This window comes from Arachis hypogaea, chromosome 19, assembly GCF_003086295.3.
Source record: "Arachis hypogaea cultivar Tifrunner chromosome 19, arahy.Tifrunner.gnm2.J5K5, whole genome shotgun sequence".
Lineage (NCBI taxonomy): Eukaryota > Viridiplantae > Streptophyta > Magnoliopsida > Fabales > Fabaceae > Arachis > Arachis hypogaea.
Genome location: NC_092054.1, coordinates 107160720 through 107232808, shown reverse-complemented (window position 1 = coordinate 107232808; position 72089 = coordinate 107160720). Strand labels below are relative to the sequence as shown.

General features: G+C 36.9%; 3 protein-coding genes, 1 long non-coding RNA gene and 1 pseudogene across 12 annotated transcripts; 2 read left to right on the top strand and 3 right to left on the bottom strand.

Moving 5' to 3' along the window:
* The first annotated feature begins 18160 nt into the window (after positions 1-18160).
* Positions 18161-19312, top strand: LOC140182311 (uncharacterized). Its single transcript, XM_072228474.1, has 2 exons — positions 18161-18662; positions 18939-19312. The coding sequence occupies exons 1-2, from the start codon at positions 18161-18163 to the stop codon at positions 19310-19312; spliced, it is 876 nt and encodes a 291-aa protein (XP_072084575.1).
* A 30-nt stretch (positions 19313-19342) lies between these two features.
* Positions 19343-20242, top strand: LOC140182310 (uncharacterized). Its single transcript, XM_072228473.1, has one exon. It carries the CDS (start codon positions 19343-19345, stop codon positions 20240-20242), a length of 900 nt encoding a protein of 299 aa, XP_072084574.1.
* A 26635-nt stretch (positions 20243-46877) lies between these two features.
* Positions 46878-47618, bottom strand: LOC140182309 (uncharacterized). The gene has a single exon (XM_072228472.1). It carries the CDS (start codon positions 47616-47618, stop codon positions 46878-46880), a length of 741 nt encoding a protein of 246 aa, XP_072084573.1.
* A 6779-nt stretch (positions 47619-54397) lies between these two features.
* Positions 54398-57261, bottom strand: LOC112778579 (probable glutathione S-transferase DHAR2, chloroplastic; annotated as a pseudogene).
* Positions 57262-58012: 751 nt separating this feature from the next.
* Positions 58013-65140, bottom strand: LOC112779242 (uncharacterized). 9 transcript variants are annotated; one of them, XR_011877716.1, is made up of 9 exons: positions 64066-65135; positions 62480-63881; positions 61529-61672; positions 59734-60543; positions 59600-59649; positions 59414-59462; positions 58881-59013; positions 58500-58671; positions 58013-58231 (listed from the first exon to the last, which is right to left on the bottom strand). It is a non-coding gene; the product is annotated as an uncharacterized lncRNA (long non-coding RNA). The 9 variants fall into 9 exon arrangements; XR_011877713.1 differs by having other exon boundaries at positions 59600-60543; positions 62480-62575; positions 62819-63881; positions 64066-65128; XR_011877714.1 differs by having other exon boundaries at positions 59600-60543; positions 62480-62575; positions 62955-63881; positions 64066-65126.
* Positions 65141-72089: the final 6949 nt, after the last annotated feature.

Here is a 72089-nt window from a genome sequence, read left to right as displayed (position 1 = left end):
TGATAAAAAAAAGAACAGTATAAATATTTGATCAAAGACAATAAACAACACGCAATTTAAAACAGTTAATAAACATGTATCGTGAACAATAACAATGATTATATACATTTTAATGGCATTCTTTATATCTCTTTCACACGCTGAACATCTGAAACCATTATTTAACAATTCCAAAATAGCTTCACTGGGACAGCAATAATACCACCAATCATAATGATTATGAATACTTTTAATAGTCCCAACAATATTATAAATACCATCCTGCAATAATATGCCTCAAGTGAGATATAAATCAAATAATAAACATATACCAAATACTGTTATATCCCATGAAAGGAAAAACATGTTTATGCAGTTTATATTTAATTTATTAACCAAATGACTTTAACCTCATCTTTTTCCATGAGATGAAGAATATTTGCAGCATTCGAAAAATTGACAAAATCATCATCAATATCTGCAAATACGGAACCATCCACATAAGAGAGAACACCAGTAAAACAAGGCTCAAGAGGATTCAAGCTTCACAGAAAAAACAACATCAAACTTAGATTCCTACCTAGTACAACTGTACTTGGAAACGTATTCACATAAATTGAATTATATAATAATTTCATTTAACCTGTAAATAAAATCTGCAGTCTCCGGAAGGTCAGGATTAATCAAAATCCTACTGCAATTTATCACATTTTCAAGTGCCGGGTGTCCTTTGTGATCCCAATGTTATGAATAGCAATAGACAGAAAAATAATCAGTTTTTATTGTAGTACAAATATGTAACATTAAATACACAAAATGACTAACACAAAATAACTTTATAAATACAAATACATGAAAATAAATAAATCATACGAAAAAGAAATATAATTATATAAACAAATGAAAGCGTATGGGGAGAAAAATTTTACACACCTCTAGAAACTCTGACTTTAAAAGATTCAAGTAAAACAATGGGAGCTTGGTTAGGAGAATTCATTAATGCAGATGTCATACGGTTAAAGAATTCTCCATACAGATAAAACAAAACATAAAACCTATTCAAAACCACACAGGAGTTCATAATTTAGTACAGATAATCTCAGGAACTCATAGTTATAACTATCCATGTGATTCTTAATAAAATGAGTAGATCACATTCAACATATAACTAATAAAACAGAAAAAGGTTAAAAAAATAAGCATGAATGTATAAAACCATCAACTAAAATTAATGTAAATTGCCTAACCCGTTTGCATATAGCTGAATCACTACCAATTTCATTCTATCTGCATAACCATGTTGTATTCTTGGATATTCTTGAACACTTATCAAGAAACCAATTACATCTAACACAACAAAGGATAAATATCATAAGGTAAGATTCGTAACAAACATATTTTGCAAAATTAGCAAAAAATATACATAAATAAGTTCACACAAATACACACATCTAAGTAGCAGAAAAAAGTATTATGATATATTATACAACCTATCAAATATGATGAATCTTCCCGAAATACGAACAAATCCTCCAACTTATATAGTGTGTATGGTATCCGAGAAAAATTGATATCAGTAACTTCTTTGACTTTTGTGTTAATGTCAAACATCAACTTATATCTATGCCTCGTGACTTTAGTAGACCCATTATTTGGAACCACAATAAACCGAGATATGTAGTAGATAGCCCCTTCCCTTAGGATATTTTGAAAGTGTTTGATAAAGTCTTTCTTCACAACACAATAGATTCTATTTAGCTTCACAGAAAATATAACAGAGATATTAAGTCATAGTTTTTATAAAAGATTACCAATCATATAAATAAATAAAAAAACTAAATTTAGTAGAAAACACTAACCAATTTATCAACCAGTAAACCTTCTAAAAAAATAGACTCTTCATCATCTGAATAATCACAGAAACTCCACAACCTCATCAATTGAACCTTTATTCTGCAGAATTTAGTCCAAGGATTGATGTTACAAAGATATCATTTGTGTTCAACTGGAACAACAGCAACCGAGCGTGACATTTCTATTGAAACAAAACCAACAAAAGTAGATGAAAAATTCTTCAAATAGACAAAAAGCATATCACACCATGTAATGTATGTAATACCATAAAAAAGATGGAATAGAGGAATATATGTAATACCAGTAACCATAAAATCTAACACAGAAATGGTAGAAAAGTACGAACCTCACTCCATTACACGTGACAAAAGTTAGAGGCGGAAAATCAGGGGTTCGGTTGGACGATCTCTGACAATGGAGTAGGTAACCATCTAGACAAAAAGGAAAACGCTGACTAACAGGGAACATCATGAGTATTATAGCCACCCGTAGGGTAATGGCTAAAATCGGATTGAAGGAAAAAGAACAGGATGAAAGTCAAAGTGAAGAAAGATCTTCTTTATTGGAAATTGGATTTTTGATAGGAAGAGAGAAGTAAATGATGTGAACCAAAGAAGAGATAGAATAATAGAGAAATGACTATCAAACATTGACTCTTGAAGTGACAATTTTTCTTTAAATTCATGAAAAAACAATTGTTTATGTTTTAGATAAAGAAATCCCAATATGTAGCCAAATATTTGTACAGAGCAATATAACTAATAATAATTCGTAATAATAATAATAATATGCATGAAAAAAGTATCAAATAATTAGAAACAAAGAGAGAACTAAAGTGGATTTTTCATGTAAAATCAAACATATTCAGCCCAAAAGAAAAATGACCAAACAGCATGATGTGATCTTAAAGAAACAAGAAAAAAAACTAACGAAGGAGTGTTTGAAGAAACTTAGTTTCGAACTATATAATTTCACGCTTTCTTCATACTAATTTTTTATCTAAAATCATGTTAAATAATTCAGTTGGAATAATATCTATTTTATTATGATATATTTTTTTACAAAATTATCCAATTTATTAACGTAACTGACAGATTAACCAAAAGATTCTTATGTGTGTTTAGATTATCGTTTGTAAATGAAAAATTGTATAAAAATTAAGTTTACAAAATTAATTTTAATTAAAAGTGAGTTGGTATTAACGTAATTTATGTTTGGTAATTTTGATTTAAAATGGAATATAAAAAAACTAAATATTGTTTGGATTATATTATTTAAAATAACTTCTAGATGGAAAATTGCAAAAAAAAAAAGACACGAATTTAAATATTTATTTTATCTTATCTTATAATTGTATTTCAGACATGTAAATAAATTTTAATATTTTTTTAGTACTCTCAATACTCTTTATTATAATAGGATTAATAAAATTATAATACAAAACAAAAAAAATATTCCATACAAAAAACAGCAATAATAGTAAAAAAATATATAAATAAAAATAATAATATCCATGAAAATTTATTGGAGAAAAAATACCATAAAACAAATAATAAATACATGAATATCAAAGGACATAACTGCTATTTAAAAAAAAATTGAGTCCAAAGTGAAAAAGTGAATGTAAAAATTTTTTGAGTCCAAGGTAAAAAAGTGAACACAATAGTGAAACAAAAACTTAAGGCACCTCTCTCTTCTCCAACAGAAAACAAAACACAACCTTTGTGATTTAATATGTGCAAACATAACTTCATTAAACTAATAAACATACTTATCTTACAATTTATAATGCAATTCAACTATTTTATAAACTCGTATAACTTCATTAAACATGAATATTTATTTAAAAATTACACCAACAGATTAAATACATCACATTACATAGATTAGTAACTAATACAACAATAAAAAGAAATTACTAATATAAATTTAGAGGTTAATAAAAAAACTCTAAGGACCTTTTAATCATTTACCAGAGTAACACTTTCCAAAAGATTAACAATAGAACTTTCATCTGTGAATACTCTTACAATATAAACACCTGTACTCAGCTCATATCCAACAACTCTGGGATCAATGATGAATGCAAACTTTTTTTCAATCAAATGAGAAATAATATCCTATGGAACAATCTTCTTATCCAAAGTCTGCAAAAAAATAACATCAATAAACAGGGTCACAATACTCTAGAACAGATACAAAAAAACCAAGTATTTAAGTATATATATACTATTTAATTTTTTATTTTATTATTCAAAGAAATAATAAAACATAAGAAAATGAACCTATCCTGAAATTGGGTTTTCTTCCAATAGAGCAGCACATTTTTTCATCAAAATTCGTGCAACTAAAGAATCTCTAAGGACAAAGATATTATTTCTAGTTCTATAAGAAACCATTACCTTCAATGAGTACCTTCAGAACAAATAAATATGATTAGTCTCCATAGAATATTAACACATCACAATAAAAATGAACATCCACAGGATAAATTTTAAACAATCTACTAATATACTTTGGTATAGTGTCAACACATTCAATTTGGCACATTACACAATAGGCTGCACCATTCACAACTGAAACAGCTGAACCACATAAACAAGTCGCTAACCACCATTCATGATTTTCAAAGACATGCAAAATAGTCCCAACAACAATTTTTAATGATTCCTAGCAAACAAAAACAAAAAGACAAAGATTCCAATAATAAACAACTACCAAATAAGATTATATCTACATTTTCATCCATACAGTAAGCAAAGTGATAATATAAACAAAAAATATAATTCTAACCAAAATATATTTAAAACGTAAATGTTATACAATTTCAGGAATTTGGTGAGAAAAGCATAGTGAGATAATCTCTCCAAGCATCTCCCCGATAGGTTCAGTTTTTATCAAACTAGAAGAACTAATTTGACATCTTGAATTCTGAATACAGGAAGCTGCTGAATAACTTGGATGTATTGGGTTGAAGATTGGGCCATGGATAAATTCCTGAAATTTAATTTTCAGTGTCACCATTTAGCATTGAACTAACAATATTGAAAGTATATAACAACATAAAATATCAACTTTGAACAGGAAAAGACACTGAACAGGCAAAGATGGTCCAGCTATATCACCAAACAGATTAACAACTTTGAATTGATAAGAATAATGTTGTCTAAAAATATTGCACATCTGAACTTTGAACACTATCTTATCTCCAATAATTCGATGAAATAGGGGGACACTGCTAGATTGATTAACCTTACAAAACAAATTGATTTATCTCACATAAGGTGATGAACAAACACATGAAAATATCAACCAAATAATTGAGGAAATCATAAAAAATATACCATTGAGACAACATTAGAATCTGAGGGTAATTCTTTCTCTATATGCAAGAAAGCAGAAAGCTTCGACACAAGTTTTCCCAAACAATTTTGTTGCAGCATTATCAACAAGTGCGAATACTGCAGATGATGTTCCATCATCAACAATGACAATTATTCTATACCTATAAAAATAAATACAGAGAAAATACAAATAAATTATCCAGTTAACATGAACTAATTTAACTAATTTACAATGTAAACTACTAAAAGTTACTTATATCATATAATAACATCACATCACATAATACAAGAAAATAGGACGAGAGAAAACATTACTTTAAAACCACATGTTCCACACATGAGTCACAAATATCACAATGATAAGTATTATCGTCAGCAACAACAACATTTCCACAAACACATGAATAATACCACCAATTTGGATCATCAACAACCTCTGTAACTGTTCCCATAACATAGAAGATTCCATCCTGCAAAATAAACATATAAATGAAACGGACAACTATAAGCCTTTTGTTCTTGTTGCTTTAAATTGCAATTTGCACTCTCACAATAAAAAATAAGTAGTATCTTTAATACACTATAAATTCCACGTAATTGATAGTGACAAACCTCACAGTTTTTCTTTAGTTGATCAATAGATCGAACAACTCTCCAGTCAACGAAATCATCACCAACACTGGCTATTAAATAACCAGATACAATGGGAATAAATGTTGAAAACTCATAGCATGCAACATTAAATCTAATGAAATACCAAGCAAAAAAAAAAGAGTTATGGAATGTCAGGTAAAACATCAACCTACAAAACAAAGAACAATGACCACATCAGAATAAAAAAAGCCACGAACCTGCTAAGAAACTCCACATTTTTGTACATATCAGGGTTTATAAGAATTGTAGATATATTAATCACATTTTGTAGGCCCATGTAATCTGACAAGGAAAATTTTAATTAATTTTTGACTACATAAACTAAGAATCACAGATTTTAACTCTAACTGATTAACATTAACAATATTATACAAATCTTCAATGAATAATAAACACTACTTCAAATAACCTCCAAGGACTTTAATTTTGAAAGCCTCTAGCACCACCACTCGTGGTCTTTGATATTTCCTTAACATAGACAAATCAAATACCTCACACGATCTTCCAATAACGTTACACCGTACCTTCTTTTTCCTTAATTTAATGGAAGCAACCAAAAAACATCAACTTAAAAAATCAAACCAAAAACAAAACAACCCAATAGAAAGCATATTTATATAATTTATACCCGCCTGAAACAACTTCCAAGATTATAACTTTCATTCTTTCCCCATGTGAACCGATATCAGTTTCTTGACGTACACCAATGATGAACGCAAGTAAGAATTAACCGAAGTATTTAAACTCCGGATCGTCTCACAAGGAATTGCAATGAAGTGGTCAATTATTGGCTATGAAGGAACAAGGGGTTTGGTTGATAAAGGGCAAGAAAATAAATGGACAAGAAAGTAGATAGCAAGAAAAGTAAATCAAGTAAGCAATTTAAAGAAATCAATTAATAAAGAGAGACACTCGTGGCAAGGATTGAGATCATAGGCTTTCCATCCTAGTCACTAATAACAATAATTAACAAGAATTTATCTTATTTCGTCATCTCTAATGTTGGAAGAAGGTGTAAGTTATCTTCCATGAGAAAAAGTCAAACAAGACTAGCTAATCTCAATTCAAACGTCCTAATCAACTCACCAATTAAATTAGCAAGAGATTAGAGTCAACGAAAATCAAACTAGCTAACAACTCTAGATCACCAACATAGGTTGGGTTTTTATAACTCAAGATTGCCTAATTACTCTTTCCAAGCCAAGAATGCTCAAAATCTACTCTAACATCCAACCAAGCATTTTATCAAACACTTGGAAGGCATAAAAGGAAAGCATAATAAATTGCAAAGGAGAATAAAATCTAATAACTACCAATTGCAAGAAAAGTAAATTCACAACTCAAATCATCAATAAAGGAAACATCAAACATCAAATCTCAATAAATGTAAACTAAATCCAACATGAGCATTCATGAACATAAAAGAGACATAAAAATAAAATTAACAAGAGAACTAAGAAGAATGAAGTAGTAGAAACAAGAAATCATAAAGGAAACAAGATGAAAACATGAAATTGGACCTAGATCTAAGAGAAATTAACCTAACCCTAACCTAATTCTAGAGAAGAGGGAACTTCTCTCTCTAGAAAACTAACTAAAGGCTCATCATGACTAACTAAGTGCTCCCCCTTTGCTCAATCTTCAATTCTGCATTAAATAACCTCAGAAATGAGCTGGATTTGGGCCTGGGCAGCTCAGAAATTGCCCCCAGCGATTTCAGTTTAAGTTGGTCATGTGCTGAGCGTCACGCGTACGCGTGCTTGACGTGTGCGCATCGATGGCAAAATCCCTACTCACGCGTACGCGTGCTTGACGCGTGCGCGTGGCTTCAAAAATCTCCAATGCACGCGTACGCGTGCACGTGGCCCTCAGTTCTCCAGATTGCTCATTTCTTCATGAATTCTTCACTTTGCATGCTTTTCTCTTCACTTCTTCCATCCGATACTTGCCTTATAAACCTGGAATCACTCAACAAACACATCAAGGTAACGAATGGAATTAAAGTAAATTAAAATCACCAATTTAAGGGCCCAAAAAGCACGTTTTTACACTTAAGCACAAATTAAGAGAGAATTACAAAACCATGCTATTTCATTGCATAAATGTGGGAAAAAGGTGATAAAATCCCCCAAAATAAGCATAAGATAAACCACAAAATTGGGGTTTATCAAACCTCTCCACACTTAAACTAAGCATGTCCTCATGCTAAAATCAAGAAAGAAGCAAATGGTATCAACATTTATTCAATGTAAACTAACTATATGCAACCTATCTATATGCAATCTATCTACATGAATGCATCTACTTGGTCAAAATAAATCAATTTCCAAGAATACATATACAAGTACAAGGGCTAAAGCAATAGCAACCAAAGCAAACCCACAATTGAATTGAATCATTGAAAGATTTTACAAACTTGCAAGAAAAGATAATCATGGGTGGAAACATGTAATTTAGCACTCGAACCCTCACCGGATGTGTATCCGCTCTAGGCACTCAAGTGTATGGGGTTGATTCACTCAATTCTCCCCTAATCATGCTTTCCAAGATTTGTTTTTCATCTAACAATCAACAATTATTTCATGCATGCATACAAATATCACGAGGTCTTTCCCATAGGTTGTAATGGGGTTAGGGTCAAGGTAAGGATGCATATGGTCAAGTGGACTAGAATTTGAATCTTTGATTAACCTAAGTTTCCCACCTAACCTATATAACACCTATACAATTCAAAGCTAACCAAACTACCCATTCTTCACTTTTTCACAAACTCATGCATTCTATTTTTGGTTGCCACATATATGCATTGATTTTTATTGAACTTTGAATTTTGGGGCATTTTGTCCCCTCTTTATTGCTTTTCTTTTTGTTTCTTTTTCTATATTTTTTTCTTTATATATATATATATTTTTTTTTCTTTTTGTTTTTCTCATTTTTTTCTTTTTCCAAACTAAAATATATACAAGAACATTAATGCATATGGTTTACACATGATTAATACATGAGTATGTACCCAATTCCCAAGCTTTTCAACAATAACACAAAAACACCCCTTTATCTCTACCCAATGTTCCCAACTCTCCCAAAATCAAATGATAAACACTGTCACTAGCCTAAGCTAATCAAAGATCCAAACAAGAGACATTTATTATTTTTCGCTTTAGGCTTGTAATGTGCTAAAATTAAGAACACATGGGTTAAGCATAGGCTCAAAATTGGCTAACAATGGAAGATAAAAGGTAGGTATTTGGGTAAGTAAGCTATTTGAATTGATGGCCTCAATCATATAAGTGAATTCATACACAAAATAATGCACATAAAGAATCAAACAAATCAAAGATTACAATCATAGGGAGAGAATAATGCACACAAGAATAAAAATAAGTGGTTATAAGATGTAACCACACAATTAGGCTCAAGTCTCACATGCTTGTGTTCTTAGCTCAAAACATGATCCACAATATGTAGCTCAAGAAAGTTCTAAAATTTTTTTATTTTTTATTTATTTTTTCAATCAATTGGGGTGCCCTATAGATAAAATCCTTGAAAATTTTCATTATTTGACTAAGCTTATTGTGTATATGTATGCAAAACAAGAGAATGCAACTGAAAATCCTAAAAGACCTAAAAATGAAATGCAAAAGTGTTGGGATTAGAAACTTGTCACTCAATTGAGAGCTTAGGTTAATTAAAGATTCAATTTATAAAGCTCACTTAGCCATATATATACCTTTACCCTTACCTTAGCCCCATTACAACCTTGAAAAAGACCTCATGATGTTTGCATTGGTATATTAAAAATTGTTGATTGGTTAGATGAAGAACAAGGTTTAGAAAGCATGACTAGAGAAGAGTAGAGTGAATAACCCTATACACTTGAGAGATTAGAGTGATATACACTACCAGTGAGGGTTCAATGCTTGATTCTATGTTCCCTGCTTTCATGAGCTGTCTTCTTACAAGTTTACTTGCTTTTTATTGTACGATTTGAATTAGTGAAAATTGGTTTGTATTTGTCTTGGACAACTTGTTTACTTTTAAACCAAGTAGGTAGAAACATTTTGCATGTAGTTGCATTCATATAGATAGGATTGCATTTCATACAACCTACCATTCCTCTTCATTTTTATAGCTTCTCTTGAGCTTAGCATGAGGACATGCTATTGTTTAAGTGTGGGGAGGTTGATAAACCACTATTTTATGGTTTATCTTGTACTCAATTGAGTGGTTTTTATCAACTCTTTACCCACTTATTCATACTATTTGCATGTTTTACATTTTCCTTCCTGGTTTTGTGCTACGATTGAAAACATGCTTCTTTGATCTTATATTTGCTTATTATTAATCCTCTCTTATTACCATTAGATGCCTTGATATGTGTGTTAAGTGTTTTCAGAGATTACAGGGCAGGAATGGCTCAGAGGATGGAAAGGAAGCATGCAAAAGTGGAAGGAATACAAGAAGTTGGAGAACCTGCTAAGCTGTCCAGCCTGACCTCTTTGCACTCAAACGGCTATAACTTTAGCTATAGAGGTCCAAATGACGCGGTTCCAATTGTGTTGGAAAGCTAATGTCCGGGGCTTCGATTTGATATATAATATGCCATAGTTGCCTTGACGCTAGGCGACGCGAATACGTGATCCACGCGGACGCGTCGCATCTGCGAACTTCAATCCGCGCGGCCGCGTGGACGACGCCTCCGCGTCACTTGTCCGCGACCTAAACGTACCAGAATACGCAGGGGGCAATTTCTGAGCTGTTTCTGACCCAGTTTTTGGCCCAGAAAGCACAGATTGGAGGCTATAAAGTGGGGGAATGCATCCATTCAGAGAGAGCTCGCCAATTTTCACTTTCCATGACATAGATTTAGTTTGAGAGAGGTTCTCTCCTCTCTCTCTTAGGATTAGGATTAGGATTTAGGACTTCTCTTAGTTTGTAAGAGTGACTCTCGATCCAGGTTTAATATTTACTTTAATGCTTTTATTCGTACTTATAAATGTTGCCAACTTGACTTATGAATCCTTCCCATGTTATGATTTGAATTAATGATTATTTGAGGTATTTCAGTTATTGATTGATTTCTCTTTAATTTGTGTTTCCATTGTTTCCAATCTGAAGATATTCTATTCCAGCAATTTACTTTTTCTCTTTTTGGTCTTGGTTAAGAAATCAGTAACTCAACAGTTATCAAACTCAACATAATTGATAATCGTTATCTTACTAATTGAACTGAACTTCAATAATCCCAACTTTTTCTTAGGAAATAAATAGGATTCGAAGGTCAACTAATTAGTCCCTTGACTTTCCTTTACTTTAGTAAAGGTTAACTAAGTGGAATTTAGATTCAACTTTCATTATTGTTGGGAGAGATAACTAAGTTGGACTTCCAATTCCTTTTACCTTGCCAGAAGTTTGCTTTACGGTATTTATTTATCTTAATTGCCATTTACTCTACTTGTCATTCAAATCACTTGCTCTCACCTTCTAAACCCCGATTACAACCTTTATAGCCAATAATAAGAACATACTTCCTTGCAGTTCCTTGAGAAGACGACCCGAGGTTTGAATACTCGGTTAACAATTTTTAAAGGGGTTTGTTACTTGTGACACCCAAAACGTTTGTATGAAAGGACTTTTGAAGGTTTAGAAACTATACTTGCAACGAGGATTTATCCGCAAATTTCTAGACCACGCAAAAGTTCTCTCATCAAAATGGCGCCGTTGCCGGGGAACTGCTAACGTGTGCCTTATTATTGGTTATTGTAAATATTTTTCTTTTGCTTGTTTATTTATTTTTGTTTTTCCTTTTTATCTTTATTTGCTACCATGAACTCTCACCCCTCTCGCTTTGAGTTTGGTTCTAACTTTGTTGAAGGAAATAGAAGTTACAGCAGGAATATGCATCAAGGTCAGACCAATCAAGGATGGATGGAGTCAAGAGGATCTAATCAACCCTTTAGGCAGCAACACCCTTCGAGATATCCTGGACAAAGACCATTCTACCGTGCATACCCAGCTGAAAGATATGGTGGACAACCTTGTAACTACCAACAAGCCCCACCCCGTGCATATAAACCATCCTTTCAACATAACCTCGAACCACCACACTCACAAGCTTCTCTTCACCATTCGCCACCATATGATCCTTCCTTACCCCAGTACCAATCCAATCACTCCCAACCACCACCACTTCTCTATGTATCATGCCCAAGTCCGGCAACCTGAGAAGCAGAGGTTTGCCTAAAGGAAACAGTAAATAAATTTCAAACAACCATTCGACAACTGGAGCAAGTAGTAATTCAATGGGTTTCTAGGTGCTCAAATACACAAGGATTAGCCACAGCCCCATGTGAACAGTCTAACGAAGAGCGTAACATAAAGGAGATACCAGAAACTCCAGTGGACAAGACAGAGAATGAATTCGTACTAGAACAAATAGAAGAAGCTGTCATTGTTCAAGAAGAAGAGTTGGTTGAAGATCTAGGAGATGCTGAACCTCCATGGGAATCCAGAACTGAGGAGAACTCCGTCAAGGACGCTACAGTTGATGCTAAGGAGGATATTGTACAATCCCCAAGGCAAGTTGTTCATGAAGAATCAGACGGAATGATCCAGGACACAAATTCCCTTGATGATGATAGTCACAAGTCAAATTCTCTTAGTAATGAACTTGCATCCACAAGTGATTTCTTTGAGATCGAAGAATCTTCCCCAAGTGAATATGAAGACGATGCGGAGGTAGATTTTTCTCAACCTCCAATCTATGACTCAAGTGATGAGGAAGACATAGAAGACTTTGACCAGGACATAGATACAATTGTAGAACCCTTCAAGGAAGTGGAAGAATTTACAGAAGAGCACAAGGGAATGGAACTTACAGAACCACCGGAAACACCTACCCCAAGGCCATTGCCACCTAATACAAGCTTCAAGTGGGTACAATCCTTAACCTTTAACTTTGCTTATTCACTTGAATATGGTTTGCTTGAAACAGATGGCCAGCTTAGAGCTCTTTGCGGCTTTAAGAGTAAGAGGGAAATGGCTCGTACTCAAAGTTGGTGCACAAGGTTCAATAAGGTTCCACACTTCACCTCGAAGTACACGGATTGGTATCATGCTTCATTGCATGGATCACGGAGAACGTTTGGTCACCATGGTGAGATTCTACTTTTTAAACCGCCCGGATGGAAACATATAGATCAAGACGGAGTCAGATTTAAAAACAAGGCTTGGGATCCTGGAATCTATTCTGACATTCGTCATCCCGGGAGCCTAAAAATCTGTTTGAAGCTGCTCAGAAGCTTTACATGCCTAGTTTGGGACCCCAGAGGCTATTGGCATTCCAAGCACTGGTGGAGATTTCTGGATGAATTTAAACACAAGCCACCATAACAGGAAGCCCTTCCAATGTCCAACTTAAGGACTTTAACTAAAAGTGCTAGGTGGGAGACAACCCACCATGGTATGGTCGTTCCTTTTGCAATTTTAATTTTATTTAGTTTTGTTTGTTTTTGAATTTTATTTCATTTTATTGAACCTGGAATCATGCATAGCATTCATATTAAGCATTGCATTCTGCATACTGCATTCTACATTCATTAAAAAAAAACGCCACGCGACGCGACCGCATCAGCGACGCGTCCGCGTCGCAAGGAGAGGGAAGAAAAGAATATGAACAGAGAATTACGCAGGAGCAGGGCTGGAGGCGTGCTAATGGCACAAATCGTCCCACGCGACCGCGTCGCCGACGTGACCGCGTCGTATGGGAATAATGACCTCCCACGCGACCGCGTGCCCCACGCGGCCGCGTGACCAAGATTTCGACGTAATAATGATGCACAGCCGAAAGTTGTGCTAGGGTGGTGCTGGACTGGCGCTGGATGCGCAATCCATCTCACGCGACCGCGTGCCCCACGCGGCCGTGTCATATCCTTCTGAAAGCCCACGCACGCGATCGCATGCCCCATGCGATCGCGTCACTCAATATTTGGCAATTAATGATTTTTGAACAGAGAGTTGTGCGAGAGCGAGGCTGCCCTTGCGCCAGTAGCATAAAACGGGTCACGCGACTGCATGACCGACGCGACCGCGTCAATCAGTTTAAGCGTGCTTGCGACCGCATGCCTCACGCTACCGCGTCGCTTGCGCCGCACAGCTTATCCTAATTTGCCAAATATCTTATCTTTTCTCCCCCAATCCTAATTTTTCCTCCCTCTTTCTTACTTACCTCTTCTTCCCTTCTTTCCCTTCCCATTCTTCTTATCTTTTATTTTATTTTACTTATTTTATTTGCATATTTCATTCATTGCATTTTAATTTTGTGCATATTTTTTCTATTCTACATTTATTATTTTTCCTTTGGTGTTGATTTTCTTATTTAACTGTTGCAACTTTTCTGGTATTATTTGGTGCTTAGTGACTTGTTTACACTGTTGGGTAATATTATTTAAATCAATGCTATTCTTTTATGATATTTGTATTCTTTTTTGCATTGACATGAGCTTATACTGTCTTTCATTTCCCACACTCTCCTCCCCTATGTTTCAAATCTTGCACCATTGGTATGCCATGGCTTCTATTGTTTTCTCACGTACATGTTGAAGCTTCCATGTAAATGAGACCCTTATCATTTGGCATTAACCCACCCATACTTCTTTTATTTTCTTATCTCTATTTCTGGGTTACTCTTCTTCCCTTTTTCTTTCAGGATGGCCACCCGGAAGGGAAGCGGAAGACGTTTTACATGGGGAGACAGACAAGTCCATCTGCACAATCCTTAGAGAAAAGCAACAGTTGAAACAACCCGTCCACCTATAAATCTCAGCATGCACCGAGGACGGTGCAATCTTTAAGTATGGGGAGGTCGATACCGATCTCCATGGGTTAGTTATTCTCTTCTCAACACCAATGTCTTATTTTCTTCATTAGTTCATTGTTGCATTACATAATAGATTGCATGTGTAGTTAATTGTTTGCATTTGAATACTACTTGGTTGAAAAATAATAAATTTCTTCTAAAGACCCTATTTTTGAAAAATTTCACTAATTTAAATTAAAATTTTTTATGTTAAAACTTGTTTGAAGTTGTAATTGGAACATGGTTTTTGAGCCAAAGAACACACAACCTGTGAGATTTTGAGCTTATTTACATGGTTACATTATTTAACCATAAATATTTTATTCTTGTGTGTTTACTTCTCTATAATTGTGATCTTTGCTTTGTTTCAGTCTATATGTCCAATATTTAGTGTATTTACATGCTTGCATATGATTGAGGCCATTATTTGATTTTAGCTCACTTATCCCAAATAAGCCTACCCTTTAAATCACCCTTGTCAGCCACTTTGAGCCTTAAAATCCTCATTTGTTCTATATCTTACCACATCACTAGCCTTAAGCAGAAAACAAATCAATTATCCCAATTAAATCTTTGGTTAGCTTAAGATAGTGTGTTAATTAAGTGTGGGAAAACTGTGGAAACATGGGTTAATAAAGGAAAAGTATAATGTTTCTAATTTATTTGAATATCAAGAATTTGGGAACCTACTCATGAAAAACCAAAATAGAAAAATAATAGAAAATCCATGTGCATTGATAAGTTATGTTTGTTTCTCTACAAAAAAAAAGAAAAAAAAAGAGAAAAAAAGAGAAAAATCCAAAAATAATCAATAAATAAGTAAATAAGGGGACAAAATTACCCCAATATTAAGTTTAATAAAAGATCAATGCACATGTGATAAAAAAAATTAAAGAAAAAAATTTGGTACATGAGTATGGGAATTATACAAAAGTGAGAATTATGGGTAGCTAGGCATGAATTTAAAAGTATATAGAGAAGACCTCATGATGTTTGCATTGGTATATTAAACATTGTTGATTGGTTAGATGAAGAACAAGGTTTAGAAAGCATGACTAGAGAAGAATAGAGTGAATAACCCTATACACTTGAGAGATTAGAGTGATATACACTACCAGTGAGGGTTCAATGCTTGATTCTATGTTCCCTGCTTTCATGAGCTGTCTTCTTACAAGTTTACTTGCTTTTTATTGTACGATTTGAATTAGTAAAAATTGGTTTGTATTTGTCTTGGAGAACTTGTTTACTTTTAAACCAAGTAGGTAGAAACATTTTGCATGTAGTTGCATTCATATAGATAGGATTGCATTTCATACATCCTACCATTCCTCTTCATTTTTATAGCTTCTCTTGAGCTTAGCATGAGGACATGCTATTGTTTAAGTGTGGGGAGGTTGATAAACCACTATTTTATGGTTTATCTTGTACTCAATTGAGTGGTTTTTATCAACTCTTTACCCACTTATTCATGCTATTTGCATGTTTTACATTTTCCTTCCTGATTTTGTGCTATGATTGAAAACATGCTTCTTTGATCTTATATTTGCTTATTATTAATCCTCTCTTATTACCATTAGATGCCTTGATATGTGTGTTAAGTGTTTTCAGAGATTACAGGGCAGGAATGGCTCAGAGGATGGAAAGGAAGCATGCAAAAGTGGAAGGAATACAAGAAGTTGGAGAAACTGCTAAGCTATCCAGCCTGACCTCTTCGCACTCAAACGGCTATAACTTTAGCTACAAAGGTCCAAATGACGCGGTTTCAGTTGCGTTGGAAAGCTAACGTCCGGGGCTTCGATTTGATATATAATATGCTATAGTTGCCCTGACGCTAGGTGACGCGAATGCGTGATCCACGCGGACGCGTCGCATCTGCGAACTTCAATCCGCGCGGCCGCATGGACAACGCCTCCGCGTCACTTGTCCGCGACCTGAACGTACTAGAATATGCAGGGGGCGATTTCTGGGCTGTTTCTGACCCAGTTTTCGGCCCAGAAAGCACATATTGGAGGCTATAAAGTGGGGGAATGCATCCATTCAGAGAGAGCTCGCCAATTTTCACTTTCCATGACTTAGATTTAGTTTGAGAGAGGTTCTCTCCTCTCTCTCTTAGGATTAGGATTAGGATTTAGGACTTCTCTTAGTTTGTAAGAGTGACTCTCGATCCAGGTTTAATATTTACTTTAATGCTTTTATTCATACTTATAAATGTTGCCAACTTGAGTTATGAATACTTCCCATGTTATGATTTGAATTAATGATTATTTGAGGTATTTCAGTTATTGATTGATTTCTCTTTAATTTGTGTTTCCATTGTTTCCAATCTGAAGATATTCTATTCCAACAATTTACTTTTTCTCTTTTTGGTCTTGGTTAAGAAATCAGTAACTCAACAGTTATCAAACTCAACATAATTGATAATCGTTATCTTGCTAATTGAACTGAACTTCAATAATCCCAACTTTTTCTTAGGAAATAAATAGGATTCGAAGGTCAACTAATTAGTCCCTTGACTTTCCTTTACTTTAGTAAAGGTTAACTAAGTGGAATTTAGATTCAACTTTCATTATTGTTGGGAGAGATAACTAAGTTGGACTTCCAATTCCTTTTACCTTGCCAGAAGTTTGCTTGACAGTATTTATTTATCTTAATTGCCATTTACTCTACTTGTCATGCAAATCACTTGCTCTCACCTTCTAAACCCCGATTACAACCTTTATAGCCAATAATAAGAACATACTTACTTGCAGTTCCTTGAGAAGACGACCCGAGGTTTGAATACTCGGTTAACAATTTTTAAAGGGGTTTGTTACTTGTGACACCCAAAACGTTTGTATGAAAGGACTTTTGAAGGTTTAGAAACTATACTTGCAACGAGGATTTATCCGCAAATTTCTAGACCATGCAAAGTTCTCTCATCACACCCCCCTTTCCACGTGAAGTGCTTGGGATCCCGCCTACACCAGCCCGGTGGCCTACGACCAGACGAGACCCCCCACTAATCAGGATACCTACCCGAACCGTCCGGTACCCGACATACCGAACATTGGCGCCGTCTGTGGGGACTCGTCCATGGACTTCGTACTGGTCCAAGGTGGAACAGGCTGCGAGGCCGAGCCCGGAGAGGAGCACGCCGCGACTGCTTCGCGACAGCGCACAAGATCCCTTCCAAGACACACAACACAATCTCACGAGAGACGCCCCTTCGGGGGAACTGGCGACAAGCACGCCAGAATAATACAAGAACTACGCCATAGGATGCAAGACATGGAACGCTGGCTAGCAGACAGGGAGCACGACCAGTCCCCAGGCTGAATTTGAGAGCGCGGGAGAGAGAGGACACGCGAGAAGACGCCACGACCCCATCATCTATGCCAGGCATGAGAGGCAGCGTACTGTAGATCGCGAACACGAAGACGCTCGTCAGGACGACGATGAAGGAAGAACGACGAGAACGCGGGGACCCGTGATAATGGGAGCGACCCCATTTCATCGTTCCATACTCGAGGTCCGGCTGCCAAAACATTTTGACAAGCCAACGGACATGAGGTACGACGGGACGCAAGACCCGCTGGAACACCTCACGGCCTTTGAGGCCAGGATGAACATGGAGGGAGTGGGAGACGAGGTAAGGTGCCGCGCTTTCCCGGTTACCCTGGCGGGACCTGCAATACGGTGGTACAATAACCTCCCGCAGGGCTCAGTGACTGGTTTTGCGGACATCAGCCATGCCTTCTTAGCCCAATTCACAACCAGGATCGCAAAAGCGAAGCACCCAATCAACCTGTTTGGGGTGACTCAGCGACCCGACGAGCCGACCAGAAAATACTTAGACAGATTCAACGACGAGTGCCTGGAAATTGGCGGGCTAACAGACTCAGTTGCAAGCTTGTGCCTGACAAACGGACTCTTGAACGAGGACTTCAGAAAGTACCTCACCACGAAGCCGGTGTGGACCATGCAGGAGATCCAATGTGTAGCCAAGGAGTACATCAACGACGAATAAGTGAGCCAAGTCGTGGCCGCCAACAAACGGTAGCCCTCCTACAACCAAGACCAGCACCGCGAGAGCAGAGAAGGTCAAAAGGAACACGCCAGGGACGGCGGTCCGAGCAAGGCACCCAGACCGTTTCCTCGGGTCGGGAAGTTCACCAATTACACTCCCCTCACCGCACCAATCATAGAAGTTTATTAACAAATCGCCGAAAAGGGGATCTTGTCAAAATCCCGACCACTGAAGGAATGAACAGGGGGAAATCGAAGCCTTTACTGTGACTACCACAAAGGCTACGGGCACAAAACACAGGATTGCTTCGACCTGAAGGACGCATTGGAACAAGCGATCAGGGATGGGAAGCTAGCTGAATTCTCCCACCTCATTAGAGAGCCGAGACAACGGAACCGCGACCAGGACGGCGAGGATAGGACTCGGGCAGCCAAGCGATGCCAAGAACCAGCGGAAGACGACCAGGGCCTCACCATAGTGAATGTGGTAACAGCTAGGAACGCGGCACCTAGGTCAAGGTGGGCACAAAGGAAAGACGCCAAAGTCCTGGCAGTCTCCTCGTCCTTTGCGCGAGGCACGAGAAAGCTCCCACCCATTTCGTTCGGCCCGGAAGATTAGTGGTTTCACAAAGTCGGAGAAAGCCCTCCCATGGTCATAACGGCTAGAGTAGGAACCGGTCTCGTCAAACGAATCCTTGTAGATACAGGGGCAGACTCGAACATCATGTTCTGTAATGTGTTCGTTGCCTTAGGCCTAAGGGACGCCGACCTACAGACTCACCAGCACTGCGTTGTGGGGCTCGGCGACCATTTTATCAAGTCAGATTGCATAATCACCCTACCAACCTCATTGGGACAAGGCCAAGGGAGAAGAACGATAATGGCCGAGTTCGTGATCTTACGAGACTCCACCGCTTACAACATCATCCTGGGGAGAAAGACAATCAACGACCTAGGAGGAGTCATCAGCACAAGGATGTTGGTAATGAAGTTCATAACTGAAGAAGGGTCAGTAGGGTCTGTGAGGGGAGACCTGGAAACGGCAGTCGCTTGCGACAACGCCAGTCTCTCATTAAGAAAGAAGTCTAAAGAGGCATCGGGAGTATTCCTCGCCGACCTGGATGCCAGAGTCGACGACAAACCCAGACCCAAACCCGAAGGGGACCTGGAAAAGTTTAGGGTCGGAAACTCGGAGGAAAAATTCATGTTCGTGAATAGGAACCTCCCCCACGAGTTGAAAGAACCTCTGATGGAAATGATCAGAGCCAACGGTAATTTGTTTGCCTGGACACCTACCGACATGCCGGGTATAGACTCCGGTCTCATGTCACACCACCTAGCCATCAGACCAGAAGCCAAACCAGTGGCTCAAAGGAGGAGAAAAATGTCTCAGGAAAGGGCAGAGGAAGTGGCCAGACAGACGGCCAGCCTCCTCGAAGCGGGGTTCATCCTGGAGCTGGACTATTCGACCTGGCTATCAAACATGGAAGCTGGTAAAAAAGCACAATGGGAAATGGAGGATGTGTGTGGACTACTCCGATCTCAATAAAGCATGCCCTAAGGACTGCTACCCCCTCCCCAACATCGACGCTACAATCAGATACCGATGCACCGGCCAGACGAGGATAAAATGGCGTTCATAACGCCGGGGGGGACCTACTACTACAGGGTGATGCCCTTTGGCCTGAAGAATGCGGGGGCAACGTACCATAGGCTAATGAACAAAATATTCAGCGACCTCATCGGCAAGACGGTGGAAGTCTACGTGGATGATATCCTCGCAAAGACCACCCGGCCTGACGATCTCATAAGCGACCTAGAGGACGTGTTCGCATCCCTCCGACAACACGGCATGAGGCTCAACCCGCTTAAGTGCGCCTTCGCCATGGAGGCCGGAAAGTTCCTGGGATTCATGATAACCCAGAGGAGAGTGGAGGCCGACCCTGAAAAGTGCCGAGCAATACTCCAGATGAGGAGCCCGGGCTGCATCAAAGACGTTCAGCGGCTGACGGAAAGGCTCACCGCATTGTCCCATTTCCTCGGTGCATCGGCAGCGAGGGCCCTGCCCTTTTTCGGTCTGATGAAGAAGGGAATAGAATTTGAGTGGACCCCTGCGTGCGAAGAAGCTTTCAACCACTTCAAAGAGATTCTAGCAGCACCCCTGGTGCTCGAGAAGCCGAAAGCCGGAGAACCACTCTATCTGTACCTAGCCATAACAGAGGGGGCGCTTGCAGCGGTGTTGGTACGGGAAGAAGGGAAGGCCCAGCAACCAATCTACTTTTTGAGTAGAGCACTGTAAGGGGCAGAAATTAGATACAGCAAGCTGGAGAAGCTGGCACTGGCACTCCTGGTCTCCTCCCGCCGACTGCGACAGTACTTCTAGAGTCACCAGGTGGTCGTGAGAATGGATCAGGGGATTCGTCAGGTGCTCTAAAAACCTGATCTGGCGGGAAGGATGATGACCTGGGCCATCGAATTGTCCCAATATGACCTAAGCTACGAACCCTGACATGCGATCAAGGCGCAAGCAATGGCAGACTTCCTGGTGGAAGTAATCGGGAACCCAACCGAAGTCGCAGACACACGGTGGAAGCTCCATGTAGACGGAGCCTCCTACCAGACGTATGGGGGCGCCGGGATCATCTTAGAAAGCCCGGCCAGAGTCATCTACGAAAAATCAGTTAAGTTTGAGTTCCCCGTATTGAACAACCAAGCAGAATACGAAGCCCTCCTGGGAGGCCTGGTTCTAGCTCGGGAAGTCGGGGCAACGAGACTGGAAGTGTGCAGCGACTCGCAGGTCGTCACCGCGCAGGTAAATGGAAGCTACCAAGCCAGAGACTCGCTGCTGCAGAAATACTTAGAAAGGGTCAAGGAACTGAGCAAACAATTTGTGGAGGTCACGGTCCAACACGTCCCAAGGGAAAGGAACACACGGGCAGACCTCCTATCCAAGCTGGCAAGCACAAAACCTGGAACCGGCAACCGCTCCCTCATTCAAGGCATCACGAAAGAGCCGGCAGTTGCCCTCCACCTGACCAAAATAAGCCCTTCTTGGATGGACCCCATCACTAACTTCTTGGAAAACGGAAAACTCCCTGAGGACGAGAAGGAAGCCAAAGCAGTAAGAAGGGAGGCCGCCAAATACACGGTCATATAGGACCAGCTATTCAAAAAGGGACTCAGCCAACCCTTGCTGAAGTGCCTACACCCCGATCAGACGGACTACGTACTCAGAGAAGTCCACGAGGGGTGCTGCGGCCATCATATCAGGGGCAAAGCCCTAGCAAGGAAGCTCATCCAAGCTGGATACTACTGGCCGACAATGATGAATGACTCCAAGGGATTCGTAAAAAAATGCGCGAAGTGTCAACAAAACGCCAACTTCCACAGAGCGCCAGCTTCCGAGTTGAGCGTACTGACGTCTACTCGACCTTTTGCACAATGGGGAGTCGACCTTTTTGGGACCCTTCCCAGTTGGCCCGGGGCAGGTCAAGTACCTCATAGTTGCCATCGACTACTACACCAAATGGATAGAGGCTGAGCCGCTGGCCAGCATCTCCTCATCCAATTGTAGGAAGTTCATGTGGAGGCAGGTGATAACCCGTTTCGGCATCCCAGAGATCGTCATCTCGGATAATGGGACGTAATTCAGAGACAAGAAGTTTGCGGAGTTTCTCACCGGCTTGGGGATAAAACAAAAGTTCTCCTCGATTGAGCATCCCCAGACAAACAGACAAGTGGAGTCCGCAAATAAGATCGTCTTACTAGGTCTCAAGAAGTGTTTAGAAAGCAAAAAAGGCGCATGGGCCGACGAGCTCACCTCGATTCTCTGGTCCTACCGAACAACCGAGCAAAGCTCCACAGGGGAAACCCCCTTTCGCCTAACGTACGGGGTCGAGGCGGTGATACCCGTGGAGATCGGCGAGCTGAGCCCGCAGCTACTTCTCGTGGGGTAGAAGAAGCGGTGGACAAAGACCTGGTAGACGAGGTCAGAGAGATGGCCCATTTGGCAGAGGTAGCACTAAAACAAAGAATAGCCCTACGATACAATACCAAGGTCCTCAAAAGGGAATTTGAGGAGAGAGACCTCGTCCTGCGATGCAACGTTGTTGGGCTACCGACCCCAGAAGAAGGAAAGCTAGCAGCAAACTGGAAAGGCCCCTACAGAATCAAAGAAGTGCTTGGCAAAGGCGCCTACAAGCTGGAAAGACTCGATGACAAAGAAATCCTGAGAACATGGAATGCAGGTAACCTGAGGAGGTTCTATTCATAGCTTGGGCACACCGTCCAAGCGACCTGACGAGCTAGATAAATGTTTACTTTCATCAAATGTTAATTTCCAGTGATTTACTTTTGTCAAATGCTTACCGTGTTCATGAACTTGTTTAACTGACGATTAATGTTTACTTATCTGAATTCTCCCATCTACTATTCCCCAATGTGTACCCCCACACAATCGCGTTCTTCAAACGGAAATCCGAGACTGATCACCCCGGGAGCCAATCGAGTCATAGCCATAACAAACGGCCGCGACAATAAGACCAAAATGGTCTCGACCATGTTACCAACATAAACGGCAAAACGGACACAAGCAATAAGTCCACACCAGAAAAACGGTAACAAAACAAAATGCGACTAAACGAAGCAAGATAAAGGTGATAAATGCCAGTCGACCAAGCAACCCTTAAGATATAAAAAGTTTTAACAAGTGTTCACAACAAAATCACAAAATCCAGGCAAAAAACAAAAGGCGCAAGAACTCATTTCTTCGGCAAGTCGATGATCTTGCCATCCTTGATCGTCTTGAAAACCCCAATCGCTGATGTGTCGAAGTCGGGAGCCACAGTCTTCACCTGAGCCTTGAGAGCCTCCTCAGTTATGAAGATCGTGTTCTTCCCTTGCTCCTTGGTCGCCTTGTGCTTCCTCTTGAGATCTTCGAATTCGGCTTGGACAGCTTTGGTCGACAAAACGGCCTGGTCGTGCTCCTTCTCCATAGCGACCACCCGACCTTGCGCGGCGCTAAGCTGGCTCTCCAGAGTCATCTCCCGCTCGGTCAAACGGGATACGGTGGCGTCGGAGACCTTCATTTTTCCTCAAAGAACGCGGCTTTCTCCTCGGCATCCTTGCGCCCCTTCTCCACCGCGGACAGCTGTTCCTGAAGCTTCTCGACTTGGGCCTTGAAATTGTTGTTGGCCTGGGCAGCAGTATCGAGCTTTCTTCGCAACGCCTGCATGCCCGACAACTCGAACTCGGCCTTCCGAGCTATCACCGTCCCGCGGAGATGTGTGCGGTACCTCCACCTCGCCTGTCCCGTGAGCTCGGTACCAAGAAAGTGATCCTCCGTACCGGGAATCAACTGACTATCAATAAAGGCCCCAGCGTCGAAGTTCCTCTCCATCACGGTGAGAGTTCCTTCCGGACTGGAGGATGCCCTCTGCCTCTTGGGAATAGGGACAAGCTTCAGATCATCCTGCTCCCGATGGGTAGAAGACGACTGTCCGATGCCAGCCGTCTCCTCGAGAATAGGAGAAGCCTGCATCCCGGTGGAATTCTTGTCGGACATCTCGGTGTCCCGAGGCGAAGGCACAGCTTGATCCTCCTTCTCCTCGGTAGCCTTCTCCTCGTCAGCCTTCTCCTCGTCGCTATCCTCCAAGAAGGTCTTGACTAAACCTTCGAGCCGGGTTACTGAAGCAGGCATCTCCACTACAACAGAAAAACAAATACGTCAGTCGTGAAGATGGCAAGAGTAAATTAAATGATAAACAATACACAAGTACAACACAAAACAGCTCACAAATATAACTCCTGGCGGCCTCCTGTTCACCCATAAGGAGGTGGGGGTTCACATGGTTCTTTCCAAAAACCGCAAACAACACGTCGGCAATTCTCTTATTTACAGGGGACATCCCCTTGTAGGTCACCTTAATGAAGGTGTTAGACCCCGCCCCGAAGCTCCAATACGTCGGGATGAGGCGTTCCCCCTCTAGCGACAACCAAAAGGGATGGCGACCTTTGACGGGACGAACCTTGAAATATTTGTCCTTGAACCCATGATAGGAGTCCTCAAACAGGCCAAATATCCTCCGACCTTGGGCAGATCGGAAGGACAGGAACCCTTTCTTCGCTTTCCCCTGCTTGGAAGGGTTAGTAAGGTTGAAGAAGAAGAGAAAGACATCCACCGACACCGTCAGCTTGAGATATTCACAAACCATCTCGAAACAGCGGATAGAAGCCCAGCTGTTCAGATGAAGCTGCGATGACGACACGGATATCCGATTAAGAAGCGACATCTGGAAGTCGGAAAATGGTATGCGAACGCCCACCTGGGTGAACATGGCTTTGTAAAATCAAATCCAGTCGGCAACCCGGGGGGAGTGAAAATTAATCTCATACAACCGCTCATGGGGGGTAGGAACGAAGACGTCATAATTGGCCTCCTCGTCTGTCCCTCCGCACAGATACTCGGCTTGCCGAAATTCCGTCAACTCCTCCAGGTCTATCTGATTCGGCGAGTCCTTCACATCGGAGGTCACCCAAGCGTAGGGGTCGTAGTTCGCGGCGGAAGGAGAAGCCCGGGAAATGACGCGAGGCATACCTACAGTGGAGGTACCACTCCATTAGTCTATGAGGTCGGGAGTCCAGGAAAAACCCAAAAATTATGTCCATCCTATTCAACCGTTAAGATCAAGCGTGGCTAAAGCTATCTATCATGCAAGCTAACTAAAAGTTTACCCTGGAATGGTATCCCTCTCCTAACGCATCTACTTGGCACTAGAAAGCCATCTAGCAACAAAGATCAAACAAAAATAGCAAGAACATGGGGCAAATGCAAGCAGCAAACGTACGACAATGAAGTAAAAAAGAGAAAGGATCAAAGATTACCTGAATCGGTTGCGAAAACTGAGAAGGAAGAAGGAAAGATGCACGAGGATGCTAGAACGAAGCTCTGAGATTTTCTGGGTGAAGAAGATGGAGATAATAGGGAGATAGTAGGAGCAAGAGTGTAAAGGGAAAGATCAAAGCAAAAACTGTTTAAAACATGCCACCCAGGAAGCGCGAAAGACTTGGGGGCAAAATAGTCTTTGCACACAGGATTTTCCAGCCTATTATGAGCATTTAATGCTCCGTGCGAAGAACAAGGCAACAAGTGGTCGTTCCTGCAACGAACGGACACGCGCGTAAGAGGCACGTCTCCCCACGGACGGCGACCTGGTGACAACGCACGAAAGAAGAGATGACACGCCACCAACGATCCCCACGATCGTTGCTGGCACGTCGGGGGCACTGTTACGGCCTGGCCCAAACTGACTGTGGGCCGGTGAACTCGGGATTTTTGCCAGTAAAGAAGTTCATAAAAACAGTCGCGTTGTAGATATAGTTTCTAAACCGACAGAAATCCCTTCGTACAAATGTTTTGGGTGTCACAAGTAACAAACCCCTTTAAAAATTGTTAACCGAGTATTCAAACCTCGGGTCGTCTTCTCAAGGAACTGCAAGGAAGTATGTTCTTATTATTGGCTATAAAGGTTGTAATCGGGGTTTAGAAGGTGAGAGCAAGTGATTTGAATGACAAGTAGAGTAAATGGCAATTAAGATAAATAAATACCGTAAAGCAAACTTCTGGCAAGGTAAAAGGAATTGGAAGTCCAACTTAGTTATCTCTCCCAACAATAATGAAAGTTGAATCTAAATTCCACTTAGTTAACCTTTACTAAAGTAAAGGAAAGTCAAGGGACTAATTAGTTGACCTTCGAATCCTATTTATTTCCTAAGAAAAAGTTGGGATTATTGAAGTTCAGTTCAATTAGTAAGATAACGATTATCAATTATGTTGAGTTTGATAACTGTTGAGTTACTGATTTCTTAACCAAGACCAAAAAGAGAAAAAGTAAATTGCTGGAATAGAATATCTTCAGATTGGAAACAATGGAAACACAAATTAAAGAGAAATCAATCAATAACTGAAATACCTCAAATAATCATTAATTCAAATCATAACATGGGAAGGATTCATAAGTCAAGTTGGCAACATTTATAAGTACGAATAAAAGCATTAAAGTAAAAGTAGCATAGAAACACAAATTAAAGTAAATACTAAACCTGGATCGAGAGTCACTCTTAAAAACTAAGAGAAGTCCTAAATCCTAATCCTAATCCTAAGAGAGAGAGAGGAGAGAACCTCTCTCAAACTAAATCTAAATCATGGAAAGTAGTAAAAAATGCAAGCTCCCCCTGAATGGATGCGTTCTCCCGCTTTATAACCTCTGGTCTATGCCTTCTGGACTTGGATTTGGGCCAAAAAGAGCTTCAGAATTCACTATGAGCGTTTTCTGCAATTTTTGGTGCGTGGCCTCTGTCACGCGTCCGCGTGGGTCACACGGTTGCGTCATTCGGAGCTTTTCTTGCCACGCGGTCGCGTCAGTCATGCGGCCGCGTCGCTGCTGATTCGCGCTTGGCACGCGATCGCTTCGTCCATGCGATCGCGTGGATGCTAGTTTCTTCAGAAGCTCCGTTTGGTGCTTTCCTTCCATTTTTGTATGTTTCCTTTCCATCCTTTAAGTCATTCCTACCTTAGAAGATCTGAAACTACTCAACACACAAATCACGGCATCGAATGGAAATAAAGGTAATTAAAATAATTAATATTAAAGCATAGGAAACATGTTTTTCACATACATCACATAATAAGGAAGGGAAAGTAAAACCATGCAATAATATGAATAAGTGGGTGAAGGATTGAATAAATCACTCAAATTAAGCACAAAATATATCATAAAATATGGGTTTATCAACCTCCCCACACTTAAACAATAGCATGTCCTCATGCTAAATCCAAGGTAAAGAATAAGGTAAGATTAAAGTGGTAGAATGTTATGCAATGCGACCTATTCTAAATGCATCTACCTAAATGAGTCATGCAATTCCAATTTATCCACTCATATATAAAGCTTACATGTAGTCAAATTAATTCACATTCTCAAGGAGTCATATGTATATATATAGCCAACCCTTAAATAATAAAGCATTTTAGCAAATGAGATGGGAAATAAAAATATTGTACAAACTTGCAAAACAATTAGTAAATTAAGCACAGATATATGTTGATGAGCTATTGAACCCTTACTGGATTTTGTGTTTACCCTCTAGTCACTCAGTGTTTATTGGGTTTATTCACTCTACTTTTCTTTTTATTCTTACTTTCTATAACTTTGTTCTTCATCTAACCAATCAACAATTTTAGAGTACAGTCATACCAAAAGTCATGAGGTCTTTAATTAAGGTTGTAATGGGCCAAGGTAGAGGTAAAGATATATGTATAAGGCTAAGTGAGCTAATAAGTGAATCCTTAATTAGACTAAGATCTCACCTAACATACATGTTTAGTAGAACAAGCTTCTTTACCAATTTTCCCATATTATCCCACTTCTTGTTACATGCTCATGTTTTAATTTTATTTTTATCCCATGTGCATTGCTTTTATTTTGCATTGGGGAATTCTTTTGTGTTCCCTTTTATTAAATATTGAAAAATAACTCTTTTTTTTATTGCACATGGTAATTGAGTCACTTTGATTTTTCATGAGCATGCTTCCCAAATTTTTATTTTATTTCTTTTAACTTTTCTACCTTTTGTTTCTATCATCCATGTTCTCAATACGTTTCCCACATTTTAATCTATTCATAATTTTTCTATCTTAAGCTAACCAAGGATTCAACTTGTGATTTTATTTTGTTTTTCTGCTTAAGGCTAGTAGTGTGGCTAAAATAGAATAAAAGGGATTTTAAAGGCTCAAGGGGGCTAAGAAGGGTGATGTGAAAGGTAGGTTATTTTGGGGTAAGTGAGCTAAAATCAAATGATGGCCTCAATCATTCTTTTGGCATGTATCTATATTCTATAATTGGACATATAGATTAAAGCAAAGTAAAGAACATCAGAATAAAAAGAAGCGAAACACACAGAAATGAAATTATGGTTTGAGTGCAACCATACAATTAAGCTCAAGACTCACAGGCTGTGTGTTCTCTAACTCAAGCATCATATATCATTCATACATGTTATGCAGGTTTAGTTAAAAATTCCCATTATTCTCATAAAAAAAATTATTTAGGGTAGCCTTTAAAGTTTTAATGTTCCTCCTTGATGAAATGTTGTCAACTTAACTATATGATGTAATGCTATATATACAAGGTTTATGGATTTAAATCTGTTATGTTCAATTTCCTAGCTTACTTCCTTTTTATATTTTTCAATTTAAACTATGCTATCTTATGCTAAAAAGGGTAAACTATACTAATTAATCTACTAATAAGTCAGAATTACAAACTAAACTAAATAACTAAAAATATGAACTAAAAATGCAAAATGCAAAAATAGAGTAAAAATACATAAAAGCAGCAATGTATAAGTACTCAGAAAATAACAGTAAAAAGAAAAATACAGAAAAATATCCAAAATAAAAGAAAAAAGAGATGTAGTGGTTCACCAAAATAAAACGCCAGAGATGGCGACCTCCCCACACTTAAAATGAAGCATCGTCCCTGATGCTCAGTCAAGCCGGGTGTGAAGGGGTGTCATCATTGGTAGGAATGGTAGCTAGAGGCTCTGTGGTGGTGGTGGGCTGAGGGTCTGGCTGCTGTAGAGGCGGTGCTGACTGGATCGGGATCTCCGAATCTGCAGCCTCGATCTGATGTGTAACCTCCTGATGTGGTGCACCCTGCGCTGTGTCTGCCTGCTGATGGGTCTCCTCCTGGAAATGAGTCTTCTCCTCGTGCTCATCCTCCTCCTCCTCTGATGGCTCTAATGGTGTGTCAGGCTCAGAGGGGATGTCACCACCCTGTCGGATCATCAGCTTCAGATGCGAATAGCGTCGCTGGCTGCGACGCTCCAATCTCTCGTACCGGCGCCGGTTACAGCGCTCCATCTGATCAAGCTGTCAGAATAGGCGGTGCACGAGGCGATATACGGGCTCAGAGGTGGGTGGAGGTGCAGTGGTGGCAGCAGGGGCAGGTGGATGAAGAGGGTCCAGCAGACGGTGGGGATGTCTCATCAGTAGCAGTGAAGGGTGGTGGTCTGTAGCCCAAAGCTAGGAAGTTCCTACTGTGAGGAATGATCTTCCTGCAGTCCACCGCTGGTGGTCTCTCATCGGCATCCTCCCATGGCACGTCAGCTCGACGGCCTAGCTGTGTAACCAGGTACGGAAAAGGGAGGGTGCCTCGGACGTGGACCCTGGCCATATAATGCCGGATAAAGCGTGGTAGATAAAGGTCCTTACCCTCTAGCACACACCATAGGAGGGTGATCATAGCAGCTGGGATCTCCGTCTCATGAGTACTCGGCATCACATAATTGTTCAAGATCTGGTGTCATAACTGAGCCTCATCATTTAAGTACGCCCTCTTGATCCCTCTAGGCATGGTGGTGTCCTGTCCCATCTCCCAAGGAACAGTCGGGTTGAGAGCTATCCAGGCCTTTACAGCATCCCAATCAAACTGCATCAGGCGCATGTCCTCCTCAGCCTTTGAATAACCATCAGGCTGATCGGACTTGGCTGGGAGCTGGAGAATGTCCTCTATGGCCTCCTCAGTGACTAGAATTTGTTTTCCTCTCAGATTTACTGCATCGAGGGTGGTGATGTAGCAGTTGCATTAGAATTCCTGGACCTAAGATGCATTGATCTCTGTCAGTGTTCTCTCCAGAAAGAATCAGCCTCTTTGCTTGATTTGCTCAGTGGTGTATTGCTGGAGTGCTTCTGGAATCTTCAGAGTTCTCTCTAGGTATAGATTTCTGGAGTTTGCAAATGCCGGATACTTCAGCTCACAGTACCGGTTAGCAAATTTTATTGAATCATTTGCAGGGAACAGCTGGTCAGCTTTTTCCTGCTGTGTAAAGTTCTTCTCCTGCCATGAGGAATCATGCATGAGGGCAATGATGGACAGGGAGGAATCTCCTCTCTTGCGCTTGCCAGTAGCCTTGCCTTTTCCTTTCCTTTGTGAGGCAGACATCCTGAAAAATGGGAAACCAGGATATGGATAAAAATAGGGAAGCAAATAGGCAATTAAACAAAGAAAACTCAAAGCGGCAAAGGAGAATTAGAATGAGGTAAATGAGTCAAGTAAATGTGCATGAAGGATTGTTTAGTAGTTTAAAATTTGGAAAGGAAGAATTTACAATCCAAAATGTATCAGAATGCAAGTTAAATAGAAAAATTGTCATTATGCTATGGTTAGAAAGTTAGAGGAAAGTGAAAAAAAATCAGAAAAGAGATTTTAAAAAGGTTAGTATAGTTAGAAGTTGAAAGAGGGGTTAGTAAATTAAAATTAGTAAGGCAGTAAAATGTGGGTTAAGGTAAGTGGCATAAAGAAAATATTTCATGTAACAAGGATTCACAGGTAGGAACTATAGTGACTCATAACCAAACAAGGAAAACAGGGTGATGTTAATTCAAACAGATATAAAGAAAGCAAGAATTGGAATCAGAATATCACAGATGCAGTTTATAAACCAGGAAATCAAAGAGGATAAGAAAGTCTGCCATAGCATTCATGAAATGGTTTGGGTAAAGCAGAGGACAACAGAGTTCAGATTGCCAAACCAAAACATGAATGAAAATAATTCGAAAAAATTTGGGCAGCATTCCGGCTAAAGTTGGATTATCCCGAAAAATAAACAGCAAACAAGGCAGTTCATATGAATTAAAAAAACTTGTTGCAGTTACCTATAATTAATAGAAACAGGAAAATTCAGAGTAACAAGCAGCAAATGCAGGAAATCATAGCATATGGACAAGGTCACAGGAACAGCAGAATTACACTTTTGATAAAACAAAAGCATGAACAGTGCAAGTAAACAGACCTAGATCCACTAACTACAGCCTAAGCTACCTAACAACCTAAAAATCCACTACAGCATGCATATCTATCTATCCTAATTATGAACAGAAACAGAAAAAATTGTAAAATAACTGCGAAGGACAGAAAGGCGGCATTCATCGGAACCTGGTAGGCGTGAGGAGTAGAACGGGGTAAGAAAGCGGCTGGGTGGTGGCTGCGGCGGCGTCTGGCGCGGTGGAGGGGTACGGCGGCGTGGTCGCGGCTGAGGGGGGCAGTGGAGAAGGGGGTAATGGGGATAGGGTTTAGGGTAATTGGTGAAATAGGGGAGTGGGTTGGATAGGGGAGAGGGGGTGACGCGGCTGGATGGTCGGTGGTGGTGGGTGGTGGTTCGCGGAGGGGGGGGGGCAGTAGCGGAGGAGGAGGGAGTAAGAAGAAAGAAGAAGAAAGAAGAGGGGGTTGAGGAGGGGCTGCGCGACTGATAGGGTTCACGTGGCTGGGGGGGTTATATTTTCGAATCCACGCGGCCGCGTGGGGCACGCGGTCGCGTGGTTAGGGTGAAAATGGGAGTGACGCGATCGCGTGGGGCGTGCGATCGCATGAAAGGGGTGGAAGAGGGGATGACGCGATCGCGTGGGTCACGCGATCGCGTCGCTGGAAATTGTGCTAAACGCACGACTCCAGCACCGTTTCAGCACAACTCTCTGTCTCCTTCTAGGGTGATGTGCAATCCATGCGACGCGATCGCGTCGCTCACGCGGTCGCGTGGGATTGGTATTGTGCAAGTGACGCGATCGCATGGGCATGCGATCGCGTGGGCCAAATTGTGCAAAACGCACAAGGGCCGCACGATTCCAGCCTAACTTTCTGGACGTTGGATGTTTACGCCGATCTCCAGGTCACGCGATCGCGTGGATGACGCGGTCGCGTGGGGAGTGTAGTTCGCCATGTGACGCGATCGCATGGGCTTGCGGTCGCGTCGTGCATCCCCTTTTTTTTTTTAACTGAATGCAGGATGCAATGCTTAATGTGAATGCTATGCATGATTCCAGGTTCAATAAAAAATAAAAATAAAATTCAAAAACAAAAAAAATGAAATAAAATCAAAATTGCAAAAGGAACGATCATACCATGGTGGGTTGTCTCCCACCTAGCACTTTTAGTTAAAGTCCATAAGTTGGACATTGTAGGAGCTTCCTGCTATGGCGGCTTATGTTTAAATTCGTCTAAAAATCTCCACCAGTGCTTGGAATGCCAATAGAATTCGGGGTCCCAAACTAGGCATGTAAAGCTTCTGAGCAGCTTCAAACAGATTTTCAGGTTCCCGGGGTGACGAATGTCAGAATAGATTCCAGGATCCCAAGCTTTGCTATTAAATCCACCTCCATCTTGATTTATATGTTTCCATCCGGGCGGTTTAAAAAGTAGAATCTCACCATGCTGACCAAACGTTCTCTGTGATCTATGCAATTGAGCATGATACCAATCCGTGTACTTCGAGGTGAAGCGTGGAACCTTATTGAACCTTGTGCACCAGCTCTGAGTACGAGCCATTTCCCTCTTACTCTTAAAGCCGCAAAGAGCTCTAAGCTGGCCATCTGTTTCAAGCAAACCATATTCAAGTGAATAAGTAAAGTTATAGGTTAAGGATTGTACCCACTTGAAGCTTGTATTAGGTGGTAATGGCCTTGGGATAGGTGTTTCTGGCGGTTTTGTAAGTTCTACTCCCTTGTGCTCCTCTGTGAATTGCTCCACTTCCTTGCAAGAGTCTTTAAATGTGGTATCACCCTGGTCAAAGTCTTCTATGTCTTCCTCATCACTCGAGTCATAGATTGGAGGTTGAGAGAAATCTACCTCTGCATCATCTTCGTATTCATCTGGGGAAGATTCTTCAATCTCAGAGAATTCACTTGCGGATGCAAGTTCATTACTAAGAGAGCTAGACTTGTGACTATCATCATCAAGGGAATTTGTGTCCTGGGTTATTCCGTCTGATTCTTCATAAACAACTTGCCTTGGAGATTGTACAATATCCTCCTTAGCATCAACTGTAGCGTCCTTGACGGAGTTCTCCTCAGTTCTGGATTCCCATGGAGGTTCAGCATCTCCTAGATCTTCAACCAACTCTTCTTCTTGAACGATGACAGCTTCTTCTACTTGTTCTAGTACAAATTCATTCTCTGTCTTGTCCACTGGAGTTTCTGGTATCTCCTTCATGCTACGCTCTTCGTTAGACTGTTCACATGGGGCTGTGGCTGATCCTTGTGTATTTGAGCGCCTAGAAACCCATTGAATTATTGTTTGCTCCAGTTGTCGAATGGTTGTTTAAAGTTTATTTACTGTTTCTTTTAGGCGAACCTCTGCTTCTCGGGTTGCCGGATTTGGACATGATACAAAGGAAAGTGGTGGTGATTGGTAGTGATTGGATCGGTATTGGGGTAAGGAAGGATCATATGATGGCGAATGGTGAAGAGAAGCTTGTGAGTGTGGAGGTTCGAGGTTATGTTGAAAGGATGATTTATATGCACGGGGTGGGGCTTGTTGGTAGTTACAAGGCTGTCCACCACATCTTTCAGCTGGGTATGCACGGTAGAATGGTCTTTGTCCAGGATATCTCGGAGGGTGTTGCTGCCTAAAGGGTTGATTAGATCCTCTTGGCTCTATCCATCCTTGATTGGTCTGACCTTGATGCATATTCCTGCTGTAACTTCTATTTCCTTCAACAAATTTAGAACCAAACTCAAAGCGAGATGGGTGAGAATTCATGGTAGCAATCGAAAAATAAAAAGGAAAAACAGAATAAATAAACAAGTAAAAGAAAAATATTTATAATAACTAATAATAAGGCACACGTTAGCAGTTCCCCGGCAACGGCGCCATTTTGAAGTCGGGATTTTTGCCAGTAAAGAAGTTCATAAAAACAGTCGCGTTGTAGATATAGTTTCTAAATTAACAGAAATCCCTTCATACAAACGTTTTGGGTGTCACAAGTAACAAACCCCTTTAAAAATTGTTAACCAAGTATTCAAACCTCGGGTCGTCTTCTCAAGGAACTGCAAGGAAGTATGTTCTTATTATTGGCTATAAAGGTTGTAATCGGGGTTTAGAAGGTGAGAAGCAAGTGATTTGAATGACAAGTAGAGTAAATGGCAATTAAAATAAATAAATACTGTAAAGCAACTTTTGGCAAGGTAAGAGAAATTGGAAGTCCAACTTAATTATCTCTCTCAACAACAATGAAAGTTGAATCTAAATTCCACTTAGTTAACCTTCACTAAAGTAAAGGAAAGTCAAGGGACTAATTAGTTTGACCTTCGAATCCTATTTATTTCCTAAGAAAAAGTTGGGATTATTGAAGTTCAATTCAATTAGCAAGATAACGATTATCAATTATGATGAGTTTAATAATGTTGAGTTACTGATTTCTTAACCAAGACCAAAAGGGAGAAAGTAAAACTGTTGGAATAAAATATCCTTAGATGGAAAGCAATGGTAACACAAATTAAGGAGAAAGCAATCAATAACTGAAATACCTCAAATAATCATTAATTCAAATCATAACATGGAAAGGGTTCATAAGTCAAGTTGGCAACATTTATAGATACGAATAAAAGCATTAAAGTAAAAGTAGCATAGAAACACAAATTAAAGTAAATACTAAACTTGGATCGAGAGTCACTCTTAAAAACTAAGAGAAGTCCTAAATCCTAATCCTAATCCTAAGAGAGAGAGGAGAGAACCTCTCTCAAACTAAATCTAAATCATGGAAAGTAGTAAAAAATGCAAGCTCCCCCTGAATGGATGCGTTCCCCCTCTTTATAACCTCTGGTCTATGCCTTCTGGACTTGGATTTGGGCCAAAAAGGGCTTCAGAATTCGCTATGAGCGTTTTCTGCAATTTCTGGTGCGTGGCCTCTGTCACGCGGTCGCGTCGTTCGGAGCTTTTCTTGCCACGCGGTCACGTCAGTCATGCGACCGCGTCATGTGCGTTCTACTTAAGGCGCGCGGTCGCGTCAGTCATGCGGCCGCGTCGCTGCTGATTCGCGCTTGGCACGCGATCGCTTCGTCCATGCGATCGCGTGGATGCCAGTTTCTTCAGAAGCTCCGTTTGGTGCTTTTCTTCCATTTTTGTATGTTTTCTTTCCATCCTTTAAGTCATTCCTTCCTTAGAAGATCTGAAACTACTCAACACACTAATCATGGCATCGAATGGAAATAAAGGTAATTAAAATAATTAATATTAAAGCATAGGAAACATGTTTTTCACATACATCACATAATAAGGAAGGGAAAGTAAAACCATGCAATTAATATGAATAAGTGGGTGAAGGATTGAATAAATCACTCAAATTAAGCACAAAATATATCATAAAATATGGGTTTATCAGCCGGCCCGACCCGGGCACCACCCGACCCGAACGGTTAGGAGCAAGGCGCTCGATCGCCGACCTGGACACGCGTCCCTAATAGCTTCGCTACAACTGTGCAAGAAAGGTCTCGACGAAGGTGGGCCTGTCCTTGCAGGGCCCACCTCTGACACGGTATAAATGGGGAAGGACCTACCCTTCCCCCAAGGTACATCACACATCATTCTACCCCTTTCTTCGCCTGCACACTCACTGACTAGAGCGTCGGAGTGTCTTTGCAGGTGACACCCCCTTTCCACGTGAAGTGCTCGGGATCTCGCCTACACCAGTCCGGTGGCCTACGACCAGACGAGACCCCCCCACTAATCAGGATACCTACCCGAACCGTCTGGTACCTGACATACCGAACAGAAGGCAATGTCACATGTGCTTGGCGTTCACAAAATTAAGAATGAAAAGCTCAAAACCAAGTAATTATTATAACCTCAACAATAGAGTCCAACAATGAAGATTAACAACAATGATGTTAAACTAACATCGCATCAATAATCAGCAGCAAAAGATGGTAAAGAAGATGAACAATCCAATACTAATTATGAAAAATAGAAAATTAAACAAAAATTAAACTAACCAAACAACTAACTAACTAACCGACTAATGGTTGATGGTGTTTGGGAACGTTGGATCAGGAGTAGAAGAAGGGAAGAAGAAAGAAAAAGGAAAGAAATGGAAAGAAGATGAGAAAAGAAGTGTATGAAGTAAGGTAATCCACGCGTACGTGTACAGTCACGCGTGTAAGACCCAGAACATTTGAAAAGTCTCATTACGATCAAGTCTCAAATCATATAGTTATTTATAGTCTTAATTTCAGAAATTATTTTTAAAGATAATTAAGGCAAGTTGTGATTTATTGAATTTGAGATAAGTTATGATTATTATCCAATTTTATAATTATTGGATTATATTCTATATTTAAATTATAAAGTTGGCAGTTATGAAATAATAAGAATTTTATATGATTTGGACTAAGTAATTAATATTTTAAATATTAATACTCCTATTTTGGAAAATAAAGAAATTAAGTATATTATTTCTAATTATTTGGTTGGGATATTTTATTGAAAATAATTTGTAAAATTGATGAGTAAATAGTATTTTCTATATATAAGTAGTGTTGGATTGAATTATGGGTTTTAATTATTATATTATTCCAAAATTTATTTGAAATTACAAAACTACCCCTAACCCTAAAAACCCTAACCCGGTTACCCATTCCCTCTAACCCTACAGCCACCAAAACCCTCCCCCAACAACCAGCAGCAGCAACGGCTGCAAAGATGAAAGAAAGAAATGAACAAAACAAAAAGAAGGAGAGGCAGAATTAGGGAAGAGGGGAGAAGAGGGAGGCGGCGCGGTGGGTGCCACTGCTACCGTCGCCGCCGTCGCCAACAGAGGGAGAGGGAGATTGAGTCGCGGCGGAGGAGTGGAGGGAGCTCGCCATCGCGTCACCACGTCGCTACCAATTTGCCACCACCACGAAGCCGCTGTTCTAGCCTGAGTAAGAGAGAGATTGAGGCGACGCGAGGGAGAAAGGGAGCCATCGTGCTCTGCCGCTGCCAGCTCCATCGTATCCTGCGCCGCCGTCGTCCTTGCCACAGAGCTAGTCGCCGTCCTTTATGGCAGAGAGAGAGAGCGCGACAGGAGAGCCCTATTGAAGCCGGTCTGCTACCTCCATTTCCGCCGTTGTGCCATGGAGAAGAGAGAGCTGCGCCGCACCTCAGTCACTGCTAACCCACCGAAGCTGGCGCGCGATAAGAGGAGGAAGGGACGCTGCTTTGCGTCATCACCGGCGTGCCTGGGCGCTGTTGCTGCGAGCTCGCCGTCGCCGAAGCTGGGTGGTTGCTATCCTTGTCAGTAGCGAGAGAGGATAAGGCGCGATGATGGTGGGTGGTTCCGCCGCCCTTACTGTCGTGCCGTCAGAATCTACCGCCATGGCCGCCGGAGCTCTGGGCTGAGCTTCTGCCACATGAGACCTTGCTGCCGTCACCGGAAAAGTATGTCGGTAAAGGTTTCAAAGTTGGTTTCTATTTCTTGTGAGATTATGCGAGTCTTATTGTCGAGGCATGTTGGTTTCAGTCACCGTCGCCGGAGTCGGGTCACCGCAGCCGCTGGAGGTGGCTGCCGGGGCTACCGCCAAATCGGTTCAGAGGCCGTTACTATTTCATTTTTGTATTACAGTAAGTATTTTACGTTTCAAAAACCTCCGCGTTAATGTCTTGTTATGTATATTAAGGTCTTTGCGGTATTAATGTGTTAGGAGTTAGAATTCGGTTTGCTTATGCCGCTTGTAGCTACTTCTGCTTTTGAGAGAGCAAGCAAAGCCGAGGTTTTGATTGTCGGTGATGTCAGGTTGAGACGAAAAGAACCTTATGAGGCGTTTGGATTATGTTTTTGTATTTTGAAGTAGGGGTGCTTTCCGAAAACTATATTTTTATATATTGGAATTATTACATATGGATACTGATGTGAGAGAATGTGTATTTGGTGATTGTATTGGCCTTATGTATGGTTTGATTTTCCTCGGTTGATTATGAACATTTGTGGTTGAATTGTTGTGTGGTTTTGTGAAACGGAATGCTTTTCAAGTTGATTCTTTTAAAGCTTTGAAATCGAGTTTAATCTGTTGGGAATTGATTTGAATTGAGTTAATTTTCTTGATAATGTGAAAAGTCGAACGCACTTTTGGATTCAGCCTGGTTTACTTCAACTGACTTGGTTTTGATAAATGATTTGTTGCTGAACCGTTTCTTTAAAGCTTTAGAAATGAGTTTAATCGACTGATAAAGACTTGGTTTTGAAACGGTTTCCTTGAGGTATGAAAATGAGATGACTGTTGGATTTAGCTCGATTTTGAATTGATTTTTGGATTTTGGACTGTTGAAAAGGGTTGTGGAACGGTTTTGTTGGGACCCGAACCGGGTGGTAAAGTCCAAGTTTTAGGAGAGGTGTTGCCAAAATTTCGGTAGAATCTGGGACTTTACTGAAACGTTATTCGGAAACTTATGAGTTAACGGCTTCTACTATTTTATCTGAATTATTATGAAAGGGATGACTTATGCTTTTGGAATGAATTGTTAAAATAAAAATTGTGATTTAGTCTTGTTTCTTAAGAAAAGTATTATATTTCCCTTGTGAACAAGTTATTTAGATGAAACTTATGCTTTAAGGCTGTTTTAAACGTGAAAAGGGTTTATGCCTTCTAATTTGGCTTGAGGATTTCAATCAAAGAATTTTCAGTGACTTTGAAAGAACTTGAACGTCTATTGACAAGTTTCATTCTAAAATATTTTGGGAAAAAATCTTAAGTACTCTTGAGTTCTGAGTTTTTGCAAGACTAAAACAATTTTTGAGTCGTTGAAACGCTTTAGAATTTCCCATGGGGTTGAGGCTGGTTTTTGTTTAAGCAAAGGAAACAGCTTTGAAAAGAGTAATTGATTACGTGACTCGGTTTGGCTTAGATCTTATTTTGTTACTCAAATAAGGAAGTCAAGGTTTTAATGATTTTAAGTGAATTTGAGGAAATGAGTTATGTTAATCTCCCCTAAAGACTTGAGACTCTGCCAAGGAACTTTTGTTATAAAATTCCATTGTTAGATGGATGATTTTGAATATTTCAAAATAAATCTTTAACCTGCCATGGTTGTGGAAGTTTTGGAAAGAGGATGCCGAGAGTGGCATTGTTTTCAAAGGAGAATTTACCTTGAGTCAAAGTGGCTTATGAGTCTGAGATGATTTGAGAAATGAGATCTTTAAAGCCAATGCTGAAAAGAGTTAAAACTTGATTTCAAAGTGAAATGAATCTAGAAAAAGTGATTTATGGCTTAAATGCCGATTTTATGAATTTAATGATGTTGAATGGTGGAAGTGCTATTTTGTTATGGGCCAAAATGGGTATGTATGATTATGAATATTGGCTGGTTCTGGATTGAACCGTGAGCCAGATGGCTGAGTTATTGCCGGATGTCGGCGCAGCCATTATTGATTATGGCCGAGTATAAATGCATATATGCTATTGAATGAAATTGTGAATATTGCACTTCTACTATTTGAGATACGAGTTTCCCTGGGTAGTAGCAGTGGCTAGCCACCACGTGCTCCAGGTTAAGACTTGATACTCTGCTGACCCTATGTAGTAAGTGTGGCCGGGCACTGTGAAAGCCTCGGATGAGCTCGCTCCCGTGAATATACACCAGTGAGGGTGTTGGATATGGATCATGATTATGATCACGATTATGTTGAGTATAACTCGAGTTGGGGATGTGTGATAGAGGGACAGTCCAATGGTTAGCTACCAAGACTTGTTAGGCTGGCTTTATAACCGACAGATGATATCATCAGCCACTAGGACAGACATGCATCATATACATCTATATGACATTTGTTTGGGTGTGCATATTGTAATTGGTTTGCCTTCGTGATTACTTGCGATTAACTGCTACTTGTTCTACTTGCTGTAACTGTTTGTTTGTGCTTGAACTTCCTATATGTGTTTGCGACTAGGACTCTGTTGGACTGTGGTGATTGGTTGAATGTTGGATTGTTTGGGCCTAGGGTCGTGGTTGATATGAGATGGACTAATGGTTGGTTTCGGTTTTGTGTTTCTGACTTAGAAAAATATAAAAGGCTATTTTGATTCAGCATAGATAAACCTTTTAGAAAGGCTTTTGAGTTTTTGAGAATTGAACGGTTCCTCTTTCAGAAAAGATTTTTGACTTTACTTCTAATGTAAACCATTGTTTTTGAAAAGAGGCATAAGACGGTTATTAATCACTGGTACGGTTTATCTTCACGTATCCTATTACAGTAATTCCCAAAAACCCTCTACTGAGAACCCTTTCGAGGATGATGTTCTCACCCCCCTACATTTTTCCCCTTTCAAGATATGGGCGCAGAAGTCACGAGAAGTTTATTTAGTTGTTGTCGAGATGCTCTATATTGTTTAGTTATGGTTTATTGTACTCTCACCATTATCTTGATATATTCTGTAAGAGGGATAGGAATTGTATTGGTTAATGCTTGAAATATTATTTATATATATATATGTATAAATATGGATGTACTCTTCATGAATTTTTGTAAGTTGTATTGTATGTATGGATGTACGTTGCATAGCAAAAGTATTTTTGGATTGGTATTGCGGTTTAAAGTTTTAAACAGGCTCATATTTTAGTATTAAATAATATAAGAGTCATCGTAATGTCCGAGCTATCAGAGTCGTGCAGCCGGAAGCGTGAGCTTTGGTAGTTAGGGTGTTACAATGCGTGCGCATGGGTGAGGTGAAATGGACGCGACGCGTATGCATCCTTCACGCTTACGCGTGAGTTGGCTTGCACGTTTCGCACAGGTTTCGTGCGCTGCGTGCGCAACTCTTAGGAAAATGGCTTGATGGTGAAAATTTGCAATCCACGCGTACGCATGGGTGACGCGTGAGTGTGGATGGTCGAAAATGCTTGAGTCACACGTACGCGTGAAGCACGCGCACGCATGGATTGGTTCCCTATTCTTCAAAATTTTTCTATGTTTTTGCACCAATCCAAGCATTCCAAACCTCCAAACAGCCACCAAAACACCATAAAACCTTATTCAACATACTAAACTAGCAACTAAACTCAACAAACCAATAAAAACATGAAACTAAGCTAATTTTACCAATATTTACAAAAGAGAAAAATGAAAGATTTTACCATGGTGGGGTGTCTCCCACCTAGCACTTTTAGTTTAAGTCCTTAAGTTGGACATTTGGTGGGAATCCTTGCTATGGTGGTTTATGCTTGAATTCATCCTTGAATCCCACTAATGTTTGCATCTCCAATGTCCACTGGGATCCCAAATTAGGCGCATAAAGCCCTTGAGTAAGCTTAAGTAAATGGCAAGGCCCCAAGAGTTTTGATTGTTGAAATGAATTCCGGGGTCCCAAACCTTGTTCTTGCACCCATCTTCTCGTTGACTACCATAGTTAAATTTGGGTGACAAGGCTTGTGAATTCTCAATTAAGCATCCAAACATTCTCCTAGACCCCTGCAATTTGGTTCTACACCAACCATTGCTATTCAACTTTGAGCATGCAACCATCATGAACTTAGAGTGATATTTCCAACCACTACACAACTCTCTCTTACTCTTAACTCCATAAAGAGCTCTTAGTTGACCATCATTTTCAATCAAACCATATTCAAGTGAGAAAGTAAAGATTAAGGATATAAATTTTACCCACTTGAATGTTGTATAGGATGGTGACTTAGGAAGGGGTGGTCCCAATGATCTTGCAAGCTCCACTCCCTTGTGCTCTTCCTTGACTATCTCCACCTCTTTACAACTTTCTTCAACTTCAACCTCTTCCTCTTGGTGGCTCTCTTCTAATTCAATCTCTTCTTTATTGCTCACCAAGGGCATGAGAGATTGTGCATCTTCTTCTTTGACCTCAATTTCAAGCCCAATGGGAGAGGATTCAATTGTAGATAGGAACTCCTCAATAATTGAATCCATCTCTTGATCAACCTCTTCAAAGTCTTCAATCATGATATGCTTTGGAGGTTGTACACCCTCCTCAACATCAACATCAAGCATCTTGGAAGAGGGCTCTCTAATTCTACATTCCCATGGACTTCCAACATCTCCTAGATCTTCAACCACTCTTTCCATTTCAATCATCTCTACCTCCTCCTCTTGTTACACTCCTTGCTTCAACTCCTCTTCTTCACCTTTAAGCTCCAAACTCACTCCTTCACCAAGCTCCTTGGTTGCTTCTCCACATTCAAAAATGGGAGTGTTTTGTTCGCATAAGCTTAGGCAGGATGAGTATATGTTACTAATGGTTTCCGCCATGATAGCCATCTTAGCTTCTAGCTCCTTAAACTCCTTTTCCGTCCCCTCTTATTGCCTTTGGATATGAGAGTCAAGGTCTTTTAGTTCTAGCATGAGGGCTTCATCGGGGGGCGGTGGTGGAAGAGAGGGTTCATTGTTTGAGGGAAAGGCGTTGTAGTTGGAAGGTGGTTCATATTGGTAAGGGCATGGAGATGGTGTATATGGAGGTGGTTCTTGAGAATAGTCATTTCGGAATTGTTGTGGTTCTATGTATGGTTCATATGGCTCATAAGGTGGTTGGTATAGTGGATAAGGATTAGGGCCATATGAAAGTGTTTGGTGGTATGGGGCTTGTGAGTAAGGTGGTTCAAAACCATGTTGAGGGGGTGGTTCATAGGCATGTGGTGGTGGTTGTTGACAATCACAATAAGGGTCACCACATCCATTAGATTGATATGTATTAGGATTGGCGTTATACCTATAAGGAACCGGAGGTTGTTGCCAAGAAGGGTGATCAATCCTTTGAGGCTCCCTCCACCTGTGGTTGTTCCATCCTTGATGCATGTTAGCATTGTAGCTTCCATTTCCTACAACATAATTTGAGCCAAACTCATAGACAAAGGGGTGGGAATTCATAATAGCAAAGAGAAACAAAAACTAACAAAAATGAGAAGCAAAGTCCTAAACCTAACAAAAACCAACAAACAAGCAAAAGACAAACATATTCACATATTCACAATAGCCAATAATATAACAGCATTGCAATTCCCCGGCAACGGCGCTATTTTGATAGATGAGATTTGCTCAATCGGTTTAGAATTTCTCTTAATAGAAATAGAACTTTGTTGTAAGCATAGATCCCCAACAAACAATTCTCACATAAAAAATTTTGGTTGTCACACGTACAAACTCCAATAAGAATTAACTGAAGTATTTAAACTCCGGGTCATCTCACAAGGAATTACAATGAAGTGGTCAATTATTGGCTATGAAGGAACAAGAGGTTTGGTTGATAAAGGGAAAGAACATAAATGGACAAGAAAGTAGATAACAAGAAAAGTAAATCAAGTAAGCAATTTAAAGAAATCAATTAATAAAGAGAGACACTCATGGCAAGGATTGAGATCATAGGCTTTCCATCCTAGTCACTAATAACAATAATTAACAAGAATTTATCTTATTTCGTCATCTCTAATGTTGGAAGAAGGTGTAAGTTATCTTCCATGAGAGAAAGTCAAACAAGACTAGCTAATCTCAATCCAAACGTCCTAATCAACTCACTAATTAAATTAGCAAGAGATTAGAGTCAACGGAAATCAAACTAGCTAACAACTCTAGATCACCAACATAGGTTGGGTTTTCATGACTCAAGATTGCCTAATTACTCTTTCCAATCCAAGAATGCTCAAAATCTACTCTAACATGCAACCAAGCATTTTATCAAACACTTGGAAGGCATAAAAGGAAAGCATAATAAATTGCAAGGGAGAATAAAATCTACCAACTACCAATTGCAAGAAAAGTAAATTCACAACTCAAATCACCAATAAAGAAAACATCAAACATCAAATCTCATTAAATGTAAACCAAATCCAACATGAGCATTCATGAACATAAAAGAGATATAAAAGTAAAATTAACAAGAGAACTAAGAAGAATGAAGTAGTAGAAACAAGAAATCATAAAGGAAACAAGATGAAAACATGAAATTGGACCTAGATCTAAGAGAAATTAACCTAACCCTAACCTAATTCTAGAGAGAAGAGGGAGCTTCTCTCTCTAGAAAACTAACTAAAGGCTCATCATGACTAACCAAGTGCTCCCCCTTTGCTCAATCTTCAATTCTGCATCAAATACCCTCAGAAACAAGCTGGATTTGGGCCTGGGCAGCTCAGAAATCGCCCACAGCGATTTCACTTTAAGTGGGTCACGTGCCGAGCGTCACGCGTAATCGTGCTTAATGTGTGCGCGTCGATGGCAAAACCCCTACGCACGCGTACGCGTGCGCGTGGCTTCAAAAATCTCCAATGCACGCGTACGCATGCGTGACGCATGTGCGTGGCCCTCAGTTCTCCAATTGCTCATTTCTTCATGAATTCTCCACTTTGAATGCTTTTCTCTTCACTTCTTCCATCCGATACTTGCCTTATGAACCTGAAATCACTCAACAAACACATCAAGGCATCGAATGAAATTAAAGTCAATTAAAATCACCAATTTAAGGGCCTAAAAAGCATGTTTTTACACTTAAGCACAAATTAAGGGAGAATTACAAAACCATGCTATTTCATTGAATAAATGTGAGAAAATGTGATAAAATCCCCCAAAATAAGCACAAGATAACCACAAAATTGGGGTTTATCAATTCCACACAAATAAATAAATATAAAATGAACATGGGAAGAAAAACAAATAACACAAATAAGCATATGGAAGAGTAGTAACACACGAACATGACTCAAAGAAAAAAAGAAAAAACAAGTCACATGAGAGACTTACATTATCATCTATTAACACCATATGTATCATATTGCCATCTCTTGTTGGAACAGGATATGAAGCATACCATACCCTGTTAATCCTAACTCTTATTCTCCAGTCATCTCTCCATGGTGTTATCTTATCCAAGGAATGAAAACAAGTATTCATGATAGAATGCCTTCACACTAATGTATGGATCTATTTAGCAACTGTTTACAACAGAGTAGAAAGAAAGAGGAAAACAAAACTAATAGCTGAGAACAACATGTTAGTGACCCATTTATATAGAAATAATAATAAGAATGATAATAAATAAATAAAAAACAATAAGAAATATAGAACATATTACACCACACCCTAAAGTCTATTGCCTATTACATCTAATATAATAGATATTATCATAGGCAAGTAGATATAGTTGCAGATACTTTTACTTATACACTATGACAATAAAAAAGACTGACAATCAATTTTCACTTCAGATCATAGAGCCTAATCAATTTTGACTTCAAATCATAGAGCCTATTGCAATTTATCCTACATTGAACCTAACTTCAATGTTCTAAAAGAATTACCTAATAGACCATCTTCAACTACACTCTATATATCATAAATATGGAAGACAAAACTATTATAAACACAACCTATTTTGCCAAAAAATAACCAAAATAAAACTAAATTAACAAATTTCAAAGATCCAAAGATGTTCAATGTCAAACTATAGAACCATCCATAAATTAGGCAGAATTGAGATGTAAGAAGAAGTTGAGAAATCAAATTAGCCAGAGTATATAGAGAAATTCGTACCACCGATGGGGAAAGAAAAAACCACAACAGTTCCCTTGCCCAATGTCGAAGACGACCCATTGCCGGTGAAGGAGGGAACGGTACCATGGTAGTTCTGCTGGAACAAAAATAGGATGCACTGCTATGGATAACTTATACAATTGAGAATCCCACAGATGAACCCACTCCCTAGAGTGATGTATTTTGACACAAACAGCGTGATCGCTAGAGAGTAACAACACCAATGGGGAGGGAGCTTACTCTGGCATCTGAACACCGAAGATGAAGAGAACACGATAGCACTCTTCTAAGAAAAAGAAAGAAGAAACCTAAATGCATGAACCTAATTCCTAATTTGATAATACATCAGATTTTAATTTGTAATAAATGTAATTGTTGACCCATAAAACATTTTAACACATGATTCATTTCTATATTTAAACAACTCTTGATAAGATTTAAATAAAAAATGAAATAGTATAAACCACTATTTGTTAAGCTTAAAAAAAATAAAACATTATACAAATAAATAAAAAACATCATACTAATTAGATATATATTTTTCCACACAATAATTAGGCATAACTGAAATTAATATTTAAAAGACTAACCAAAAGATTTATAGTCTTCTGAATCCTAAACAAAAGAAGGAGCCATTCAAATTTTATCAAAAACCTCTGTGAAAACAGCATTCTCAGTGAAATTTGAAAATTCTGAATTTTCATCAAATAGAAAAATCTTTAGTCCACTTCTGCTCCTCACGCAAGATACAGCAACATAAAGTTGACCGTGGAAAAATACTGGACGCCGTAAAAATAATCCGACAACAGATAACGTTTGCCCTTGACTTTTATTAATCGTCATTGCAATGACAAGCTTATTAAAAACTGTCTACGCTGAAATTTAAAAGGTATCCTAGCATCACTTGGAATGAGATTCATTCGAGCAATATATACTTGATCACCAATGTTACTACCAGAAACAACCTCGGCTGCAATCACGTTTGATCCCAGGTCTTTTACAATGGGTCGAGTTCCATTGCACAAACCATTAGTTGGATCAATATTTCTCAACAAAATAATAGGTACCCCTTTCTTCAATTTGGGAGAATGATTGGGTAAGCCAGAACATCTAATTTGGTTTAAAAATTCAGTGGTTATCCAACTACAATCAATATCACCATAAGCATCACTACCACAAATAACATCGGCACTCAAATATTCCTTTTCTTCACCCGGTAACAAATTAACTATGTAGTTATTAATCTCTTCAACAATTTCAACAGTTGGAGCCAATATTTCCTTATCTTGAAAGAAAATTGGATTTTCAAAATTGACAACAATATTTGGATAAACCACATTTATAATATCTTCAACTAGATTATCAGAAGTATAGATAAGCAAATCAGTCGGTACTTCTACACAAAGTTTATCATTGATAACCGCACCAGATTTTCCCTCTCCTATCTGAAGTATCCACTCTAAAAAGGATCTTAACTCCTCCACAACAACATCTTCCAATGCACTATCCAATCTCATATTCTTTGTTAAGGTTAATACCTCAAAATGCTTCCAAAGCATTGAAGAATTAATAGTGGCCATCACAATCTCAGCTCTGGAAGCTCTTGGGATGACAGGTAATACTTGTCAAAAATCACCACCCAAAACAATTATTTTTCCACCAAACGGCAAATCTTTGTTAACAACAGACACAAACGACATTATATCACGAAGGGTTCAATCCAATGCCTCAAAAGCCAACTTATTAGTTATTGGTGCTTCGTCCCAAATAATCAAATCAGCACATCAAATCAATTCTGCCTTAGCACTATCTTTTGAGATCCTACAAACAGTATCCTCATTTAGCTCAATTAGAATGTTGAACATCAAATGAGCTGTCTTACCCCTTGGTAACAACAATGCTGCAATTCCACTCAATGCAACATTAATGACAATTTTCCTTTCAGATCGCAACCTAGCTGATAATGTCCTGTACAAGAAAGTTTTTCCAGTTTCGCCGAATCCATATATAAAAAACCACCCACCTTCTTTGTTACAAACACAATTGACAATTTTCTCATATATAACTCTTTGTTCTTCATTCAACTTCAATAAATTTGAATCATGTTCCTGGATTAATAAAGCAATATCATATTGCATTTCCCATAACAACATCGAGTTACTGAATTGAGAAACCAATTGCATGTCTGGACATGGCATACCAGCATAATCTCTTAACGACTTTCCATTATTCTGGAGCAACTTCTCAATCTCAATCAGACAGAAAGTCTGTAATTCACTTTCAGTCATTTGTAACCCTACAATTACAAGTTGCTTAGAAACCCAAAATAAAGATTTAGCATCTATATTTAAAACAAATGTGTGTCTATATACACGTGTGTGCACGCACAGACACGCATACATATTAATCTATAAATACACACGAACAATTCTTATTAGACAAGTTTCACAATGTAATAAAAAAAATCATACCTGGAAATCCAAGTTCTCGTCGTCTATAATAAAGGATACCATCAGATAATAACTTCCAAGTCTCCTTCTAAACAAACAATGGCCACATAATAGAACCAGACAACAACAATATCACAAAAAATTTCCTTAACTGCTCTCCCGATGACAACTCGGCAACTTCTTTAATAGCATAAACAAATTCATTATCATCAACCAAAAAACCCATAGCTGAACATGCATCTTGAAATGTATCATATACAATTGAATTAACTGTTCTTATACTTCGAAAACTGGTGCAACCTCTTTGAACATTCAACAATAATCGCATGTAAAACAATTCACCTATAGACGGATGAGCAAAACTTAATCTACCAATTGAAAACCCTTTTCGTCTTGGCATCCATTCCCTAGATTCTGGGTCATATACAAATTTACTTGGGTACTCAACATATGTCAAACATTGCCATTCAGCATATTATCTATTAGCTAACATCCAAGCAGTAAACATCATCATCAAATCTCTATTCCGAATAAATACTGAACTAACAATGTCACTGTCATCAAACACAACATACTGTTGACTTGGCAAATGAAAAGTCAACCACTGCACAGCAGACCATCTATGATGTATATCATACGCAAATATTCTCCACATGGACTCTGAAGGAGAAAGATAACGACAATCATAATACTGCTTAATCTAATCCAGAACCTGCAAATTTTGACAACCAATTGTTGATTGGTCCATTGTAGCAGTCAAAAGATCAGGGCCCTTGTTGACATACTTAAAAAGATATTTGATAACATTTGACTTGTTACAAAACTCTAAGTTTATGTGAGCCTGATATTTCATTAACAATAACGGATTATAAGGCACTACAAATCTGTTATCAATATTTGTACCGCACAACTTGACGGTAATACCCATGTCACGACGTTTATATACTGGATACCCATCATCATCAAATGTAGTCTCATTCACAAACTGCTTAGGGTAAAACTTTGAACATTTACCATCTTTCATATAGGGAGAAGTCGACCGTATCGGACCATGAAACATATATTTTGTGACCATCCTATACAAATTAGGAAATTTTGCAGGATTAGGTAATTCTACACAAATTAATTCATCAACAAGTTTAACATTCTGCAACATGTTTCTTCTATCAAGCCAAAGCAAAAAATGTGCATGGGATAAACCTCTTTTTTGAAACTCGATTGTATACATACCTTCATAAAATAACAACTAATAAATCAATAAATATAAAAATAAATTGTACAATAAAAACAAATTATTATAAGTTAGTCCTAAAAGAATATAAAATCAAAGAAATACAAAAAATATACCAGCATTGAGAGGACCGAAAAAAGTGCCACCTTTAAGGTCAGTTAGAAGACACTTCAGCTTGGCATGAAAAACTCAACAAGAAATATCCGATCTATCAGCAATTGGAATCCCTTCACGACAGGTATATCTTTGAAATTCAGGCCAATTTGGATTACAAGTAATAATGAGGAACAAATCAGGATAACCATAATGCTTGCAAATTGCCATAGCATCCTGGAAATTATTAAACATATAACGTTTACCACCTGTAAAAGAAAATGGTAGTATAACCCTTGTCCTAATTGAGGATGCTTCGACATCACCACGTTGCATAGCTTCCTCTATACCATGCAAAAACTCCCCTCTAATTGTACTTTATTTCTTCCTAATTTCAAAGAGTCTCTGTGATTCTATCGATGCAAAACAATCAACAACAAATTGTTGGAACAACCTCCTAGCTTTGTGAATGATGCTTCCCTCATATTCTCTCACTTGTAATCGAAAACTCACAAACTCACGCAAAGACATCCTCGTCCTTCTTCCACGCACGTAAGTATTTTGAACCCCTCGATACGGGATATTCAATTGATACCCATCCTCACCAAAAGGAAAAAGTAAAGGATACTATAATGACAAGTATAAAGCATGAGTTTCATAAATCTGTTGCAATTGACCACTGGTGGACTGAACAATAACATCACGACCATGGTCGGATGATTCGAAATCTCCAACTATCAAAGCAGCAATCTCATCACACGAAAGCTAATTGTAAATTCTTGGATCATGTACTCGCTGAGAAAACAATCTCAAACAAAATTCCTGCGAAGGATGATACTCATAAAATTGTCGAGCTCTCCGAAACAATTGGGCTATAACATTGTGTTCATCAATCATTTGCATTAGACCAACTATCAATTCCTTATCTATTTCAGTTGTTTGCCTACAGAAAGACATAATACAATAATTCATTTAAAATCTCTCTAGCCCATGGTATAAAACAAAAAACTAAAAATGATACACATATAATGGAAAATAATCATACTAATAATCAACCATAGAAGTTGAAAAGAACGTACCTGAAAATTCCATGGCGATTGACTACTTCGTGCTGCGTGTCATAGATATATAACTGTGCAAATTTTGGATTTTCACCAATAGTTGGTAGCAAACTCCCAATTCGATGATAAACTTGCCCATTTATGATAAATTGAGGTGGTCCACTACCATCGTTAATTAAGTCATGCACCTTACATCCAAAAGAAGTGAATGCAAACATACTATTGTACAATCTAATATTTTTTTGAAAATGCAAAGACTTATTATCACGACCATCTATAAGGTTACACAATAATTCTGGAGGCCTTTACAAATAGGGTAATTGAACTTTTCCTTTCGAGCAACAAAGTGTAAATACTGGTTGATTTATTGTTGAATATTTTTCAACACGCTCTAAGAACCAAAAGTTTGCCCCCACAAAATGAACAAGTGTAATCAGCATCACCAATATCAAGACACCATGTATAGATTTCAAACAAAAGGAAAAGATCACTGCAATCACCTTACACCACAAACACACTGAAGAAAATTAGTATGAATAAACTAAATAAATCAACACATACAAATTAAATCAAACGATAAAAAGAAATATTATCATAGAACGAAACAAAAAAAAACAAATACCTTGAAGCTCACTTTGCAAAAAACAAGATGATCAATCAGAGAACCAAATGGATTTTTGGAATTTATGGAAGGATCATATATATCTGATTCATCTATTTTTTGAAAAAAAAGATTATGGAGTAAGCATAATTAATCTTTGATATTTTAAATACATGTTACACACATATCATTTACAATACGAAATAAAAAAGGATTCCCCAAAAAATAAAAATAAAATTAAACATAGAATATGAAATAAAAAAATTTAAAGGAAACTAATTTCAAGATATATTAAATTAAACATTACTACAATCACCACGACTACCACTATTACTGTTATTATTATTATTATTATTATTATTATTATTATTATTATTATTATTATTATTATTATTATGAAACTAAGTTTTATAAAAACACATGAATACACGAAATATAAGATTATGTTATAAATAATTAAAATAGAACTTAAACATATGATAATACCTGAAGCTAATAAATTTTGTGTTAGACCGCTAGCATCTCGATCAACACCTACATCATCCAATATTTAAAATAAATCAAAAGAAAATTCAAATAAAGAATGAAAAAAGATAATAGTAAAAAAAATATAAAAAACAAGAAAAGTAAAAAAGAAAGCCAATATATAAAAAAATCCATAGTAACAATAACAAATATGATAGGTGAAAAAGAATGAAGATCTACAATATTTAACCATTATGAAAAAAGAAAAGTAACCTATAGTATTTGTGGATGTAGTGCTAGGTAATGAGCCAACAACATTTCCTACAAAATATCACAAACAACAATGAGCATGACACAATACATACCATATGTAACATTTAGTTGAGAAATACGTGAAAATTTTACCCAAACCATGTGAATGTTGAGATCTTTGACTTTGTTTTCTTTTTAAACATTCTTTTCTATATAACCTTGCAGAAGCACATAAGTGAGACATTTAAACTTGATTTCTCCCACAAAAACAATAGAAGATAAATACACCACTATAGAACAATGAATCTTCAAGATGACACTTGAGTAATTTTATTTTTGAAAGGATACCAAGAAATCACTTCAACAAACAAAACTATACACATATATATAAACACACACAAAAATATAGATATCTATAAATTAAAGCTACAATAGGAATGAGAGAAAAAATGTAAAACCTAAATATTTAATATTGATATGAGGCTAATCTAACAAAAATATGTAGAAAAGGTGACTTACCAACCATAGTATCTAAGCTATACCTAATAACACAATATACTTAATACATAGCTAGCTAAAAGAATAACACATAACTCATAATTCCTTGTTTGACACTGGCAGTAATCTTACATGGTTATCTTTTAATATTGACAAAATTATTATTATTATTATTATTATTATCTTCTAGCTGCGACAGTGTAAAAAGGAAAATATCTTGATAGAATACTCGAATAACTACAAAACAACAGTTAAAGAAATTAAAAGTACACAATATATTAATAAATAGAAAAGCTGCTGAATTTCATCAGGTCTTGTACTTTCACAAGAAAGTACATACATATATATAAATAAACATCATAGGTGCAAATTTCAAAATAACCTAGAATCCATAACCTGACCATATAACATCATTTATACAGGACATTGTGTACAATCCCTAGCAAAGCACAAACAAACAAAAGGAAAGTATGAAACCATGCTAGTCTTTGGACACAGCTTAAAAAATGGATGGGATAGAGGCAACATCTTCATATTTGATTAAAACATTGGATTCAGTGTATATAAGTTAACTACTACTTAGATTAGTAAACTATTTCATAGTAACACCAGTAGCTCCATTAAAACATCTCAAAGATCACAGTCCTTGAGAACCTTGGAAGTTGGGCCAAGCTCCTTATCAGCAACATCATCAAAAGCTTTTTTCAGATTTTTCTTAACCTTTCCACCCCTAGGAGGATTGTAAACAATCTCTTTCTTGATCACATGAACAGGGGACCCATCAAGAATAGCAGAAAGCACACCCTACAATGCAAACGAATGGAATAATTGAATAAATGTAAATAGTAGAGAACATGCAACCATATAGATTGACAAATCATCTTAATTTTCCAACCCAATTAAATTGATTATCCTCCATAATTCATGGAACACAATAGATAATTTAACCAAACCAACACATTCATAATTAAAATAACTTCCAATGAACAACTTACCGTAGTTTCCACCGGAGGAGAATTCAAGAGGACCTCAATTTTGAGGCTGCACTCCCTATCAGCAAGTACACTATCATCAACAGTTTTCCCTTTCTCTTTCACAATATCAACTTCACTACTTACACTACTAGAAAAATCACTTTTAGCGGCCATTTATTTTATTTTTAGCGGCAATAAAAATAGCCGCTATTACATTTACCGGCAATTAGACATTAGCCGTCTTATGCTCTGTCGCTAAAAGGGTTTAGCGGCAATTATAACATTTGTCGGTAAAGACCATTTTAATTACCGCAAAAAGTATATAACTTTTAGCGGCTATTTTCTTGGCAATTTATATGGCTACCAAAAGTAATTCTAAAATTAGAATGTTATTCACTTTTAGTGGCCATTACTATTGTCGCCAAAAATCATTTTACCGGCAATTTATATGGCTACTAAAAATAATCCTAGAATTATAATGTTATTCACTTTTAGTTGCCATTACTATTGCCGCTAAAATTTTAAGACCCTTTTAATTATACTCACTCTTTTAGAAATAACAACCTATCTTTTTTTGAAAATTTCAAATTATTTTTACCAAAAATTATTATTATTATACATAATATAAATATACTAAAATTAATTACTACAAAATGAAATATTTCATTAAATTCAAAATATTTATACACAAATTTCTCTTAAAAGATACTAAAGCATATACAAATTTATTAATTTTATGCAATCTCCAAATGATACAGCTTTGGTCCAAGAGATAAGTTAGCTGCAGATATGTCTTTTCCATTGACAAAAGGACCCTATATGAAAGTTGCAAGAATCATTCGTTAAATGAAAATATAGGAAGTTTCCTGCACAAGTTTTAATTTACAGACTTTAAATTATACCAAAGAGTAATTGCTAGTTAAGCATGGTGAATTAGTAGCACACAAGATGTCACATTAATGGCAAAGGGTGCTATATAAATATTATGAATCGAGTTCTCCACAATCACTCTCAGATAACCTAAATGACTTCTCTGGGAGTACAAGCCTACAAAGGGCCCTTAGATTAGTCAAACAACTTGTTTCTCTATGTTTGTCTAAGTAATGTGCTGGAAATGAAATTAGTGTTTACTTTGGAGGATGGGAAAGAATTGAGAGATTCTAGCTTGTGTCTCTACCTCCCAGGATTGATTCAAGCAACAGATTCCAAGTTTAGGAATAAGTTCTAGACTACTTGCTTTCAATTCAACAATCAACTCAATTCAAATCCCAGACGTCTTATGCAAAGGGAGTAAAAATATCAGTGGTACATTTTACAGCGAATATCTACAAGAATAAAGATAAAAATAGATTTTGGCATATCTTGAATGGTATGTGAGCTTTCATAATGACTCCATGATATATACACAAAAACGGCAAAAAGATCAAACATTGGTTCATCAAGGAGAACCATAGAAGATGGTAAATATGTTTATGACTTTATCAACAAATTACTGACCAATAAAGAATGCAAACAATAAAAGAAAGAGAAAAGCAAAAATAAGTCGTACATTTTCATTAAGGTAATCGTTGAAAGAGCTTAGTTCACTTAGCAATGCTTGCTCTATTCCATCATTGGGATCTTTGCTATTGAGAAATCCAATAAATGTAGAAAAGATCTTCAACCCACTACATAAAAAAATTCATGCATGTATTAGTCAATTGGAGGACATCTAATATATTCATCTTAACATTTAAGAATAAAAAGCTGACAGAGGAGAAAGCGAATGTTGCTAGGCTTGTCTAATTTGAAGCAACTATGCTTCATTTTTCTCTCTAAATATTCCAAACCAAGTACATCAAGCACAATAAAAACATAATAATAGCATAAAAATATCTAGTAATGATAAGGAAATCTAGAAGATAGATGCATACACTATAGCTTTTTCGGGTGGAGTTACCAATGGTGGGATAGGATACTTCTCTTCCAGAATTTGTGTGATGATATCCGAATCAGAAACCCACTTCTAATAAAGCTTTCTGATAGGAACTTTACCCTCAGTATTAATTTTAAGGAACCTAAACCAATAACACAAACAATAAGAAAAGGAACAAGAACAAGAACAACAACAACAAACTAATAACTCTTGTACAAAGGAAGAACTTAAAAAAAGAAATGAACCAGAAGATCACCATTCTGGCTTGTTGGTCAAATCTACCAACTTAGGGTCATAAAGAAGATGTTTCTCCTCAAGAATCAGCAACACCCTTTGGCAGAAGGGACCTGAAAGACAATTCAAACAACTGTCACTAATTGATTATAGGAACCTCAAGTTCAAAGGTCAAAACCAAACATAAATATTTTCCTCCCTCAATTGAAGTCAAATGAATAATTACTAATTCCAGACACAGAAACTGAAATGAAACACATGATAACATCATTGCCATTTTCTTCAAAGGCATCAAATTTCCACTCTAGTAAACACAGTTTTAGAACTGAACTCCTTTATTATTTCAGAATTAGGACTCAGATAATTTTATCAAAATTATACAATTCAGAACTAGGAAAAATTCTGTAGGTCTATCTGATCTATAAAGTCCAAATAAAAGAAAATCAATTGAGACCCCTAATAATAATCATTAATACTTTATAGTAAGTCAAACAGATTTCAGTATATGCGTGACAAAAAGTCAAGCTGAACTCTAATAAAGAGACCCAAGATTGAAATAATATACTGTGCTTTTCCATGAAAGCCAATAACTAGAACAAACACAGGGGAAATGTACATTGTTGGATCTTCCTTCTCTTCAAAGTTCAATTCAAAGCTTAATTACTTTTTAAGCCAACAACATTTATAACTGATAAGGCAACGAAGAAAAAGTGATTGAATGTGAATCAGCATCATATAGCAGATCAAGAAAGCAAGAAAGCAAGAAAGCAAGAAAGCAAGAAAGCATTTCAAACAAGTTAAGGGTTTGCTAACCTTGCCGCCAATCTTCTTCTCAAGCTCCCTAACAAGCTTAACATGAATCTTCCTGAAGCATATAATTGAGATCCTTACACTGCGGAATTGATATATAAATCCTTGAAGTCACTCTTAAGATCCTGGTTGGTGTTTCAAGATCAAATAATGCCTGCAACAACAAAGGTTGAATGCACCTGGAGGCTGTAATTAGTACTAATTAGCAATATTTCAATGGCAGTCTCAAAATCAAGATAATGTTGGCTATTATCTTTAACTCTGTAGAAAACATTTCAAACTCTTAAACCAAAATCCAAATATAAACGGAGCAAGCAAGCAAGAACGGTAGATCAAGCAAGTAAGAATGGAGAAGACAGAGAAAATAAAAAATTAGGATCTGAATCACTTAAACACTTCAATTTTAGCTTGATCTGTCAGATTTATTAGGATCAAGCAAGCAAACATAGCAAAAGTAATAACACGGAGAGGAAATCACATGCTTCTGAATATTCAAACCAAAATCGAAAAATAAACGGAGAAGACCTACCGGTGGTGACGATATTGTGCGTCTACGTGCAAGAACGGTGGTGGTGTAAGTGGCGGAGGTATGGTGTTGCGACAAAAGCAGCAACGGTGGCTGAAAGACCTTGGCAACATAGATCAGAGACGAACAAACGATGACAGAGATGTGGATCTAAGGCGGATCAGATGGAAACGAAGTCCAAGGAATAGGATGATGGACGGCGGCTATCGGCAATGGTTACGGTGGTGGTAGTGGTGATGGTGGCCGGCGATGGCAATGGTTACGCGAGTTCACTACAAAAAATTTGGGTAAAAATGGCGGTTTTTTTGGGTAATTACGGCGGTTTGAACCGCCATTATTACCAAGTACGGCGGTTTTGAAAAATGCCATAATTCAGAGCGCCATTTTGGTTATTACGGCGGTTTTTTAAAAACCGCCACAATTTCCTGAGGTTAAAATGGCGGTTTTCTGCTGGGTTAAAACGGCGGTTTTTTACTGGGTTAAAATGGCGGTTCAAACCGCCGTTATTTCCAGGTTAAAACGGCGGTTTAAGGGTTGGTTAAAATGGCAGTTTAAATCGCCATTATTACCCTCACAGAATGGCATTTTAGTCGGTTAAAATGGCATTTTTGAACCGCTATTTTTACCCTAATAGTGGCATTTCAGTTGGTTAAAACGGCATTTTTGAACCGCCGTTTTTACCCTTACAGAGTGGCTTTTGATTGGTTAAAATGTCATTTTTGAACCGCCGTTTTAACCCTAACAGTGACACTTTTTTATCGTTTAAAAATGCAATTTTTACCCTCGTTTTTATCGTGTTAAACAAATAATATTTATTATTAGAAATCATAATCCATAAACAAAATATTATATAACTCAGAAACAAAGTATTAAACATAATATATGATTTTTTAGTATTAGAAATCAAAAGTAATAACTTCTATACAAAGTATCAAACATAACATAATTTTTCAACTATAAATGTCATAACATGTAAATCTTAATACATAAAATCTCCATATTTCATGCTGCTCTATTGCTTGCTCCAGAAGACCTACTTTCTAACTATTTTGGCGATGAAATCTCACTCTCTTGATTCAATTCCTACAACAAAAATATAATTTGAAAACATAATAAACAAAATATTAAAGAGAAATAGTAAAGCCAATGGAAAAAGAAACACATAAACCAAGATAATAATATTATTATTTGTCAGGATTGTGCAGTAAAAAAGCATTACACAGCAGTTGATCTTTCCCTTCCACTTATGCATGCAATTTCAATTTTCATTCGTTTCTTAGCATTTTTAAAGTCAATATTCCATGTTTATAAAATGTAGCTAAACAGAGAAAAAGAAATAACCAAATATTACCAGATACAAGCCTTCTGGCTCCGGGAACAAGAAGACTCCAGTCTATAGCATAGCCTTCATATTTGTGTTTATGTTTATAAAGCGGGGCCTGATTAAAAACCACAGCAGCTCCTTGGACACCCTCTGTTTCTGACTCTGCTAGAGTATTCAGATGAGAGCTTAAGTCCCTAACCTACAAATCAACAAGTATATTATTGTCACAACAAAATGGTCAATGACTTCAGAAAATAACAACAAAATGGAAAGTTTATGAGGACTGGACGTGTCCTTGGAATTGCTATGATAAATGTTTTGTAGTGAAGGGAATATATCAGAAATGTTTCTCATTTTATGAACTGCTATATTCTTTAAAACTTATGGGGATTACTATTGAAGTAATACCTTATCATGTCACATCTCAATACTTCAACACAGATCATGTAAGGCACCTTCTCCCTAGAATTCAAGAGAACAGCTTCATCTTCAGGAATATAAAGCACACGGTACATGCCCTTTCCCAAAGAAAAACAAACTCCTAGGAATAAGGAAAGCAAGATTCATAGATAAATAAGAACCAAGTGAACCCATAAATAAAAGAATGCATACACAAATTACACACAAAAAATGTGAGTTTAAAAGCAAAGAACTAACAACAGACAACAATTCCTTGAGTGCACAAATGAAAAGTTGATTAACAATACCACTAAAAAAATGGCCCCCCAATAAACATCAGAATGGAAGTTTCTAAACACGCAAAGCAAGGCAACTAAAGAAGTATGGAAATTGTTGCCATTGCCACAAGGAGAATTTCTCAGACTAGATTTTGGGAATAAAATGCCATTTGATTCTGTTCGGACAAAACACATGACAAATAGTAAATCCTTTCAGCATCAAAGAACAATATTAACATCATATCATTCACAGTTAAGAAGTACCTCCAGTATTCTGTGCCTCTGTCAAATGTAAATTGATCTCTGCTAGAGACTTAAAAGTTAAAACATAGAAACAGCAACAAATAGATGTCAGAAGCCAATGATGGAACATGTTCAAATAAGTAAATATATACATACATATTATCATTAAAAATATAATAAATAAGTACAATCAAATTAGCAATGAACCTCTTAGGAAGATAATGATCTAGAATCACAATAACCAATAAACCTAGAATCTGCATTAAAAATAAATAAATAAATAAATAACCAAAGTTGAAGAAATGTATATATAGAAGTTAAAGAAAGAGATTAATTATTACCTAATAAGAGAGAAAGAAGAAGAGATTGACATGTGTTGAGGAACTGAAAACATTTTAAGTCTTCTTGTGATGTAATCAATGAAAGAGAGGCATGTTGGTGGATTCATCTTCCACTCAAAAGTTGAAAGTACCAAATTTAAAAATTATTTAGAAGATTCATTCATCTAATTTATAGTATAAACATACTTCAATATCTATTGTACTTAATACAACTTTTTCTGAAACCTGCTAAATTGATATAATTAAACTAACATTATAAACAAAAGATTACATTATAAAATGGAGTGTAAACTCTCATTTGTTATATAATCCACGTTTTATCTTATCTCTTATGATCATTTTATCACGAGTAGCATTAAGAAAAAGTAAAATTAATTAAAATGCATTATATAGATTTCTATATATAACTTCTCCTAATACAATAACTCATTTTTCCTTGGGAATAATAATAAGAACGATGAGTGGCACAAATTAAATCCATATATACGACCATAGCAAGAAGCTAAGAAAGTTTTCATTGGACTAATATAGGGTGGCTAAGAAGATTACATGGTAGAAGTAAATTGGCGAAATTAAAAGAACTCATATTCATATAACCCTAATGCTAATACTTAAACACAAAGTAGACAAGTAATAAGTAGATAATTAATTAAAGATATATATTTTGTAATATAATAGTAGGAAAGTGATAGAAGAAACTCTAAACTCAAACACACAACGCCATAGATAGATCTAAATCCCCTCCATCGATCCTATATATAGTAGATGCTTAAAAGTCCTTTCCTTCAACACTTGTCTACCTTGCTAAATCTGCAAAAGAGACAAACACAAAAAAATAAAAAATAAAAAATGAAAAGTGTGAGTAATAAGTAATCAAGGTAAGTGATGAGAAATGGGAATGAAGGAAAATGAGGCGTGATTTGTTACTAATAAGGTGCGTGAGGGAGGGTATGTAGAAGCAGATAATAAGAAGTGCCATGGTGGAGAGAGTGGAGGGTAAGACCCCATTAGTTAGTTAGAAGAGGTTGACCAGTGATGGCGTTAATGAGGACTGCATCCTCCCCAAATGCCAACAACTCTTCAATGCTCTATCTCTCATAATTTTCTTTTTCTTTTTTCTTTCTCTCTCTCTTTCTCTATGAGCATCACACTAGTACAAGGTTGTATTCTTCAAACACATTAACAAAATGAGAACTAAGCAAAAGGATAATGACTGGTCAAAGTTTGATAAGTGTTTAGGTTAATTGTGTGATATGTCCAGTACTCAGAATCAGAACAAAATGTGTTGGTGTCTTGTACTTAAGATATATCTAACATGAAAACAGAGAAAGCATTATCATGTGTAAGAAATACAAAATGTGTTTGGGTCCACAGCATTCAGATCAGAGATACAACAAAGGAAATACCAAATTAAATCTGTATTCATTCATATATAAATATTACACAAATTCACTATGGACTAATACCACTGGCAGAAGAGGTAGTTCCATGTGACATATTACTATATTATATTATAATATTAAATAGAAGCTTAGAAATGAGACCAGGGAGAAAGAAATTAAAAGGGCTGGTTCCGTGAGATATAATAATCTCTTCATGCCCAAGTTTGATCTTCAAATTATTAGCTTCTTTGGATAGAGAGCAATCTTCACCTAAGAAGGTGCACCGTGAAAGTGACCCCCCAAGACTAAATTCTCTCGATTACATATAATTTGGTTATTTCTGTATTTTTCAAGTCCTATATTACAGAACAGTGGGGACAGATAAGGGAAATATACAGATCAATGAATATTACCTACTGTTGCTTCCTGAGCGATTTTTGTTTTCTTTTTCAACAGCTCACCTTTAGCATTATAGTCAGAGAGGCTGAAGTAAGCTTATCATTTAATCTTTTCAAGTCTTTCTCCAATTCTTCTTTATCAGATAGAAGAGCCTGTACCTAAAACACATAACAAGAAAAAAGGTAAAAGTAGAACAAACCAAAGGTACCCGTTATTTCATTTTACATCAGGTAATAAAGCAAACATTAAGTTTCACTTAGTTATGGGCACAAATCATTATTACCAAAACAATTCAGCTCAAGCTATAATTTCCAAACCGGCATTCTTTTCTTTTTCTTTTGGTGGTGAACAAAGTCTAGTAAGATTCAGCATCAGTCAGCACACCAAGGACAAGACATGCCCCTAGGCTCAAAAGAGCACTTACGCGTAATAAGAAAGTCTCTTTTTCCCAATTAAACATTTATATATCAATGAGATTAAAAAAGAAAAAAGGAGTAATAAAACAAGACAAGTATGTCACGAAGAATTTTGCTATAGACATTAGTCCAGAGTTACAAGTTTTGAAGGGCTTATCTTTTTTTTCATGGACTTATAAATTCATCACAGATTTTCCTAGGAACTTATTTGGTACCCGTTTTTTTAACTTTAGGATTTCTAAGTCTATTGTAAAACTCTTCAAACACCTACTTGTTTACTTTAAAGAAAGTAAAAAGGTATATACTATTCGATATAAGATTCCTAGTGTAGAATTCTCAAGAATGTCCTACATTCTACAACTGCACACTGCCTACAGATAAAGCTAATCAAGGGTATATACTATTTCCATGAACAAAAATTAAAACAGAAAAGAACATTTATATTAACTGGACATTACCAACACATTATTATTAATAGTTCATATCTAAACTTTCAATCTTTATAAGGAACGGCCAAAAGACTTTAAAAGTAAAGAAATCTAATGAGACCTTTTTATCTGAGATTTAAGTTCAAAAGCATGTCATTTGAGGAGTTCCAAGTATAGCCTATATGCTACACATTGGAGATTTCTACAAGGAAGAACCCTGCCAAAAAGAATAAAGATATCAACATCACATATGAAAACACTAATAAACTCTGAGTGAATGAGAACAACAGTAGAAATCAGATACAGGGTAAGCAATTTTCTTAATAAAATTAAATTTGATAGCTGAATTAAATTCAAAGCATCTGGAATTTTGAACACAAAAATCAATATTAAAGTGCCAATAAGAAACACGTTTGTGCCAATCCCTGCAACAAAAGGAAGAAAAAAGATTAAACCGCACCATGTAGAATCCACACACTTCCTTATCGTCCCATGTCACTTCTTTGTACCCTTTCCTCTCTTCCTCCGTCAAGTTCCGAGCTTCAAATACTACTTTGATCAAATGCATTTCATTCTAAAAGCACTAAAGTTCTCACCTACCACAGAATGCAGCCCAATGAAGAGCAGTCCATCCATTTACAATGCAGAAGTTCACATTTACACCAGAAATTATTGTGGGTTGTAAGGCCCAATCATAGCCAAGAGCAGCCGCAAGATGAAGTACTCCTTGGCCACCCTCATCCAATACATGGGATTTAAACAAGTACTTTTCATTCAATCCTTTTTACAAGATAATTAACAAAATAAACAACAAGAAGATTCTTTAAACAATTAGGTATTCAATTTACTAGGCAGAGTATATCTTTCTTTAAACAACTTAGCATATAAACAAGTCAACTGCAAACTAAAATGCAGTAAATGTAGTTTGATTTTCCCACCATAAAATGTGAGCATTCAAGTCATGACATTGATGAAAAAAGAAAACAAAGAAGGCATGTCCTTGTTGGATTTAAATTGGGAGCTAAGCTAGTTTTGAATTTAAAAAATGCACAATGATGAACATGCAGTAGTTATAATAATAAGCACCAAAAAATCATCTATCTATATCAGAAAACAAGTTCCACTCTTTTCCATCTCTCTCAGGAAATTCATCAACCACATGGCAAGCATAACAATACTACTAGAAAACAAGTAATTGAGAATGAACAGAAACACACTACAAGCAATGTTGAGTGGATCGAAGAAAAAGAGAATGCGGAAGTGAGAACGTACCGGCGCTACTGGCGGAGGAGACACATTAATGGAAGAGGTGCTTGGCTCAATCTCATAAGCTATGGCGTAGTGACCAGATTTGGAAACGCGTCGATAGAGGAGGCGCCTTCACTCGAGTGCAGAAGGTTGATGGAAGCGAGAGAAATGAGATGAATGCTGGTGACCATGGCGGCGACAAGCTTTAGGGTTTTAGATCAACTCACTCTCATTCCCCTTTCCCTCTCCCTCCGATGTGCGATCTCAGATTATACCTAAAAGGAAAAAGAAAATCAACCAAGAGAATTATACTTAGAGAGCTATAGAGACGAAAGCTTCACAAAACTCAGATTCAACCAAGCAGGACCATCATTGAAGGGGAAAAGAAAATAAAGGCTCTGTAAAAGCTTAACCAAATTAGAATTAAGAAAATTCAGGATCAACTAAGATGCACAACACCAGATAGCAGAAGCTCCATCGAAGACAGCAATGATGGCGTTGCTTGTGGTGACGAGGAGATGAGGGCGGCGCAACAAACCCTCAAATCGAAGCTAGAAAACCTAATCAAAGAAGAGCGCTCCTTCGAAGGCAGCAACAACCGTATTGTATACGGCGGCAAGAGATGAACGCCGGTAATGAGGGAGATCAAAAAATTAGGGTTCGTCACATTCAGATCCCTCTCGCTAACTCTCTCACATTCAATAAGACTGAATAGTGATTATTCTCATATGCAAATACACCACCTCAGCTTTAAATGTGTTTCCTTTTTTTTAATGATAATGGCGTTTTAACCTGCCACAATCAGTGAAAATCGCCGCGAAGAACATGATCATTATGGTAGACGATAAAACCGCCGAAATTAGCAACAATTGTGGCAGTTATATAAACTTGCCATAATATTAGTGCCATTTTAATCAGATTTTTTTGTAGTGGTTAACCCAGGCCAGTAGCGAAATCAATCTTTCATTGATGAAGAAAAGAGGGAGCGAGAAAGTGAAGAGAAACAAAGGATGGAGAGGGAAAGTGAAATTTTCTTTTCTATCTCTTTCTGTATTTTCAATTTGATTTATAGTAGATAAAAAAAAAGAGTGAGAATAAGAGTTTAGTGGCCATAATGGCAATAGCCACTATAAAAATTTAAAAAAAATTAAAATTAAAAGTAAAAAAGGTTAATAATTTTCTGACAATAATAATAATGGCCACTATAACATATAATAATAATGGCAAATATATAATTGTCGCAAAAACATAACTTAAATTAAGAAATTAGTAGCCATTGTGTTATTGCCACTAAAAATTTGTCGCTAAAACATAATTTTTTTGTAGTGTTATATCATCCAATCCAGGAACTTCAGCGCCCTTTTCACCAAGAAAATCAATCGAAGGCTTGCAGTTTGTCTTGATATTGGACCAATTCCCATCAGAAGTGATACCCTCATCCAGCACCTCACACGGATCCTTCTTGCCAACAATATATTCATGGTCACTTGAAGGGATCTTTCCCAAATAACCATCCTAAACACGATTTATTAAAAAACCTAAAAGAAAATCAATCGAAAAAAAACAATAAAGAAGGACAAAATAAAGTAAAACACCATTATGAGACAGGTACATATCAAATACACGAGTTTAAAGATGCAACCTTCAACGGAGTGCGCTCATCATCCACATCATAGTTAGGCAACTCAAACATGGAAATAATAGCAGCATCATCACAAACTCTATCACACGGAAAGTTCCAAAATATTTGTCTGTACCAACACTCTTGGTATCTATTTTAAGAAGCAATTTTTTCCCCAACAATTGTTGGAACATCACAGGATAACTATTTCCACAAACAACCTGAGAAATAATTTAAACACATGGTTCTTAGAAAAATCAAGGACCAAATACACACTCAAACACATTGAACAAACAATTATATATGGCACAAACAGATCTAATCCACTATTAAACTCAACGATAGAAAAAAAAGAGAATAAACCATACACTTGCATCCTTTTGAACTTCTCCAAACAGATCAGCACATGATTTTTTCAGTAAGTAAGCAGCCTCACAATCAAATAAGACAAATACACCATGTCCATTATCATGCTCGACCGCTATTTTGATCCTATATCTGACCATAGAAGAATTACCCAATAAAAAATTTAACACAAAAAAACAAAAAAACAACAAAACAACTATAATTAGAAAAATAGAACAAGGAGAATTAAACAACAACAGAAAAAGAAAGAAAAAAAAGAATATCACACATAAAGAAATAAACACAAGGTACCTAGGAGTCACATTGGTAACATAGTGCTGACAAAAACCACAATAATATGCACCACCTTGAGGCTGAATTGACTTCCCACAAACACAAGCTGAATACCACAAAGGTCCCTCATCCACAGTAGGTCTCACAATACCAAAAACCACAAAAGACCCTTCCTATTATAACATAAAAAATAAACATTGAGATATAAATAGAAAACATAATTTTGTATAAGATTTTCACCAAAGAACAACTAAGTCAAAATTGATTAAAGACATGAAAAATACTCAATAAACCTCATTGTTATCATGGAGTTCCTCAATAGTGCATCTCCTAGTAAGCCGCAGAAAATTATCTTCCAATGAAACACCCTTGCCCTCATTAGCAAATGGTTGTGTTCCATTGATACCTTGGTCAACCATACTAATCATCATAGAATAATTAAAAATAAAAAAGGGAAAGATCAGAAAAAAAACAGAAACAGTATCAACTAAACTTAAAACACAAATAAAGAGAATAAACTGAAATTATATCAACCAAGTTAAAACTATAAATACGAACATCAATGAACTAAACATGTCATTTATTAAGATACTATCCAATAACCTGTTTTTGAAATCAACAACTTCAGCCAAATTTGGATTAAAGAATAGGCGAGTAGCATGCATAACATTTTGGAGACCAACTTGTCCTACAAAACACCCAGCTGAATAGATAAATAAGGAAAATTAGGAAACTAAATATAAAATAGAGAAATTTCAGAAGAAATTGGGAAGCCTAAACATTATAATATTCACTATCCCTAAAGAATTTAACTTTGGCAAGCTGGATCACAACAACTGAATGCTCCATATAACCAGAACCTAAGAAACGATGCACTTCATCCACGTACTCCCCAAACAAAGCACAGCGTATTGTCAACCTGAAGAAAAATATTTTTTTAAAACTTAGATCCATTAACAGTTCAATCTAAAACGCCACTAAAAACTAACAGGCCAATGCTTAACATAAATAATAGGTAACAAATATAAAACACAATCAACATCGAGATAAGGCACATAAAAAAAACTCTTTTGAAGATAACTCAAGAACGATCATCTTCATCACTTTGCCATCTTTCACATACTCTTTCTCTTCACCAACAGAAGTTAGCAAACCAATAACATCTATCCAAAAAAACAAACATCAATAAAATTACAGTTCAAAAGTGCACACTTACATAAAAAATAACCAATAAAAAAGGCAACAAACTGAAACAAAAAAAGAAAATGAAGGGGACAAAGAAGATATAAAATCACCTACCAACTAAGTAAACATAATCTTCAGTCATTTTCAAGAGCTCATCAAATGGACAAAAACTGAAACATGTCTTGGGGATAGCATCATCAGAGATAGGAATAACAGTTGTACGGTTAAGGAAAACCAACTTAAACTCATGTTCTGCTACCCTATGATTGCCTTGGTTTGGAACAACACTAAAATATGACATTCGGTATGTTTGACCCTCAATAATATTCTCTTTAAACCTATTTATGAGCTGCTTCTTAACAGTTGCTTGGATTTTGTTAGACTGCGCAAGAAAATAACAATAAATAAAAAAAATAGTTACAAAGAATACAATTCAAGAGGAAAGAAAGTCATAAATAAAATCAGCCCAAGACCAACAATGAATAGCCACTCACATCTTCGTCAATAAGAACAATTTTCATTGAATTTGCAACATCATGATTTTCAAATGAAGGAACAATCCAAGTTCTTAGTACCCTAACTTTAAGTCTCCATGCCTCCCTTGGAGGGTGGATCTTAGAGATAGAATCAAATGGAGGAGGCATTGGCTCAACCACCAAACACAATAGAGAAAACTAAAAAAAATAGAAACCAGAAACAAAGGATTTCAAAGAAAGAAGGAGGTGCATTGGACCACACAACCAAAGAGTCCCTTTTATAGGCAAGCTAAGAAATCATCAAAAAATTTGAATTTGAATACCTCAAAGAAAAGGTGGAAAAATATGTATCACATAGCATACATCATCTAATATCTATCACATACATATCTATACATTCATACATATGTAGCTACCACAATCAAGAACACCTATGCTATCCTCCTTGGTCACTAATTGAATAAGAAAGGACGGATTCCAACAAATCTCATAGCATTATAATTACTAGCAGCTCAACAGGCACTGCCGTGCCTGTTCAGCCGCTTTTCTATTGAGTTAAAAAAATATTTTTATATTTTTATTTTTAAAATTATAAATTTATTATTAATAATTAAAAAATAAATTATAAAAAAATAAAATATTTTAAGTTATTTAATATATGTAGAAAGTATAAAATAAATAAATTTAATTTAAAAAATAAAAAAATTGTTGTTATTATCTGTAACGAAATCAAGATAAAGATTTAGTAATATTATTTACAAATTAGTTATTTATATATTAAATTTATTTATTTTGTCAATCCTATTTAATTTGAAGTAAAGTTAAAAATTTATATTCAAAACACTCTTTTTTTTATACATAATTCTAATAGATAAAAAATTATTTTTTTAATCTTATATTAAACATCTTTAATTATTTTTAATTTTATTATTATTTTAAAATGATTAATTTTTATTTTGATTATATCATCTCATCATATTAATTTTATTATACATCTTATCATTTCTCTTATAATTATGTTGCCTTGTTTCATTCTCCTTCCTTGTTTTCTTCTTTTATTAACCCCAACCACAATCAATTACCATCGTATCATTATCGCAGCTCTCATTTTTGTTTATCACTTTGATTCATACATATCCATTGTGTTAACTTTTGAGTTGCTAAAGATTTATTAAAAGAATTATTTTCTTATTTGATTTATTAAAGTCATATTTTATCATTTTAAGAAAAAATTTAAGATATCAAGCATTCAAAAATTTTGTATAGAATAATTAAATTTAAATTAATAAAATTAATTTAGGTATCTATATCATCTATAACAATATATAATGCCAAAACATGGAGGTTTGGTGTCCAATTTTTCTTTCCATTTTTATCCTTTTTAGTAACCTACCTCCAGTTACAGCTACTACTTTATTTCCATCCACGTTCACCTCAATATAACTTCTCCACGTTAATTTCTCTCACATCACCCATCAGTTACAGAATTCTACTACTTAATTCCCCACTACTGCATCAGTTACTTCCTCTCACATCAATTACTGCGTCAATTGTATTATTCCCAATTTTTTCTCTTAATGTCTCTCACTTCACTGGTTACTCCATATCTCTCCATAATAGAAAAAATTTCCTTTATTTCTCCTCTGTCTTCTCCTGCATTCTTCTTACTTCGCCTAAATATAATGTAAAATCTACTGTAATTTATTTTTCGTCATTAAATAAAAGTGTATGGCTGTTTTTATATGTTTCTTTGATTAATTATAGTTGAGAACATACCAATGGAAGATTCACGTGGAAGTGGTCGACGAACTTGGCAAGATTATGCCAGACAACGAAGACAAAATATGAGTGAAGAACAGAGGCAGCAACACCTTGCCAGAAGGCGTGCCAGTTACCGAGAAAGTATTAGACGAGGAAAACAAATCGATACATCAAGTGGACCAACTAACATGGCAACACCATTACAAGATATCACAAATATACCTCCTCAACAATACTCTATATCAGGTACTCTAAATTATACTTCTCATTAATAAATTTATATTGTTAGTTTATTATTTAATATGAATTATTTTTTACGATATATCTATGTTACTGGACTCTTAGTACGTACCAATTATGTATAATTTATTTCTTGAGTGTACCGTTAAATTATCAAATTATATTATTTCTTAATACTGAATTTTTTACATATACAGATACTCACAATAACACTGGAGCTGGTTCAAGTAATATACCAAACGATTCAAATATGGGTAGGAATTCTATATTTATATTTATTTAATTAATAATATTTTTTTTTCTTAAATTTTGATTCAATAAATTTTTTATTATTGGCCTAAATAATGTTATTATATTATCTTAAATGTACTTTACATCATCATAATCTCAATTATTAAATAGTTTAATAATTTTTAAATATAATATCATACAAATATAAAATTTTTATAACTGTATTATTATAAGAAAAAAAAATATATATATATATATATATATTCACTGTTTAATAATATATATATTTGTTATTAATCTGTAACAAAAAAACTTAATAGATAATTCTGCTATATTTTTTTAATTTTTTTTCTACAATTTAGTTCGCCATTTAATTTGAATAATTACTACAATATCTCTATGTTACTGTACTCTTCCGAATGTACTCTTAAATTCTCAGCCTACATTATTTTCATGTTAAGAATAAATTTTTTAAATATTTAAATACTCATAATAAAAGCGAAACTGAATCAAATAATAGACCGAATGGTAATAAATTATTTTAATTATAATGAACACATAAATTATTTTAATAATAGACCGAATGGTAATAAATTATTTTTATGATTTTAAAGTTAATTATTTTAATGAATTTTAAAATTTTAAATTCGAATAACATAAAAATAATAATATAGAATAATTAATGATAATATAAAAATGTTCAAATTAAAATAATCATATATTACCTATCTATAAACAATAACAATATGAAAATGATTTAATTATAATGAACACATACATCACCTATCTACAAATCTACAAATAACATAATTCATAAAATAATTATTACAATATATTATTTTAACTTCTTCTATCTAACTCAAAGTCATAAAAATAAATAGAAAAATACGATTGTTTACAAAAAATGAGTCATATTTAAAAGTCACTTTTTTTCTTTGTTTAGGGACCTTTTTTTTAAGTGGTAAGCCAAAGTACGGATCTGTATTTGAAGAATCTTTCTTGTGCCTACAAAAAGTGTAAAGAAGAAAAATAATTATGTCTTTTTTTTTTGTGATTATATATCAAACTATAAGTAAATATATTAAGATAAATCTAAAGTAATTTCTGAATTTGTACCGAGAAAAAATCTTTAGCAATTCCTCATACATCTCCTTATCAATAAATTCTTGAGCCTTGAAGAACTACAAAATTTAGAAATCAATAAAATATACCATATGCCAATACAAATTTCATTATATTTGATCGAAAAGTTAACAATAAAAAATATAAAACCTGCAAAATTGAAATTTCTTGTTTGAGGTTGGATTTCCTACACATGCACAACAAAAGAAGCCATTAAACCCTCTGTAGAGCATTCAAATTTATAAGTATCCGATATTACCTCTATTTTGTGCGGTTTCTTAATCTAATGATAGGTACCTACAATGTTGTTCTTTACTAACATCAGTTGGTTCCGCTCCTATGAGTTTGTTGCTGGAAAAAGAAAAATGTTTAATTTATTATCAGTAGTTTAAAATTATTTTTTGTAACTTTATTCAACATGAAAAACATAATCTCCGTTACAATCTCAGAGTAACCTTTTAGTATTTTAGGCATATACTTTTTTCCTTCATTTTTTATTAGTAAAAGAAGAACATAGAAGGGGATAGATAATAGGCATATCAATAACATTCTGATTACGATGATTGTGTTACCTTGTATGTTGTTGGAGCAGTATTTTCTTTTTTATCATCTTCCAGAATTGGGTCTTGTCTGTTTTAACCGTTCCTCCCCAACCAATAAAATAAATTTGAAGGGAATGAACCTATTAGATAACATATGATTATGATTACTAACATAGAAATAGAAGTATGTATATTGAATGTAATTTTGACCGTGATTAATTTAAAAAATTACTTTATTGTCTATTGATTTGATTGATGCAATTGCTTGCTCATCTTTCCATGCACTCCAGAGATTTTGAAATCCTTCTTCCTGTAATTGGTTCTATTTTATTTATTCTATTACTTCTAATAATTTTTATTTTGTATGTTTTCACCTAGAGTTATCATTTTAATTTTTACTATTTATTTTATTTCTTAAAATATATTTTATTTAATCATTTTATGTTATCATATATGTGTGAATTATAATAAAATAATTCAACAAAATATAAAATTTTTTAAATTAATTTTTTTTCGTTTTCACTTAAGTTTCCATATTTTTCATTATGATTGGCAAATAAATATTTTAAGTATTATATTGATTTTTATAAAATTTTTTGTGTATAGATTTTAATTTTTTTTTGTTAGGCACGGGCACTCTTTTTTTATAATTGGTTCTTGTAATGA

Bases quoted from the DNA above. Each gene is read 5' to 3' on its own strand.
- LOC140182311 (XM_072228474.1), top strand. From the start codon at position 18,161: ATGGGAGCGACCCCATTTCATCGTTCCATACTCGAGGTCCGGCTGCCA. The intron at 18,663-18,938 runs GTGTAGCCAAGG...AGGAATGAACAG, and splicing joins GACCATGCAGGAGATCCAAT to GGGGAAATCGAAGCCTTTAC.
- LOC140182309 (XM_072228472.1), bottom strand. From the start codon at position 47,618: ATGGCCACTATTAATTCTTCAATGCTTTGGAAGCATTTTGAGGTATTA.
- LOC140182310 (XM_072228473.1), top strand. From the start codon at position 19,343: ATGGTCATAACGGCTAGAGTAGGAACCGGTCTCGTCAAACGAATCCTT.